Genomic DNA, 72,089 nt, shown 5'->3' on the forward strand with positions numbered 1-72,089 from the left:
TAACGAATGCACCACTTTGCAAGCTTGTGCTAGTCACCACACACATCACAAAAATACATGGGTTGCACCTCTGGATAGATGGAAAAACGTATAACAAAACTCATGTAGAGCTCAGGGGCATATCATGCACACAATAATCATGGCAAAAATGACAAATAGCTAATTGGAGCAGCAGATCTGACAATTATCCCAAATAGCACTCTCCCAACAGCATTTCAGGCATCAAGATGAACTCAAATGAAAATGATGCAATGAGAAGAAATGATGTACTCTCTGAGGCGAACATTTTGATATGCTATATGCCCAAAACGGAGCTACGGATGCGAAGATACAACGTGATGAAAATAACAAAATTATTAGGGTTTCGGGCAAAAAGTCAACCGAGATATTTTCAGATCCAGATCCACTGTAGTTTGCACGGACTTCGAGGTTCGCCGGGAATGACGCCGCGGTGGCCGGAGTTGCCGAGGTTCGCCGGAAGGAGCTAGGAGAGGACGGAGAGGGACTTGGGCGCCGGATCCGCCGGCGGAGGAGGCCCGGGGCCGCGGTTGGAGATGGCCGGAGCGGGTGCGGCGGCCCGGCGACGATGCGGCGGTCGGCCGCCGGAGTAGAGGCGAGGGCGGTGCCCTGGCGCGGCGGCGCGGAGGAGCCGCGGAGGGAGGCGGGCGCCGGCGAAGAGGCAGGCGGGCGGCGGGGAACGGGCCGCGCGGGGGCCCCGAGCGGGCCGGACGGGCCGCGCGCGCGGGTGGAGTCGCGACGATGTGGGCGCGGCGGCTCGGTCAATCAGGAGCCGACACGTGGCGGCGGCGCGGGGAGTTTGGACATGTCTGGTCTGCGAGTTTTTGTCTGGCGGCGGCGGGTGGAGATGGATCTAGGGTTTGGGGAAGAAGGACCCATGGATTTCAGAGGGGGGCTATAAATAGAGGTAGAGGGAGCTAGGAGTGTCCAAATGAGGTGCGGTTTTCGGCCACGCGATCGTGATCGAACGCTCTAGGTGATGGAGAGGGTTTTGGTGGGTTTTGGGCCAACTTGGAGGGGTGTTGGGATGCAAACACACGAGGCCTTCTCGGTCCCTCGGTTAACCGTTGGAGCATCAAACAAAGTCCAAATGGTATGAAACTTGACAGGCGGTCTACCGGTAGTAACCCAAGGCCGCTTGGCAAGTCTCGATCCAATCCGGAAATGTTTAATCCCCACACATGAAAGAAAGGTAGAAATGACCACCGGAGGAGAACGAAGCGCCGGAATGCAAAACGGACAACGGGGAAAATGCTCGGATGCATGAGATGAACACATATGCAAATGCAATGCACAAGACGACATGATATGAGATGCATGACAACGACAAAAACACATGGAGACAAAAAATCTGAACCCAAGAAAATATAATAACTTAACGCCGGAAACGGCAAGAGTTGGATTACATAATAGGTAAATCATATCCGGGGTGTTACAACACTCCACCACTATGAAAGGATCTCGTCCCGAGATCTAGGACTGAAAGAACGCCGGGTATTCAGAACGGAGGTGATCCTCGCGTTCCCAGGTAGCTTCACGGTCGGAATGGTGTGACCACTTGACTTTGAGGAATTTGATTGACTTGTTGCGAGTCTTGCGTTCAGTCTCTTCAAGAATAGCAACGGGGTGCTCACGATAAGAGAGATCTTCTTGGAGCTCGATGTCCTCGAAGTTGACGGTGCGGTCAGGAGTCTTGAAGCACTTTCAAAGTTGAGAGACATGGAACACGCCATGCACATTTGCAAAGTTTGAAGGAAGCTCGAGTTGATAGGCGAGATCGCCTCTCTTGCTGACGATCTTGAAAGGTCCCACGTATCTAGGGGCAAGCTTCCCTTTGATACCGAAGCGACGAGTACCTTTCATAGGAGAGACGCGGAGGTAAACATGATCTCCGATCTCGAAAGCCAAATCACGGTGCTTACTATCATAGTAGCTCTTCTGGCAGGATTGGGCTGCTTTGAGGTTATCTCGAATGACTTTGCACATTTCCTCTGCCTCTGTGATTAAGTCATTTCCCAGAAGTTGACGTTCACCGGTTTCAGACTAGTTGAGAGGGGTACGACACTTCCTTCCATACAGAATTTCAAATGGGGCCTTGCCCGAACTTGCTTGAAAACTGTTGTTGTAGGAGAATTCAGCATATGGAAGACAATCCTCCCACTTCATGCCAAAGGAGATCACACAAGCCCTGAGCATATCTTCAAGAATCTGATTGACACGCTCGACTTAACCGCCAGTGTTAGGATGGAAAGTTGTGCTGAAGCGGATGTTGGTGCCCATGGCCTTCTGAAAAGAATCCCAAAACTTGGAGGTAAAGATGCTGCCACGGTCTGAAGAGATCACCTGTGGAATACCGTGCAGAGAGACAATTCGAGAGGTATAGAGCTCCGCCAATGGAGCTGCAGTGATTGACTCTTTGATAGGCAGAAAGTGATCCACTTTAGTGAGTTTGTCGATGACAACGAATATAGCATCATTTCCACGTTTGGACTTTGGAAACCCAGTCACGAAGTCCATCTCAATGTGGTCAAACTTCCATTCTGGAATGGCAAGAGGTTGGAGGAGGCCAGCTGGCCTTTGGTGTTCTGCCTTCACTCTTCTGCAGACATCACATTCATTCACGAACTGAGCAATCTCGCGCTTCATTCGAGTCCACCAATAAGCCTTCTTGAGATCCTGATACATCTTCGTGCTCCCAGGGTGGATGGAGAGGAGAGAATTGTGAGCCTCGTTCATGATCACTTTATGAAGATCACCTTTGGGCACAACAATACGATCCTCGAAGAAGAGAGTGTCCTTGTCATCAAGGCGGTAGCACTTGTACTTGGGTTGACTCTTGGCAATCCCAATCTTCACCTTCTTGACCATAGCATCAAGAAGCTGAGCTTGGCGAATCTGGTCTTCCAAGGTAGGAGAGACTTGAAGGTTGGCAAGGAAACCTTGAGGAACAACTTGCAGATTAAGTTTGCGGAAAGCTTCACAAAGCTCGGGTTGATAAGGCTTGAGAATCAGACTGTTGCAATAAGCCTTCCTGCTCAATGCGTCAGCAATCACATTGGCCTTGCCTGGAGTATACTCGATACTCGGATTATACTCTTGAATCATTTCGACCCATCGAGTCTGCCTGAGGTTGAGATTAGGCTGGGTGAAGATGTACTTGAGACTCTTGTGGTCAGTGAAGATGTCCCCTTTCCTTCCCAATAAGAGATGTCTCCACGTCAAAAGAGCATGCACAACTGCCGCCAACTCAAGGTCATGAGTGGGGTAGTTCTTCTCATTAGGCTTCAACTGGCGAGAGGTATATGCCACAACTTTCTTTTCTTGCATCAACACTGCGCCAAGACCTTGGAGAGAGGCATCGCAAAAGACCTCGTACGGTTTGGATTCATCAGGCGGAGTCAGAACTGGAGCAGTGACCAATTTCTCTTTCAAAGTGTTGAAAGCAATGTCACACTCCGGAGACCAAACGTACTTGACGTGCTTCTGGAGAAGATTTGAGAGAGGCTTCGCGATCTTTGAAAAGTTTTCAACGAATCTTCGACAGTAGCTTGCGAGACCGAGGAAGCTATGGAGTTGCTTCACATTCTGAGGTGGTTCCCAATTCACAATTGCGGACACCTTCTCAGGATTCACCGCAATGCCCTTGGCAGAGATGATATGAACAAGATAAAGAACCTCATCGAGCCAAGATTCGCACTTGGAGAACTTGGCGTAGAACTTGTGTTCCCTGAGCTTATCGAGTACCAAACGCAAGTGCTTGGCATGATCTTCCTTGTTCTTTGAAAAGACCAGAATGTCGTCGAGATAGACCAAAACGAAGTCATTGGTGTAGGCGTTGAAGATGAAGTTCATCATGTGAGAGAAAGTCGGAGGAGCGTTGACGAGGCCAAAAGACATGACAGTGTATTCTTATGAACCAAAGCTTGTCCTAAAAGCCGTCTTGGGAATATCTTGCTCACGGATTCGAATCTGGTGATAACCCATACGGAGATCAAGCTTGGAGAATACTTGAGCACCTTTGAGTTGTTCGAACAGCTCGTTGATGTTGCGAAGTGGGTATTTGTTCTTGATGGTCTTCTTGTTCAGTGGATGGTAATCAACACAAAGTCGGTCCGTTCCATCCTTCTTCTTCACAAAAAGAACACCACAACCCCACGGAGAAGAACTAGGTCGGATGAGACCCATTCTCTCTTGAATATCGAGTTGCTTCTTCAGCTCCTTCAACTCTTCAGGTCCGAGCTTGTAAGGACGCTTGCACACAGGTTCCGTGCCAGGCACAAGATCGATGATGAATTCCACTGGCCGGTGCGGAGGCATTCCTGGAAGCTCTTCTGGAAAAACGTCTTGATATTCGCAAACGACTGGAATTTGCGAGATGGCATCCAGTTCACCCTTCTCATTGAGAGAAAACAGACGGATGGTATCATCACGAGCGGCAAAGACAATTACATCCTCAGATGAATGAGTCAATTGAATCTGCCTGGCGGCACAATCAAGATGCGCCTTGTGCTTAGAAAGCCAATCCATTCCGAGAATAAGATCAATATCCGAGTCACCAAGAACTGTTGGAGAAGCCAGAAACTTGTAGTCACCCAAGGTGATAGTAACATCCGGAACGATGGAGTCAGCATGCATGCGCTTACCGGGAGAGACAACTGCTAACGGACTAGGCAAAACTTGCGAAGTCAATTCATGCCTAGATGTAAACGGTCTTGAGATGAAACAATGCGATGCACCAGTGTCAAAAAGAACTTTAGCTGGAATATCGTTAACAGGAAGGTTACCCATGATGACATCTGACGAGTCCTCTGCCTGAGCTGTATTCATCAAATTAACCTTGGCGTGCTTGGGGTTATGCTTGACCACAGCTGTACTTGCCGATCTCACAGGAGGAGGAGGGGGAAGACGCCTCTGATTGAAGCACTTGTTGGCATAGTGACCCTTCTGTTGGCACTTGTTGCACGTGACCTCTGAAAGCGGACGGTGATACGGAGAACTCAATCTTGGAGCTTGAGACGAAGTCTTGTTCTGAAAGCCAGGGTTGGGTGGGTGGGAAGATCCACTGCCACCTTTGCTCTTCTGATACGGCTGACGGAACGGAGGAGGAGGAAGCCAATACTTCTGCTGCTTGGCCACTTGAGTAGAGGAAGAAGGAGTAGCATCTCTGACTCGCTTCTTGGAAGCATCACACCTCAGTTGAGCGGCCTCTTGCTTCAATGCCATGTTGTAGAACTTATCGTACCTCAAGGGCTCAAAGAGAACAAGTGCTAGCTGAATTTCTTCTCTGAGACCACCCCTGAACTGGTATATCATGCTCTTCTCGTCAGGGACGTCCTGCTTAGCAAAGCGGGTGAGCTTCTGAAACAACTTGTTGTAGTCATAGACAGAAAAAGAGCCTTGCTTCAGGTTATGGAATTCCTCACGCTTGCTTTCAACCACACTCTGAGGAATATGATGAGCTTTGAAGTCTTGACGGAATTCATCCCAGGTAATCACACGGCCACCTCTGGAATCCTTGTACTGCTGGAACCATTCAGCAGCTTGGTCTTTGAGTTGGAAGGAAGCGAACTTGACGAAGTCCTTAGGTCTGACGTTACTGCACTCGAAATGCTTGCACAGATCCATGAGCCAATCGTCAGCATCAGTTGCCTCAACACAATTGCTGAAAGTCTTTGGCCCATTAGCAAGGAACTGGTTGAGTGTAGCAAAGTGATTCTGATTGTTGCCTTGGTTGCCTTGGTTCGCTTGATTGCGCTCTTGAAGAATTTGCATGATCAACTGTGTGTTTGCATTGGTTGCGGCCATCACAGCTTGCCATGCCTCCGGAGGAGGTGGAGGTGGTGGCGGATCCTGATTCCGATTCTGATTGGTGCTCTTAGCGGGAGCCATCCTAAAGAGGGTGACAACCGTTAGCATATCGACAGATGAAATGAAGCTGAATCAAACGAGTTGAAATTGCAACATATAGTCTTCACATCTGAACATAAGAACGAATGCATTCCACTTGAAATGGTCACATATCCATAAATTGAGAAGCCACTTAGAATTTAGGTAGAGGAATAAATCAACAAGGTACGGATCAAGAACGAATACTCGGTAAGAAATCCCTATCTCAAACCAAATATCCGTGGAAGAAGGACTAGAGCTACAAGAATTCCCACCTATGAAACTCCTGAACCTTTCCGGTTATGCAATCAGGTGTTGGGGATACAGGGGAAGCATAATATCTCACCCAAATCTAGCAAATCCTACATCCAGCTGTATCCATCCTTCAACACATAACCGAGAAAAAACTTCGGAAACCATCTACCTCAACCTTCGAAAAGCATCCGTTATACAAGTTATGGCGATACTCCCGAACTCCCGCCCTAGTACTGGGTGGCGTCGAGATTATCTCACCAACGAACTGCATAAAAGAGATTTTCGATGTCGGCGTACTAAACTCAGGTATTCCAAAACTGCAATGATAAAATTGTGACGACAACACCTCGGAGCTCAACTCCCCGGGACACTGCCACAACCCCTAAAGACAGGAGGCACCAAGAACAATGTTCTCTTCACAAAACCATCGGAACGATTCCAAGATACCCGCGTGATCCTAAAAAAAATTAGTGAAATTTGAGAAGAGAAGAGTCAAAACTCTACGTCAGGATGCCTTACCAGAGAGATGAGGAGACTGGGGAGTAAAAAGAATTCCTAAACTCTCCGATATATAATTCCTAAATGACTCAAAACATTTTTTTTCTAGACTCAACTCGGCCGCTAATAACGATCAAGCAATGGGGCTCCTAAGGTCGGGGAAGGCTCTGATTACCAACTTGTAACGCCCTCGATGCGTCTATATCTCCCACGTGTCGAGGCACGACTTAGAGGCATAACCGCATTGAAAGCAATGTCGCAAATTAGGCAATCTTCACAACATCCCATGTAATATAGATAATAAAAGGGGAGAAACATAGTTGGCTTACACTCGCCACATCAATCAAAGTACATAAATAGCATTACATCAATCAAACACTCATGGCCCGACTACGGCGCCAAAATAAAAGATAAACCCAACATGCGACACGGTCCCGATCGCCCCAACAGGGCACCACTACTGATCATCAGGGAAAGACACGTAGTAACGGCGTGAGTCCTCGTCGAACTCCCACTTGAGCTCAAGAGCGTCGTCTGGAATGGAGTCATCAGGCCATGCATCTGGTTTGGAAGTAATCTGTGAGCCACAGGGACTCAGCAATCTCGCACCCTCGCGATCACGACTATTTAAGCTTATAGGTAAGGCAAGGTAAATATGTGGAGCTGTAGCAAGCGACTAGCATATATGGTGGCTAACCTATTCGCAAAAGAGAGCGAGAAGAGAAGACAAATCGCGAACGAATAATTAGAGAACAACCTGCGGCAAGCATTACTCCAACACCGTGTTCACTTCCCGGACTCCGCCGAGAAGAGACCATCACGGTAACTCACACAGTTGATTCATTTTAATTAAGGTTCAAGTTATCTACAACCGGACATTAACAAATTCCCATTTGCCCATAACCGCGGGCACGGCTTTGGAAAGTTCAAATCCCTGCAGGGGAGTCCCAACTTAGCCCATGACAAGCTCTCACGGTCAATGAAGGAATAGACCTTCTCCCAAGACATTCTGATCAGACTCGGTATCCCGGTTCTACAAGACACTTCGACAAGTTAAAGCAAATCCAGCAACACCGCCCGAATGTGCCGACAAATCCCGATAGGAGCTACACATATCTCGTTCTCAGGGCACACTCAGATTGTCCTAGGTACGGGTAGGCCAGCCCAGAGTTGCCCTTGGTGGCCACCGGTAGCTGACAGGTGGACCAACACTCAGAGGAGCACTGGCCCGGGGGGGTTTAAAATAAGATGACCCTCGGGCTCCGGAAACCCAAGGGAAAAAGAGGATAGGTGGTAAAACCAAGGTTGGGCATTGCTGGAAAAGCTTTAATAAAGGTGAACTATCAAGGGGTTCCCATTATCACCCAACCGCGTAAGGAACGCAAAATCCGGGAACATAACACCGATATGACAGAAACTAGGGCGGCAAGAGTGGAACAAAACACCAGGCAAGAGGTCGAGCCTTCCACCCTTTACCAAGTATATAGATACATTAAGATAACAAGGCAATATAATGATATCCCAACAAGTAAATAATGTTCCAACAAGGAACGGTCTCCAATCTTCACCTGCAACTAGCAACGCTATAAGAGGGGCTGAGCAAAGCGGTAACATGGCCAATCAACGGTTTGCTAGGACATGGTGGGTTAGAGGCTTTACATGGCAATTTGGGAGGCATGATAAGCAAGGGGTAGGCATCGTAGCATAGGCATAGCAAAAGAGCGAGCATCTAGCAAAGCAAAGATAGTAGTGATTTCGAGGGTATGGTCATCTTGCCTGCAAAGTTGTCAGAGTTGACTGGATCCTCGAAAGCAAACTCAATGGGCTCCTCGTTAGCGAACTCGTCTCCCATCTCTACCCAAACAAGACAAAACAAGCAAACGGAACACAATCAACCACGTGCAAACTCAAACAACATGATGCAAACATGGTATGCTATGCGGGATGCGATATGGGATGCATATGCAAGATTTGATAAGGAATGCATGAACCTGGCCTCAACTTGGAAATCCAAGTGTGCCACTGGAAAGGTGAGATGAAATCGCTTGAAAACGATATAAAGAACGCCGGAAACGGAGTTACGGTTTGGAAATGGCAAGCAATTCAAATATGACCGCGTTCTGCGATATACGGCAAGTAGCCATCTAAATGCAACAAGATGGACATGCTACAGCACTCAAACATGGCAACAAAATACATGGCAGGGATCCATTCATGATGCTTAACAAAAGATGAACACTGAGCTACGGCCAATTCATCCATTAACAGGTTCAAACAAGCATGGCAAAAATGCATTTGGTAAACAGATTTCAGATTTAGTGAAATTAACACTTGCCTGGAATCTCAGATCAGGTAGCACACTTCGGAGCATGAAAACTATATGCTACAGGGCCTGAACATGGCAAAGTAAAGCATGGCATGGAGCTACTCAAAGAGCTTAAAAAAAGTATCTTAGTGACCTTGAGCCAAAAGGGATCAGAAAATACAATTGCAAGCATGTGAACATGGCAAAAACATAATCAGTTCTCAGACTTAGTGAAAAACTGGAGCATGCAAAATCAGATATCAAGTAGGCATGTTAACGAGCTCGATGCACTCACCACAGAGCATGTCATGACAATCTAAGCATACACCCATCAAGAATACACATTATACAAGCTATACATGGCAAGAACAATAGCATATCATGCACGGATCAACTACAACATCCTCGGCAAAATCGCTAACAAGTAGACAATCTTCCCAGATTCACGAAATAGCAAAAGTAGAGCTCGATTGACTCAAGCTAGGGTGCTCCATAATTGCAAACAAAGACATGGATGGATAGAGCACTATAAGATTAACAAAACATCCTTACTGATCATCCTCAAAAGAGGCACGGATCACTAGGAAACAACATGAACATATGGCATATTGAGATACACAGATCAAGGACTTAGTGGAAATGCTAAGTCCCTGAAATCAGCATTAACGAATGCACCACTTTGCAAGCTTGTGCTAGTCACCACACATATCACAAAAATACATGGGTTGCACCTCTGGATAGATGGCAAAACATATAACAAAACTCACGTAGAGCTCAGGGGCATATCATGCACACAATAATCATGGCAAAAATGACAAATAGCTAATTGGAGCAGCAGATCTGACAATTATCCCAAATAGCACTCTCCCAACAGCATTTCGGGCATCAAGATGAACTCAAATGAAAATGATGCAATGAGATGAAATGATGTACTCTCTGAGACGAACATTTTGATAAGCTATATGCCCAAAACGGAGCTACGGATGCGGAGATACAACGTGATGAAAATAGCAAAATGATTAGGGTTTCGGGCAAAAAGTCAACCGAGATATTTTCAGATCCAGATCCACTGTAGCTTGCACGGACTTCGAGGTTCGCCGGGAATGACGCCGTGGTGGCCGGACTTGCCGAGGTTCGCCGGAAGGAGCTAGGAGAGGACGGAGAGGGACTTGGGCGTCGGATCCGCCGGCGGAGGAGGCCCGGGGCCGCGGTTGGAGATGGCCGGAGCGGGTGCGGCGGCCCGGCGACGATGTGGCGGTCGGCCGCCGGAGTAGAGGCGAGGGCGGCGCCCTGGCGCGGCGGCACGGAGGAGCCGCGGAGGGAGGCGGGCGCCGGCGAAGAGGCAGGCGCGCGGCGGGGAACGGGCCGCGCGGGGGCCCCGAGCAGGCCGGACGGGCCGCGCGCGCGGGTGGCGGCGCGACGATGTGGGCGCGGCGGCTCGGCCAATCAGGAGCCGACACGTGGCGGCGGCGCGGGGAGGTTGGACATGTCCGGTCTGCGAGTTTTTGTCCGGCGACGGCGGGTGGAGATGGATCTAGGGTTTGGGGAAGAAGGACCCGTGGATTTCGGAGGGGGCTATAAATAGAGGTAGAGGGAGCTAGGAGTGTCCAAATGAGGTGTGGTTTTTGGCCACGCGATCGTGATCGAACGCTCTAGGTGATGGAGAGGGTTTTGGTGGGTTTTGGGCCAACTTGGAGGGGTGTTGGGCTGCAACCCACACGAGGCCTTCTCGGTCCCTCGGTTAACCGTTGGAGCATCAAACGAAGTCCAAATGGTACGAAACTTGACAGGCGGTCTACCGGTAGTAACCCAAGGCCGCTTGGCAAGTCTCGGTGCAATCCGGAAATGTTTAATCCCCACACACGAAAGAAAGGTAGAAATGACCACCGGAGGAGAACGAAGCGCCGGAATGCAAAACGGACAACGGGGAAAATTCTCGGATGCATGAGATGAACACGTATGCAAATGCTATGCACAAGACGACATGATATGAGATGCATGACAATGACAACAACACACGGAGACAAAAAACCCGAACCTGAGAAAATAAAATAACTTAACGTCGGAAACGGCAAGAGTTGGATTACATAATAGGTAAATCATATCCGGGGTGTTACAGTCGGTATCTCAATACCTAGTTCAATCTCGTTACCAGCAAGTCTCTTTACTCGTTCCGTAACACATCATCTCGCAACTAACTCACTAGTTGCAATGCTTGCAAGGCTTATAGTGATGTGCATTACCGAGTGGGCCCAGAGATACCTCTCCGACAATCAAAGTGACAAATCCTAATCTTGATCTATGCCAACTCAACAAACACCATTGGGGACACCTGTAGAGCACCTTCATAATCACCCAGTTACGTTGTGGCATTTGGTAGCACACAAAGTGTTCCTCCGGTAAACGGGAGTTGCATAATCTCATAGTCATAGGAACATGTATAAGTCATGAAGAAAGCAATAGCAACAAACTAAACGATCAAGTGCTATGCTAACGGAATGGGTCAAGTCAATCACATCATTCTCTAATGATGTGATCCCGTTAATCAAATGACAACTCATGTCTATGGCTAGGAAACTTAACCATCTTCGATTCAACGAGCTAGTCAAGTAGAGGCATACTAGTGACATACTGTTTTTCACACATGTATTATGTTTCCGGTTAATACAATTCTAGCATGAATAATAAACATTTATCATGATATAAGGAAATAAATAATAACTTTATTATTGCCTCTAGGGCATATTTCCTTCACCCGGTTGTTGTCACTCCGGGGTTGCCGGATCATAACCGTAGTAGGTGACTATAACTTGCATGATCGGATCTAACACATGGATATAATGATGAATTCATAAACGGTTTAGATCTGAAATCATGGCACCCGAGACCAAAGTGACAAGCATCAAGCATAGCAAAGTCATAGCAACATCAATCTAAGAACATAGTGGATACTAGGGATCATGCCCTAACAAAACTAAACTCGATTACATGATGAAGCTCATCCAACTCCTCACCGACCAGCGAGCTTACGAAGGAATTACTAACTCCCGGTGGGGAGCATCATGGAATTGGCGACGGAGAAGGGTTGGTGATGATGAAGAACGAAGACCCCCCTCTCCGGAGCCCCAAACGGACTCCAGATATGCCCTCCCGAGGAAGAACATGGCTTGGCGGCGGCTCCATCTCATGGATCACGATAATTCTTTTTCACTGATTTTTTCTGGAATAATGTGAATTTATAGTATCAGGGGGGTCATCAGCGGGGCCACCAGGTGGGTACAACCCACCTGGGCGCGCTAGGAGAGGGGGGCGTGCTCTAGTGGGTTGTGCCCACCCAGGGGCCCCTCTCTAGTGGGTCTTGGCTCCAGAAATTCTTATTATTGGTATAAAAAATCCTCAAAAAGTTTTGTTCCATTCCGAGAACTTTTAGTTCTGCACAAAAACAACACCATGGTAGTTCTGCTGAAAACAGCGTCAGTCCGAGGTTAGTTTCATTCAAATCATGCAAATTAGAGTCCAAAACAAGAGGAAAAGCGTGAGAAAAGCTAGATCCGTTGGAGACGTATCAACTCCCCAAGCATAATCATTTGCTTGTCCTCAAGCAATTCAATTGATAAACTAAAAGTGAGAAAGAAAAACTTTTATGCACTCGTTTGCTCTTGTTTGCATAAATAAGCTTAAACAACACCCAGGTTTTCAGCCAACATTATAACTAACCATGTCAACAATAACTCTTAAAGATTATAATGATTCATATCAATGACATAATTAGCTAGTGAGCAATAATAAGATATCTCAAATGGCAACACGTTGTCAAAACAACCATGATATAATATGACAATAATGGTATCTCGCTAGCCCTTTCTGAGGCCGCAAAACATAAATGCAGAGCACCTCTGAAGTTCAAGGAGCGACTAAACATTGTAATTCATAGTAGAAAAGATCTAGTCATGATGCACCCAACATTAGCTATACACAATGCATAAATCATAACCGCTGTGCTCTATCAGTTTCTGGCGCTTGTTTATAGAAGGTGATGACACAACATAAAAGTAAATAGAAAGCCCCTTTGTAGAGGGAAGCAATGATTTGCAGAGGTGCCAGAGCTCAGTTTTTAAAACAGAGAGAAATGATATTTTGAGACATGCACCCTTCTCATTCACTTCACGACCATCAGTTATCATCATCTTCCATGCTAAGCACGCTAGTGGCGGTCCCCAAGCAGAAAGTAAAGGTTTTGACTCCATTGGGAGTTTTTGTTTGATTATGTAAGAGATGAACTCTTTTTGTATTTTGTAGTTTGGGACTGGCCATCCCTATTACCGCCCATTTCCTCATGCGATGGCGAGTGAATAAACACTCGACCTGAGGATTACATGCTTAGCACGGAAGATATTGACCACCTCCTGTCGTTCCATGAACGATCTAGGCACACAAAACGGGTAATTTTTTAGAAGTTTTTAGAGGTGGCACATGCAAATTTACTTAGGCGGCAGGGCAATACCATATATAGGTAGGTATGGTGGACTCATCTGGAATAACTTTGGATTCAAGGTTTTTGATGTACAAGCAGAATTCCCACTTAGTACAGGTGAAGGCTAGCAATTTAAGATTGGGAAGCGGCCAGCTAGAGATCAACAATGATCATAACCAGGAATTATGCATAAGTAACATTTGACACTAGCATGAGTAGGATATGAACACCATGAACATAAACATTATAGAGGCTATGTTGGTTTTGATTCAACTACATGCATGAACATGTACCAAGTCAAGCCACTTGAACATTCAGAGGAGGATACCATATCATCATACTACATCACAATCATTTTAACGCTATGTTGATATCAAAGATAAATCATTATCCACTCCCAACTACTTATGCATGGTATGAGAAACTATAATCTCTAATTGTCATTGCAAACATGTTTAATCATAACGGGTTGAATCATGGGCACTAGGTTAAACATATTTACACAGACAAGACAAGTCGAGTTCATACCAATTTCTCTTTGCCACGGCCATCTCATCAAATATCATCATTATTGCCTTTCACTTGCATGACCGAATGATATGAAAATAATAATAGTGCAAGAGTGCCATAGACTAAGCTGGAATTTGCAAAACATTTTATTCAACAGGAGAAGACAAGGTAAAATGAGCTCTTTATTAGTTCAACAATTATTCATATGAGAACCACTCAACATTTTCATCGTGGTCTCCTCGTCGGTACAAATCGAATAAAAGAAAAGAAATTCAGAGAAACACACTGAAATATTTTTGGAGTTTTTGGTTTACTTTAGCAAGCAAATAAAAGCAAAAAGCAAAAACAAGAAAAACTATTTACACGGGAAAGCTCCCAACAAGCAAAAGAAGAACAAGGAAATCTTTTTGGATTTTCTTTTTAGTGCTACTACTAAGCATGCATAGAAAGTAAAATAGCTACAAGTATTTTTTTTGGTTTTTCTAAAGTTTATCAAACACACACGAAGAAAGCAAGAAAATAAATCTAAGCATGGATGATACAATGAAAAAGTGTGAACACCGACAAATGGAATGATATGTGAACATGAATATAATGTCGGTGAGAAACACGTACCCCCCAGGCTTAGGCTTTTGGCCTAACTTGGTAGTGAATCAGTAGCCTGGAGGGTAGTAGTCGGCATGGTAGCTCACGGAGGCTCTTGGTGCGGAGGCCTCAGCACTCCATGCCGCCAACACTGCTGCGTTGTGAGCTCGGGCCTTGCTCTCAAGAACAAAATATCTTTCCTTGTTGTGATAATCAAAGAGAGCAGACGCAGGCAAATATGTGTCCACAACATGTGATTGGTTAAACAACAAATTATAAGTGAAGTTATCAGCCCTTCCCTTGAGAATCTTATGCTCCTTTAAGGCATAAAAATCTAAATATCGAGTGGGTAGGATAGGGTCAAAGGGCAAAGGTGAAACTCCCAGTCCTCGTGCTAAACGTGTGGCATAAATTCCACCATAGAACCAGCCACTTTTGGCGTTATGTTGAAGTCTACGTGCAACAATCGCTCCAAGGTTATAATTCCTTTCACTAGTGAGAGCGGTGTGAATGAGCTTCAAGTCTGGAGAACAAAGTATGCTATAGTCTTGCTTGCCTACTATGCATTTCCCGTTAAATAATGCCAGGTACTGAATAGCGGGAAAGTGAATGCTCTTTATTCTTCCTTGCCTTACTCCCCTATTTTCACCGCAACAAAGGCTAGTCAAGAAGGTCTCATACTCAGCCTTTGCTGGCTCATCAAGCGAACCCCAAAATGGAAGTCTGCAATGGTAAGCAAAATTTTCTAGTGGAATATTAAATGGTTCATCATAAATCATAAACAACACCCTAGACTCACATGAAAAATATTTAAATCCTTTGACAAATGATTCAGTGAGAAGATGGCGCTGTTCGCACTTATCTGAGAGGTAGGGACCGAGTCGGCATTATGAACATATTGCTCAAATTCCTATTTGATGCCCACCTACATCATATACTCATCGCAAGGCCATAAGCATGTTTTGGTGGCTGCATCTCACGTAGAACTTTCACTTGGTTCAACGTAAGACCGACGGGCAAAACTATCACTAGAGGATGCCCCCGAGGATCGTCTCCTCGAAGAACTCCTTCCAAATAGGTTCATCATGTCTGCATACAATTTTCTGAAAAATAAAAATTTGGGGTGACAAAAATTTGTCAACAAAACTTTATAAGATTGATAGCAACTACTCATGGGGATACATAGAGGCCATAGCAAGCATTCAAACTACTTAGAACACTAAGAATTCAACATGCAAGCACATCTACAACAGCACCAAGAGTAGCTAATTATTCAAAGTATAAACCACTACAACAAAAACTAATGGGACAAATGGTGGAGTCACATACCAAGCAACAATCTCCCGAAACAGTTTCAGAAATGGAGCTTCGAGCAAAGAGATCGAAATTGGCAGCAAAATGATCAAGAACACGGGAGAGAGAGCGAGAGTGATTTTTTTTCTGGAGGTAGGTGACAATGTGGGCTAAAGAGATAAGTGAGGGGGCCCATGTGGGGACCACAACCCCCTAGGGCGCGCCAGGGGCTGCTAGCGCGCCCAGGTGGGTTGTGCCCACCTGGTGCACCCCCTCTGGTTATTTGTGCACCAAAAAGTCTTAAATATTCAGGAACAAATCATATAAAATTTTCAGGGCATTCTGAGAACTTTTATTTTTGGGTCATTTTTTATTGCATGGGAAATTCAGAAAACAGACAAAACATGGCATTTTATTTTATTTAACTGATAAAAATAGAGAATAAAAAGTAGGGACAGAAAGTAGTGCTTACTAAATTCATCAACTTCATACCGTTCAAAAATGATTCATTAATAAGGTTGATCAAGTCTTATTAACAGCCACTTTCGATTAGCATGAAACCGAAGAACTTCCGTAAATCACTAAGTTACCTCAATGGGGATATGCATTTCCCCAACAATAAGTATTTCATATTTATTTTTGACAATAGGTAGAGGTATTTGAAAACTTCCAATAGTGATTGTCGGAGATTTTTCAATAACATTAATACTATTCACTTGGAATTGTTTCTTCGAAAAATGCACCATATGCTCATTACCATTAATATGAAAAGTGATCTTGCTTTTATTGCAATCAATAACAGCCCCTGCAGTATTAAAAAGGGGTCTACCAAAGATAATAGACATGTTTCGTCCTCGTGCATCTTAAGTATAACAAAGTCAATCAAAATACTAACATTAGCAACAACAACGGGCACATCCTCACAGATACCGATAGGTATGGCAGTTGATTTGTCAGCCATTTGCAAAGAAATTTCAGTAGGTGTGAGTTTATTCAAGTCAAGTCTTTTATATAAAGAGAAAGGCATAACACTAACACCAGCTCCTAAATCACACAAAGCAGTTTTCACATAATTATTTTTGATAGAGCAAGGTATAGTTGGTATTCCCGAATGTCCAAGTTTTTTATGTACTCCATCTTTAAAAGTGTAATTAGCAAGCATAGTGGAGATTTCAGCTTCTGGTATTTTTCTTCTATTTGTGATGATGTCTTTCATATACTTTGCATAAGGAGGCATTTTAAGGATATCAGTCAAGCAAGTACGCAAAAAGACTGGCCTCAGCATTTCAGCAAAGCGTTCAAATTCTTCATCATCATTCTTTTTAGTTAACTTGGGTGGAAAAGTCATAGGTTTTTGAACCCACGGTTCTCTTTCTTTACCGTGTTTTCTAGCAACAAAGTCTCTTTTGTCATACCTTTTATTTTTAGGTTGTGGGTTATCAAGATCAACAGGTGGTTCTAACTGAACATCATTCTTTGGTTCTTTATCACTAGTTGGTTGAGAGTCTTCATGAACCTCATCATTATCTTTTTCATTATCATTAGGTGAGTGTTCATTACCAGATTGAGTTTCAGCATCTGAGATAGAAACTTCATTTTCATTATCAGGAGGTTTCTCTATTTCAGGTTCACTAGAAGTGTGCAAAGTCCTATCATTTTTATTTTTACTTTTCTTTCTAGAAGGACTAGGTGAACTAGTATTAGCTCTTTGTGATCTTTTTCAATTCTTTTAGGGTGTCCCTCAGGATAACGTGGTTCCTGAGTCATTTTACCTCCTCTAGTTGCAACTCTAACAACAAAGTCATGCATATTATGATTCATTTCATCAAGCAATTCTCTTTGAAATTTAGCAACTTGTTCTAGTTGGGTTTAAACCATAGAAGCATGTTTTCCAGCACCTCTAACATCATTTGATATTCTAAATAACAAGTCACTCAAGCGAGCAATCATATCAGAATTATATTTCAATTGTTTCATAACATTTGCATTGAAGTGATCTTGTTTCCTAATTTAGTTTTCAAACTCATAAAGGCATTGACTAGGATGCATATTGTGAGGATTATCATTTTCATTAAACTCCTTAAGAGAATTTACCTCTACCACCTTAGGCATTGGTGATATATTAAGCCCATGTATTTCTTCAATAGGAGGTAAATTTTTCACATCCTCAGCTTTAATACATTTTTCCTTCATGGATTTCTTTGCCTCTTGCATATCTTTGGGACTGAGATATAATATACCCCTCTTCTTCGGAGTGGGTTTAGGCGGTGGTTCAGGAATAGTCCAATCATCATAATTTTTCAATATGTTATTCAATAATTCTTCAGCTTGAGCAATAGTTCGTTCCCTGAAAACACAACCAACACAACTATCTAGGAAGTCCCTAGAAGCATCGGTTAGTCCATTATAGAAGATATCAAGTATTTTATTTTTCTTAAGAGGATGATTAGGCAAAGCATTAAGTAACTGACAAAGCCTCCCCCAAGCTTGTGGGAGACTCTCTTCTTTAGTTTGCTCAAAGTTAAATATTTCATGTAAGGCAACTTGTTTCATATGAGCAGGAAAATATTTTTCAGAGAAGTAATAAACCATATCCTGTGGACTACGCACGCAACCAGGAGCAAGAGTATTGTACCAAGCTTTAGCATCACCCTTTAATGATAAAGGAAATAATTTGAGAATAAACTAATAGTGAGTTTTCTCATCATGAGTAAAAAGGGTGGCTATATCATTCAACTTAGTAAGACGTGCCACAACAGTTTTAGTTTCATAACCATGGAAAGGATCAGATTCAACCAGACTAATTAGCTCTGGGTCGACATAGAATTCATAATCCTTATCATCAATAAAGATAGGTGAAGTAGCAAACTTAGGATCATGTTTCATTCTAGCATTTAGAGATTTTTGTTTATACTTTTGTAGTACTCTAGATCATCTCTATCATTACAAGCAAGAATATCTCTAGTTGCTTCTTCACTCATAACATAACCTTTCGGTATCTTAGGCAATTCATATCTAGGAAGGCTAGTTCTAGCAGGTGTTTCAGGAGTTTTAGTTTCAAGCTCATCATCAGATTCAACAACATCATGTTGTATAATTCTAGCAATTTGTTTATCAAGAAATTCACCAAGTGGCACATCATCATTATCAAGCAAGGTACTAGCATCATCATAATCATCATTCATAGTAGAAGTAGCATCATCAATAACTTGCGACACATCAAAATTAATAGCATGTGGTGGTGCTGCAAGTTTACTCAGAACAGGAGGTGAATCTAACGCAGAACTGGATGGTAGTTCCTTACCTCCTCTCGTCTTAGAGGGATAAATCTTAGTCTTTGGATCCTTCAGATTCTTCATAGTGATAATATGATAATAATCCCAAGCGACTCAACAAATATAGCTATGCTCCCCGGCAACGGCGCCAGAAAAAGGTCTTGATAACCCATAGGGGATCGCAACAGTTTTCGAGGGTAGAGTATTCAACCCAAATTTATAGATTCGACACAAGGGGAGCCAAAGAATATTTGAAGGTATTAGCAGCTGAGTTGTCAATTCAACGATACCTTGAGATTAATTATCTGCAGCAATATGATCAGTAAGTAGTTTGATAGTTTTGATAGTAGTGACAGCAGTAACAGTAACAGTAACAGTGATAGCAGTAGTTTGTAACAGGTGTAACAGTGATGATAGCAGTAGTAACTTAGCAGAAACAATAAGGATAAATTCGTAGGCATTGGATTGGTGACTTGTTGGATGATATTCATCACGAGACAGTTATAACCTAGGGCGATACGACACTAGCTCCAGTTCATCGATATAATGTAGGCATGTATTCGATAAATAGTCATATGTGCTTTATTAAAAGAACTTGCATGACATCTTTTGTCCTACCCTCCCGTGGCAGTGGGGTCCATATTGGAAACTAAGGGATATCAAGGCCTCCTTTTAATAGAGAACTGGAACAAAGCATTAACACATAGTGAATACATGAACTCCTCAAACTACGGTCATCACCGGGAGTGGGCCCGCTTGTTGTCACTCCGGAGTTGCCGGATCATAACCGTAGTAGGTGACTATAACTTGCAAGATCGGATCTAAAACATGGATATAATGATGAATTCATAAATGGTTCAGATCTAAAATCATGGGACCCGGGCCCAAAGTGACAAGCATTAAGCATGGCAAAGTCATAGCAACATCAATCAAAAACATAGTGGATACTAGGGATCAGGCCCTAACAAAACTAACTCGATTACATGATGAATCTCATCCAAGTCCTCACCGACCAATGAGCCTACGAAGGAATTACTCACTCCCGGTGGGGAGCATCATGGAATTGGCGATGGAGAAGGCTTGGTGATGACGAAGAACGAAGATCCCCCTCTCCGGAGCCCCAAACAGACTCCAGATCTGCCCTCCCGAGGAAGGACAAGGCTTGGCGGCGGCTCCGTCTTGTGGATCGTGATAATTCTTTTTCCCTGATTTTTTTCTAAAATAATGTGAATTTATAGTATCAGGGGGGTCATCAGTGGGGCCACCAGGTGGGTACTGAAGGAAATATGCCCTAGAGGCAATAATAAAGTTGTTATTTATATTTCCTTATATCATGATAAATGTTTATTATTCATTCTAGAATTGTATTAACCAGAAACTTAGTACATGTGTGAATACATAGACAAATAGAGTGTCACTAGTATGCATCTACTTAACTAGCTCATTAATCAAAGATGGTTAAGCTTCCAAACCATAGACATGAGTTGTCATTTGATAAACGGGATCACATCATTAGAGAATGATGTGATTGACTTGACCCGTCCGTTAGCTTAGCATTATGATCGTTTAGTTTATTGCTATTGCTTTCTCCATAACTTATACATGTTCCTATGACTATAAGATTATGCAACTCCCTAATACCGGAGGAACACTTAGTGTGCTATCAAACGTCACAACGTAACTGGGTGATTGTGAAGGTGCTCTACAGGTGTCTCCAATGGTGTTTGTTGAGTTGGCATAGATCAAGATTAGGATTTGTCACTTTGATTGTCGGAGAGGTATCTCTGGTCCCTCTTGGTAATGCACATCACTATAAGCCTTGCAAGCAATGTGACTAATGAGTTAGTTATGAGATGTTTCATTACGGAACGAGTAAAGAGACTAGCCGATAACGAGATTGAACTAGGTATGATGATACCGACGATCGAATCTCGGGCAAGTAACATACCGATGACAAAGGGAACAACGTATGTTGTTATGCGGTTTGACCGATAAAGATCTTCATAGAATATGTAGGAACCGATATGAGCATCTAGGTTCCGCTATTGGTTATTGACCGGAGATGAGTCTCGGTCATGTCTACATAGTTCTCGAACCCGTAGGGTCCGCACGCTTAACGTTCGATGACGATCGATATTATGAGTTTATGTGTTTTGATGTACTGAAGGTAGTTCGGAGTCCCGGATGTGATCATGGAAATGACGAGGAGTCTCGAAATGGACGAAACATGAAGATTGATATATTGGAAGGTTATGTTTGGACACCGGAATGGTTTCAGATGAGTTCGGGTATATACCGGAGTACCGGGGGGTTACAGAAACCCCCCGGGGGCTTAATGGGCCTACATGGGCTTTAGTGGAAGAGAGAGGAGGCAGCCAAGAGGTTGGGGTGCGCCCCCCCCCCCCCCAAGCCCAATTCGAATTGGGAAGGGGGCCGCCCCCTTTCCTTCTTCTCCTCTTCCCATTCCTTCCCCCTCCTATTAGGACTAGGAAAGGGGGGAAACCTACTCCTAGTAGGAGTAGGAATCCCCCCTTGGAGGAGTACCATGAGGGCTGGCAGCCCCCCTCCTCCCCTCCTTTATATACGGGGAGGGGGCACCCCATAGACACACAAGTTGACAATTGTTTTAGCCGTGTGCGGTGCCCCCCTCCACAGATACACACCTCGGTCATATTGTCGTAGTGCTTAGGTGAAGCCCTGCGCTGGTAACTTCATCATCACCGTCAACACGCCGTTGTGCTGACGAAACTCTCCCTCGGCCTCAATTGGATCAAGAGTACAAGGGACATCACCGGGCTGAACGTGTGCAGATCAGGGAGGTGCCATGGGTTCGGTACTTGATCGGTTGGATCACGAAGACATTCAACTACATAAACCGTGTTTCTTAACGCTTCCGCTTTCAGTCTACGAGGGTACGTAGACATACTCTCCCCTCTCGTTGCTATGCATCCCTAAATAGATCTTGCGTGATCGTAGGAAATTTTTTAAATACTGCGTTCCCCAACAGGTACAACCCACTTGGGCACGCCAAGAGAGGGGGGCACGCCCTGGTGGGTTGTGCCCACCCAGGGGCCCCTCTCCGGTGGGTATTGGCTCCAGAAATTCTTATTATTGGTATAAAAATCCTCAAAAAGTTTCGTTCCATTCCGAGAACTTTTATTTCTGCACAAAAACAACACCATGGTAGTTCTGCTGAAAACAGCGTCAGTCCGGGGTTAGTTTCATTCAAATCATGCAAATTAGAGTCCAAAACAAGAGGAAAAGCATGAGAAAAAGTAGATATGTTGGAGATGTATCAGCAGCTCAGAGCCAACGTCTCTAGAGGCGGCTGCAAATGGATCTCGCCGAAGATGAACAAGACAGTGGGAAGCAGCGGTTCCAGGGGCTCCAACAGGGTCAACGGGCACCAACGGACCATGAGGGAGTCGCCGGAGAAGGAGGTGGAGCTCTAGGAGCAGTGGAGCGGTGGGAGGCAAGCAGAGGGGATCGCTGGTGAGCTCGAGCTGAGGACGGGTGCCAGAGGCCTGCCCGGCTGGGCTACGGCTTCTCTGCTGCTTGTGGTTGATGGTGGAGTGGTTTGATGAGCTCGGAGAGGCCAGGGGTCGCTATTTATAGGCGGAGAGGGTAGGGGGTTCTCGGCTCCGATGGAGGACTCTAGAAGGCAGTGCACGACGACGAGGAGCGCCAGGGAGACGTGGAGAGGGCTCAGCGATCATGCGGCAAATGTGGAAGCTTGCAGACGAGCGCAGGACGCGGGCACAGGCGCATTGTGCTCTTGGCCGCGTCGAGCCAGTGCTCCGCGGCTACTTCGTGAAAGCACAAGTGCTCCCTGAGTGATTTTGGTAATTAATGTCAACATATCTCTTGTTGGACTAATACTTCTATCTAGTATATTGCAGATGAGTTCAACATTAGAGTGGCATGGACAAGAGGATGTGGAACCCCTTCAAGAAACTTAGGACAAGGATTGGCAAAAGCTCAAGACTCTTCATTTTCATTTTAGTGATCCAAGATCACATTGGGTCCATAGTAAAGCTAATACTATTAAAAGGGGATGAGGTGTTTCTTAATGGCTTGATTTCTCAAAGTTCTTAGTGATATGCTTCAAAGCCCTTAGTGATATGCTTCAAAGCCCTCAACCACTTTCTCATTTCCACGTATGTCCCAAACCAAAAGTCAAACTCGGCCCCACCGATTTGATCTATCTGGCGCCATCGAGTTCACTTGACATAGCCACTGCCACAAACCCTAATCAGTTCGGTCTCACCGAGATGGGCTTGCAAACTCTCTGTTGCCTATTGCAACAACTTCGGTCTCACCGAGATATGCGATCGGTCCAACCGAGTTTGCTTGACCAACTCTCTGTTTTGCTTATTACCAAAATCGGTCTCACCGAGTTTGTGTAATTGGTCAAACTGAGTTGAGGTTTTACTCTAACCCCAGCACATCGGTCCCACCGAGTTGATCATATCGGTCCCACCGAAAACTCTAACATTCAGATTTTGAACCATATCGGTCTGACCGAGTTTCTCGATTCGGTCCCACCGAGTTTGGTGAATTGTGTGTAACGACTAGATTTTGTGTGGAGGCTATATATACCCCTCCACCCTTCATTCATTCATGGAGAGAGCCATCAGAACATGCCTACACTTCCTGCATTCATTTTCTGAGAGAGAACCACCTACTCATGTGTTGAGACTAAGATATTCCAATCCAATCACAAGAATCTTGGTCTCTAGCCTTCCCCAAGTTGCTTTCCCCTCAAATCATCTTTCCACCAAATCCAAATATGTGAGAGAGAGTTGAGTGTTGGGGAGACTATCATTTGAAGCACAAGAGCAAGGAGTTCATCATCAACACACCATCTATTACCTTTTGGAGAGTGGTGTCTCCTAGATTGGTTAGGTGTCACTTGGGAGCCTCCGTCAAGATTGTGGAGTTGAACCAAGGAGTTTGTAAGGGCAAGGAGTTCTCCTACTTCATGAAGATCTATCCAAGTGAGGCAAGTCCTTCATGGGCGATGGCCATGGTGGGATAGACAAGGTTGCTTCTTCATGGACCCTTCGTGGCTGGAGCCCTCCGTGGACTCGCGCAACCATTACCCTTCGTGGGTTGAAGTCTCTATCAACGTGGATGTATATATGATAGCACCACCTATCGGAACCACACCAAAAATCTCCGTGTCTCCAATTACGTTTGCACACTCTAATCCCATCCCTTTACTTTCTTGCAAGTTGCATGCTTTACTTTCCGTTGCTCATATACTCTTGCCATGCTTGCTTGAAATGTATTGTGAATGTTTAAACTTGTGCTAAAACTCCACCTTAACTTAAAGAAATTAAAAACTGCTACTTTCCTTTGTTGAGGGTCTAATCACCCCCTCTAGACACCTCTTATCGATCCTACAATTGGTATCAGAGCATTGGACTCCATTACTTTGGTTTGATCACCATTGGAGGAAGATGGATGAGTCTACGTTGGGGAGTCTTAGACGTAGAGTGCCTATACTTGATGGAGAGTTCTTTCATGAATGGAAAAATGAGATGCTTGAGATTTTCAATGGATATCACTTGAAGAAGTACATTAGCCCTTGTGCACCCCTTGTTGACCCCTTGCATCCTACCCCTGATGAGTCTATTGACATGATCCGCAATCTTAGAACTATCAATCTTGTTACTAGAGGTTTGCCTAGAAATCTGTTCGGTTGCTTGCCCACTCTTGATTGTGCTTACACCATATGGAGATTTCTTGAGGAACGATTCCCATTCTATTCCTTACAAAACTTAGATGAGATTCTTCACAAGTCTATTGCTTTGAGTAAGATGAATTCCAATGACCCTAAGTTTGGTGATTGTTTATTTGAGCTTCGTGACCTTATGCGTGCCAAAGGAGATGTTGGAATCATTAGCAATATCATCTCTGAAGCCATTATAATTCATAAAGATGAACATTGTGATGATAATTTATCTAATGAATCACTCGCTCTAGGAATTGATCAATCACAAGACGATGTTGAACATGGATACTATGATGAGGATGATGATAGCGACTTTGATCTCGATGAGTCTATGAGACACTTTGGTCTTATGGAAAATCTTTGCGGCTACATGGCTAGAGGAAAGGAATGGGTTCTTGATAGTGGATGTACCGATCACATGATCGGAGACAAGGATATGTTTCGTGAGCTTGCTAAAAACAACGACCCTCGAAAGTATGTCACCTTTGGTGATAACTCAAAGGGTAAGGTGGTTGGCCTTGGTAAGGTGGCCATCTCACATGATAGATCCATACAAAATGTTATGCTTGTTGAATCCCTTGGCTATAATTTACTTTTCGTATCTAGACTTGCTGACTTTGGTTTCAATGTCCTATTTACTGAAGTAGATTGCCAAGTGTTTCGTAGAGATAATCATAAAATGGTATTTACCGGTATACGTAGAGGTGATCTATACATTGTTGGTTTCACTAAAAAGGCTCAACCTAGAACTTGCTTAATTGCTAAATCCTCTAAAGGTTGGTTGTGGCATAGAAGGTTAGGTCATGTGGGCATGCGAAATCTTGATAAACTTATTAAAGGTGATCATATCCTTGGAGTAAAAGATGTTATATTTGACAAGTATATATTGTGCAGTGCTTGTCAAGCAGGAAAACAAGTTGGAGGAAGTCACCCCGTGAAGAACATCATGACCACGAGAAGACCGCTCGAGCTACTTCATATGGATCTCTTTGGTCCCAACGCCTATAAAAGTCTCGATGGAAACTCATTTGGTCTAGTCATAGTCGATGATTTTTCAAGATTTACGTGGGTGTTCTTTCTTGACGATAAATCGCAGGTCCAAAAGATCTTCAAGAACTTCGCTAGGAAGGCCCAAAATCAATTTGAAGTGAAGATCAAGAAGTTTCGCAGCGACAATGGAATGGAGTTCAAGAATGCGAATGTGGATACCTTTCTTGACGAAGAAGGGATTTCACACAAGTTCTCGGCTACGTACACGCCTCAACAAAATGGACTTGTTGAGAGGAAGAACCGGACTCTTATTGAGATGGCGAGAACAATGCTTGGTAAGTACAAGATGCTAAAACACTTTTGGGTGGAAGCGGTTGAGACAGCTTGCCATGCAACAAATCGCTTATATCTTCACAAGCTACTCGGCAAGACGGCATACGAGCTTCTCACCGGTAACAAACCCCAAGTTGGATACTTCCGAGTATTCGGCTCAAAGTGTTGCATTCTTGATAAGCATCGTCGTTCTAAATTTTCTCCTAAATCTCATGAGGGTTTCCTACTCGGTTATGGCTCAAACTCTCACACCTACCGTGTCTACAACAATTTCACCCGAAAGGTTGAAGAGACGATGGATGTGAAGTTTGATGAATCTAACGGCTCCCAAGTAGAGAAATTGCCAATTGATGTAGGAGACAAAGACCCTTCGGAAGCAATCTAAGACTTGTATATTGGCAAGATTCGTCCAACGGAGGTGAAGGAGAGTACCTCGTCCGTCCAAGTGGAAGCTTCTACATCACGACAAGGTGAACCAAGAGTGGACACGGAGGCATCCACAAGTGGGACACGTCAAGATGAAGAAAACGAGGAAGTACACCAAGATGAACCTCATGAACCTCCTTCTCTACCTCGACAAGAGAACGACAACATCAACAACGAAGAAGGCCAAGAGGAAGAACAAGATGATGAAGAATATGTCCACCCCGACCCAAACAAAAGCTCTCACGAGTTAGAGCAAGAGTTTCACGAGACCATCCCGTCGAACAAATCTTCAACGATATTTAAACCGAGAGAATCACTCGCTCTAAAACTCATTTGGCTAATTTTTGTGAACATTATTCATTCATCTCTAGCATTGAACCTATGAAGGTTGAAGAAGCATTGGAAGATCCGGATTGAATTAATGCCATGCATGAAGAGCTACACAACTTTGAGAGGAACCAAGTGTGGACATTGGTCGAGAAGCCCGACAACAACCACAACATCATCGGTACCAAATGGGTGTTTTGCAACAAGCAAGACGAAGATGGACACGTCGTTCGCAACAAAGCACGTCTTGTCGCCCAAGGCTACACTCAAGTCGAAGGTATGGACGATGGTGAGAAATATGCCCCCGTTGCTAGACTTGAGTCTATCCACATCTTACTTGCCTATGCAAATCACCATGATATTACCTTGTACCAAATGGACATTAAAAGTGCTTTTCTGAATGGTGAAATTGAGGAAGTTTATGTTAAACAACCTCTCGGCTTTGTTAATCCTAAGAAACCTGACGATGTTTACAAACTTCACAAAGATCTTTATGGTCTTAAACAAGCTCCTAGAGCGTGGTATAAGTGCTTGACCAAGTTCCTTATTGAAAAAGGCTTTGAGATTGGAAAGATATATTTCACTCTTTTTCCTAAAAGGTTTAATGGTGAATTATTTGTGTGCCAAATTTATGTTGATGATATCATATTTGGTTCGACTAACCCTCATTTTAGTGAAAAGTTTGGAAAGCTAATGTCAGAGAAGTTTGAGATGTCTATGATGAGTGAACTCAAGTTCTTTCTTGGTTTGCAAATCAAGCAAACTAAGGAGGGTACCTTTGTTTCCCAAACAAAGTATACCAAGGACTTATTCAAGAAGTTCAACATGCAAGAATGCAAAGGTATGAATACACCCATGCCTACTAGTGGACATCTTGACTTGACTAAGGATGGCAAACCGGTTGACCAAAAAGTTTATCGCTCTATGATTGGTTCATTGTTATATCTATGTGCCTCCCGTCCCGATATTATGCTAAGTGTGTGCATGTGTGCATGGTATCAAGCGGCCCCCAAAGAATGTCATCTTAAGATTGTGAAAAGGATAGTGAGATACTTAATTCATAGACCAAATTTTGGCATTTGGTATCCTAAGAGGTCTTCTTTTGATCTTGTTGGCTACTCCGACTCGGATTATGCTGGTGACAAGGTTGATAGAAAGTCCACTTCGGTTACTTGTAAATTTCTTGGTAGATCTCTTGTGTCTTGGTCTTCCAAGAAACAAAAGTCGGTATCCTTATCCACCGCCGAAGCGGAATACATTGCCGCCGATCATGTTGTGCTCAATTACTTTGGATGACCCAAACTCTTAAAGATTATGGGATCTATGTGAAACATGTTCCATTGCTTTGTCACAATCAAAGTGCTATTAAGATTGCTCCCAATCCCGTGCAACATTATCTAACTAAGCATATTGAAGTTCGTCATCATTTCATTCGAGATCATGTTGCTAAAGGGGGCATTGATCTTAAGCATGTTCATACCGATAAGCAATTGGCGGGTATATTCACCAAACCGCTTGATGAGAAAGTATTTTGCCATTTGAGAGGTGAATTGAAAATCATTAATGCTTCAAACTTGGAGTAGAAACTCCATTTGGATACATGCAAGGCATGAGCCTTTGACTAATCCTTGATATTTCTCTTATGATGATGATCATATGTCTTGGATCTACACTTGTACCCTTGCATGTTATCTAACCCTTGTAGGTACTTGGATGAGCCTGAATTCATGAGATTGCAATTCACTCACATCTTGAGCAATCTCTACATCACCAAGTCTCTAAAATATGGTGGTTGGAGACAAGGAAGCATGAAACCATTCAACATATCCATTGACAAATCCTATATATCAAATTTCATTTGGTATCAAATTTCATGGTTGTCATTTTGGACACACAAGTGCTCTTCCTTGCAAAACTAACCCATGTAGGTAGATGAACTCAAACTACAAGCGGTGCTCCCAACTCATCGATGAGCTACATCAACCTTGAGCATCCCACACAAGTTCAACTACATGATCAAGTTCAACACCACCACCCAAGGTATGTCATTCCATCTCAGAGAAGCTTTACCCAAAGTCATGGGTCAAAGCGCTCAACAAGATGTGAATACATAAAAATGCTTAAACAAAAAATGGCAACCCCATTTTGAGCTTAAATGATGAGTATGACCTACGATCAAGTGTTCTCACTTGACTCCTCAGTCAATATACTCTAACATAGGTGACCTTGTCGCCAACCAATTCTAGACGAAGTTCTCTAGTGTTTTCTGTGTCCTTGCATTTGTCTTTTGCATGTTTGTTTCCCGTTTCCAAAAAAACTTCATCTAGATTTCTTTATTTTCTCTGTTTTGTTCTGCATTCCTTGCATCCAATTCATTACAAATCTTTCAGTTAATTCCTTGCAAATCTTTGTGAGACTTTATTTGCCTAGGTGAGCTAAGATGACAACTGTTTTCTCTTTGGGTTAAACTCGGACTCATCGACTTGTTTCTTTCGGCCTAACCGAACCACCTCGGTGCCACCGAAGAAAACAACTCGGTGTTACCGATTTTAATGCTGAGAAGACACTTTGCCATTTGCATCCTGCATACTTATTCCAGCTCCACTCAATGATTCTTGTCCTCTACCTGCATCACATTCTATATGCCGCTTTGTTATGTGACTCAAGGACCAAACCTATTCGACTCATACTCCAAAAGATCCCTTCTTGGAAATTGATGTCAAAGGGGGAGAGAGAGATCACATCAAACCTTAATCACATCAAAGGGAGAGAGAGACCCTATGGGAAGGAAAGATTTCCTAATCTTCCCAGATGCTTGGTATTCAAAGAGGAGAGAAGTCACATGTCTTTAAGAGGGGAAAAGACATGTTAGTATGTGTTATGATTGTTTTTCTCTGATTTTCTTTTCCCTACCTTCTCCCATTATCCCATAAAAGATTCAGGGGGAGAAAGACATCTAAGGGAAGGAAATCGTCGAATTCATTGCATATCTTTTTGGGGACAAGTCTATATCCAATAGAGTACCTAGTACTCAGTTGCTACATGTCATCCCAATCTTGGAACTCTTGTGGTGTACTGCTTGCTCTGTTTAGTAGATGTCTCCATGTTATCTAACCTTGTTTACTTAGGTTCATCTTTTCCAAAGCCAGCTCAAGACCACAAGGTAAGTATATGCATCACACTCTTGTGCATGATGATCTCTTGCTGATGTACATATTGTTTGCAATAAGGACTCATGAACATGAAGGTATATTTCCTATATCCATATCATTTTCTCTGGTGCATATAGCCAAGATACATGTAACTCATTGCTTTCACTGTCATGCTTATCAATTCACATGATCTTACATTCCATATTTACATGATTGCATACATGTAGGGTGATACGTCTCCAATGTATCTATAATTTTTGATTGTTCCATGTTGTTTTATTATCAATATTGGATGTTTATAATCACTAGCACACATGCCTGTGCGTTGCAACGGGATAATAAAATTACATGCCTCTAGCTCAATATAAGAATGGATCAAGACCCCCACATGCCCGTATTCTCTAGTTCAGCATGGCACCCTTTAATTAGAGCCGAACCAGTAGATTCTGTTGTATTGGCACGTGCCCACAATTTCTTTGAATTACAATTAACCTACATATTCTCTTTTTATTAGCATATGGAAGCTATCACCGTTAATAATTTATGGCACCCCTTATTCTGAACAAGCCGGCTTAGCTCGATGTGCCAGATGCGGAGCAGGCCCAGGATGGAAGTGATCGAACTCGCAACCTTAAAGACCCGACCACATGTTGCTAGCTACTCAAACAACCACGTCCTGCTATGGTCAGCGTGAACATTAAAGAATATAATGCAACGTCCGCTTCAAAACATTTTTATTTATTTTTTAATCTTTTCAGACATTGATTACTATCAACTGCCAAATATACTTGGCAACATGAACAATTTTCCAAATTACGAACATTTTTTTGAAAATTCTGTACATTTTCAAAAACACGAACATAATTTTGAACGAAACATTTGTTGAAATTCACAAACATTTCTTAAAAGCATGAAGATTTTATAAAGTATGATATTTTTTTAATTTGTTTACAATTTTGGAAAATGGGAACATATTTTGAACATATAGTAGAAATTTAGAAAATGTGTCTTTTATTGCAAAAAACATTTTCAACATTCTCAACATATCACTAAAAGAAGAATATTTTTCAAATTTTTAACATTTTCTAAATCTTCAACAAATTCGTAAAACACAAATATTTTTTCAAAAAATTGGAATAACTTTTAAAATTCGGAATGACAAAAAAATTAAAATTGTAAACATTTTTTATAATGAACACAATTTTGGAATTCATAACATGAATTACCGAATATAATTGGCAACGTGAAAAATCTTCCAAATTACGAACATTTTTTTTGAAAATTCCATAGATTTTAAGACAAAGATAGAACAAAAAATTTGAATGGAACATTTCCGGAAATTCACATATATTTCTTGAAACACGAACCTTTACAAAAAAATACGATTATTTTTTAAGTAGTGAACAAGTTTTGAAAGCGGGAATATGTTCTGAAAATTCGGAAGAATTTTGAAAATTGTGTTTCTTTAATGCAAACACTATTTTCAATTTTTGCACATATCGCTGAAACAAAATATTTTTCGAATTTGGAACATTTGTCAAATGATTTCTTGTAAATCTTGCTTTGTTAAAATAAGAACATTTGTTTAGAAAAATGGGAGTATTTTTCAAATTTTGAACAATTATTGGCATGCAAAAGAAATCCAAACATTTTTTTAGAATAGGAACATGTCTTTTTAATTCATAACATTTTATGAAATTTTGAATAAAAATTGGAATCGCAAACATTTTTTGAAATTTTTGAATTTCGGAGAAAAAGTGAAACGTAGACATAGAATGGGAAAAATAAAAAAGAAACAGGAACTACAAAGAGAAAGACACAGAAAATGAAAAATTGGAACAGAGCACAAATAGAAATGGGCAGCCGAGTGTTGGGCGCCCTGTGCGTAACTGAAATATTTGTCGCACTGTGCGGGAAATATGATTTTTTGTTGCTGCGTGGGCAGGGAAAACTGGGCTGAGTTTACTGGGCCATAGCTCGCGCGGCCCACGCACGCAATTCTGAAGAAATCATTTTTCCTTTGCTAACAGATGACGAAAAAAGTTTAGTACCACCTCAGATAGGAAAAAAAATCTTTTAGTGGTGGACAGATGAAAAAATTGGAGAAACGCACCTTGCTTTATTAATAGGTATAGATATAGATTTAATAGTCATTTTATATCATTTTTTGGTACTAACCTATTGACATAGTGCCAAGTGCCAGTTGTTGTTTTTCCATGTTTTTTACATCACAGAAAATCAATATCAAATGGAGTCCAAATGCCACGAAACTTTATAGAGATTTTTTATGGGCCAGAAGGAAGGCAATGGGCCCTGGTTGCACCTGGGGGCGCCCCAAGGGGGGCACAACCCACCAAGGCACGCCAGGAGGGTTGTGCCCACCTCGGGTGCCCCCGAGACCGCCTCTTTGCTCTATAAATACCCCGAAAATACCAAAACCCTTGGGGAGTCGACGAAATATTCATCCAGCCGCCGCAGAGTCCAGAATCACCAGATCCAATCTAGACACCATCACGGAGGGGCTCACCACTTCCATTGGTGCCTCTCCAATGATGCGTGAGTAGTTGTTTGTGGACCTTCGGGTTCGTAGTTAGTAGCTAGATGGCTTCATCTCTCTCTCTTGATCCTCAATACAATGGTCTCTTGGAGATTCATATGATGTAACTCTTTTTTCGATGTGTTTGTTGGGATCGATGAACTTCGAGTTTATGATCAGGTCTATGTTTTTATATCCATGAAAGTATTTGAGTTTCTTTGATCTCTTTTATGCATGATCTCTTATAGCCTCGTATTTCTTCTCTGATATTTGGGTTTTGTCTGGCCAACTTGATCTATTTATCTTGCAATGGGAAGAGGTGCCCGCTGGTGGGTTCGATCTTACGGTGCTTGATCCTAGTGACAGAAAGGGAACCGACACGTATGTATCGTTGCCACTAAGGATAAAAAGACAAGATCTATATCTACCGCCATATAGATAAACGGATCTTGTCTACATCATGTCATCGTTCTTATTGCATTACTCCGTTTTTCCATGAACTTAATACACTAGATGCATGCTGGATAGCAGTAGATGTGTGGAGTAATAGTAGTAGATGCAGGCAGGAGTCGGTCTACTAATCTTGGACATGATGCCTATGTAATGATCATTGCCTGGATATAGTCATAATTATTTGAAGTTCTATCAATTTCCCAACAATAATTTGTTTACCCACCGTTTGCTATTTTTCTCGAGAGAAGCCACTAGTGAAACCTACGGCCCTCGGGTCTTCCTTCTCATATATTTGCCTTGCGATCTACTTTTCCTTTGCATTTTTATTCAGATCTATTAAACCAAAAATCAAAAAATACCTTGCCGTAATTTATTTTATTTGGCGTTCGATCTATCAATCTACTACAATTTACCTCAGGTCCGTTTGCCTATCTTGAGGCCCGGTACCCCGGAAGGGATTGAAAACCCCTTTAACACGTTGGGTTGCGAGGTGTTGTTATTCGTGTGCAGGTGCTGCTTACGTTGTGTTGCTTGGTTATCCTACTAGTTCGATACCTTGGTTTCATAACTGAGGGAAATACCTACGGTCGCTGTGCTACATCATCCCTCCCTCTCCAGGGAAATACCGACATAGTTCCAGCTACCATCAAGGAGAATTTCTGGCACTGTTGCCAGGGAGGATCTTCAAAATAACCAGGTTCGTAATCACAAATCTCATCTCCTCACAATTTACATTGTTTTCCATTTGCCTCTCATTTTCCTCTCCCCCTCTTCACAAAAATTTGCCGTTTTATTCGCCCCTCTTGTTCCATTCGCCGTTTTCTTGCCGGATCCGTTTTTGAGTGCAATCTTGTTGTGTAGTCATCATGAGTCAAGAGAACACCAAGCTATGTGATTTCTCAAATACCAACAACAATGATTTTAATGGCACTTCGCTTGCTCCTCCCGCCACTAGTGCGGAGACTTGTGATATTAATACTGCTTTGTTGAATCTTGTTATGGAAGACCAATGTTCCGGTACTCCTAATGAGGATACCTCGTCGCATCTTAATACCTTCATGGAATTACGTGATATGCAAAATAAAAAATATGTGGACAATGATGTGGTTAATATGAAATTATTTCCGTTTTCCTTGCGTGATTCTGCAAAAAATTGGTTCTCTTCTTTGCCTCGCAATAGTATTGATTCTTGGAATAAGTGCAAAGATGCTTTTATCACTAAGTAGTTTCCTCCCGCAAAAATTATTTCCCTTAGAACCCAAATCATGAATTTCAAGCAACTTGAACATGAGCATGTTGCACAATCTTGGGAAAGGATGAAAATGATGCTAAGGAATTGCCCTACTCATGGGTTAAATCTTTGGATGATCATACAATTTTTTTATGCGGGATTGAATTTTGTTTCTCGTAATCTTTTAGATTCTGCCGCGGGTGGTAATTTTATGAAAATAATTACTTTGGGTGAAGCCACCAAATTGCTTGATAATATTATGTCAAATTATTCTCAATGGCATACTGAAAGAGCTCCTACTAGTAAAAAAAGTTAATCTGGTTGAAGAAATTTCTTCTTTGAGTGAAAAAGTTGATGCTCTTGTGAAATTGGTTGCTAGTAGAAGTTCTCCTATTGATCTTAATGATGTGCCTTTGTCTACTTTGATTGAGCAAAATAGTGATGACATAGATGTGAATTTTATCTCTCGAAATAATTTCAACAACAACGCTTATAGAGGTAATTTTAATCCTTGGCTTTTCCTAGTAATTCCTCTAATAATTATGGTAATTACTATGGAAATCAATCTTATAATAATAATAGGAACACCTCTGATCTTGAGAATAATATTAAAGAATTTATCAATACTCAAAAATCTTTCAACACTTCCATAAAAGAAAAGTTGAATAAGATTGATGATTTGTCTAAAAGTGTTGATAGAATTGCTCATGATGTGGAAAATCTCAAGATGAAATTTTTTGTGCCTAAAGTAGATGAATCAATTAAAGCTATTTATGTTTCTATGGATGAAAGTAAGAAAAGAACTGCTATGCTTAGAGCTAAAAGAGAATTTTTGGAAAAAGCTTTTTCTAGTGATTATTCTTGCACAAGTGATGAAGATCTTAAAATGATTGGTGTTTCTTCTATTTATCCCTTGTTTAGTAAAGTTAAGAATGATGAAAAAGGGACTGGAGAAGAGTCAACTTTAGGTATAAGGCGTCCCAATATTTCGGAGGGTGAAAATCTTTTTGAGAAAATTGATGAAAGTGGGTTTGGAGACGTCAAAACTTTAGCTTGTGATGCACCCACTATTTTGGATTACAAAGTCTTTAATTATGATAGTTGCTCTTTGATTGATTGTATTTCTTTGTTTTAATCCATGATAAATTCACCCCATGCTTATGAACAAAATAAAGCTTGTACTAAACATATTGTTGATGCTATGATGAAAGCTTTTGAAGAAAAATTGGAATTAGAAGTTCCAATTCATAGAAAATTGTATGATGAGTGGGAACCTACTATCAAAGTCAAGATTAAAAATTATTAGTTTTTTGCTTTGTGTAACTTGGGTGCTAGTGTTTCCACAATTCCGAAATCTTTATGTGATGTGCTTGGTCTTACCAATCTTGAAGAATGTTCCTTGAATTTACACTTGGCGGATTCTACTATTAAAAAGCCTATGGGAAGAATTAATGGTGTTCTTATTCTTGCAAATAGGAATTATGTGCCCATAGATTTTATTGTTCTTGATATTGATTACAATCCGTCTTGTCCTATTATTCTTGGTAGACAATTTTTACGCACTATCGGTGCCGTGATTGATATGAAAGAAAGCAATATTAAGTTCCAATTTCCTTTGAGGAAGGGTATGGAACACTTTCCTAGAACTAGAATTAAGCCACTTATGAATCAATCATGAGGGCATCTTATGGATCTCGAACCAAAGATGACAGAACTTAGATATTTTCTACATGCCTAGCTAAGGGCGTAAAACTATAGCGCTTGTTGGGAGGCAACCCAATGAATAAATTTTATTTTTTGCTTTTTGCTTTCTGTTCTTGAGTGTTTGCACAATTATGATACTGTTTTAATTAGTGTTTTTTCCAAGTAAAGCCTTTAGGATCTTCTTGGGCAATAATTGTTTGATCTTGCTGAAAAACAGAAACTTTTACGCTCACAAAATTAATTTTCATTTTTTACCATAGAGCGATAAAATAACCATTCCAATTGTAGTAGATCTATATACAAATTTCTCAGGTCGTCCTAATTTTCAGAGTTTTTTGAGTTACAGAAGTATTCGAAATAGCCAGATTTCTACAGACTGTTCTGTTTTGACAGATTCTGTTTTCTTTGTCTTGTGTGCTTATTTTGATGGCTCTATGGTTTTCTTTGATGAGTTTTTGCCATAGAAAAGTTGGAATACATTAGACATAATACAGAAACAAAATATGAATTGGTTTGATACAACACTTATAGCAGTGGTTTGTTATTCTTATACTAACGGATCTCACGAAGGCTTTGTTGAGTTTTGTGTGATTGAAGTTTTCAAGTTTTGGCTTATCTTACGATGGATGAAGGAAGGATATAAGAGCCTAAGATTGGGGATACCCCAGCATCCCAAGCTATTGTCCAAGAATGAGCAACCAACTAAGCTTGGGGATGCCCCCGAGTGGCATCGCCGCTTTCTTCCAACAACTATCGGTATTTTACTCGAGACTATATTTTTATTCGTCACATGATATGTGTTTTGCTTGGAGCGTCTTGTATGATATGTGTCTTTACTTGTTTTATTTTGTGTTTTAAGTCATCAATCCTTTCTGGACACACCTTTTTGAGAGAGCCAAAATTATGTCATGACCTGTTAGAATTGCTCTCGATGCTTCACTTCAATCTTTTATGAGCTAGGACTTGCTCTAGTGCTTCACTTATATCTTTTTGAGCATGGTGTGCTTTGTTATTTTTGAAGAAATGCTCTCTTGCTTCACTTAGATTTGTTTGAGAGTTAGTAAAATTTTGAAGAAATTCTCTCTTGCTTCACTTAAATTATTTTGAGAGAAAGAAAATTTTTTATGCTCATGATCTTCACTTATATTTGTTTGAGCTTATGAAAAGCAATATATGAAAATTAGTGCCAAAGTGATAGATATCCAAGAAGGATAAAGTAAAAGAAAATGTCATGAAGATCATTGGACAAAATAAACTTGATTCTTAGTAATAGTTTGAGATATGATAATGTGATATGTGAGTTATGTTGATGAGTAATTATGCTTTAGTAAGAATACTGGTGTTAAGGTTTGTGATTCCCTATGCATGCACGAGAGTCAATAATCATGCAATGAAAATTATATCCTACTTGTGGAGCATTATTTGGTGTTATTATGCTTAATGCTTGCTTATGACATTATTTGTTTCTTGGTTGGTCGCTTCTCAATCTTTTTGCTAGCGTTCATTTTGCACTAAGTATGACCTCTACTTGTGCATCCAAAATCCCTTAAGCCAGTTTTGCCACATGAGTCCACTATATCTACCTATATGTGGTATTCTTTTGCTGTTCTAAGCAAATTTGCATGTGCCATCTCTAATTTCCAAAATAAACTTCTCTTTTGTGTGTTTGTTTTGCTCGCGGAGCGGTGAGAGGTGGCTAATATTTTCCATGCTAGATGTGTTATTCTCAAGATGAGTGTTTATTCACTTGTCATTGCACGAGAGTAAGGCGAAGGTATTAGCGATGCCTAGTCCCGAAATGCAAAAAGAAATGAATTTACTTTATGTTGTCAAATAATAAATTCCTTGGAAAGTGTTGGTATGGAGGGCACCCGTGGATACGATTAGCCATGGAAAGTGAAAGTTATGGTGGAAAAAGGAATAAACTTTATTTTCTATTTGGGAACCGCCTATGATATTGTTGGAAATATGCCCTAGAGGCAATAATAAAATGGTTATTATTATATTTCCTTGTTCATGATAATTGTCTATTGTTCATGCTATAATTGTGTTATCCGGTAATCGTAATACATGTGTGAATACATAGACCACAACATGTCCCTAGTAAGCCTCTAGTTGACTAGCTCATTGATCAATAGATGGTTACGGTTTCCTGACCATGGATATTGGATGTCATTGATAAAGGGATCACATCATTAGGAGAATGATGTTGTGGACAAGACCCAATCCTAAGCATAGGGCAAGATCGTGTAGTTCGTCTGCTAAAGCTTTTCTAATGTCAAGTATCTTTTCCTTAGACCATGAGATTGTGCAACTCCTGGATACTCGAGGAATACTTTGGGTGTGCCAAATGTCACAACGTAACTGGGTGACTATAAAGGTGCACTACGGGTATCTCCGAAAGTGTCTGTTGGGTTGGCACGAATCGAGACTGGGATTTGTCACTCCGTATGACGGTGAGGTATCTCTGGACCCACTCGGTAAGACATCATCGTAATGAGCTCAATGTGACTAAGGGTTGGTCATGGGATGATGTGTTACAGAACGAGTATAGTGACTTGCCGGTAACGAGATTGAACGAGGTATTGGGATATCGACGATCGAATCTCGGGCAAGTAACGTACCGATTGACAAAGGGAATTGTATACGGGATTACTTGAATCCTCGACATCGTGGTTCATTCGATGAGATCATCATGGAACATGTGGGAGCCAACATGGGTATCCAGATCCCGCTGTTGGTTATTGCCTGAAGAGTTGTCTCGGTCATGTCTGCATGGTTCCCGAACCCATAGGGTCTGCACACTTAAGGTTCGATGATGCTAGGGTTATTAGGAAGACTTGTATGTGATTACCGAATGTTCTTTGGAGTCCCGGATGAGATCCCGGACGTCACGAGGAGTTTCGGAATGGTCCGGAGGTGAAGATTTATATATAGGAAGTTGTCATACGGTCACCAGAAAGGTTCGGGGGCATATCGGTATTGTACCGGGGCCACCGGAGGGGTTCCGGGGTCCACCGGGAGGGGCCACCTCTCTCGGAGGGCCTCATGGGCCATAGAGGAAAGGGAACCAGCCCCAAGTGGGCTGGGCGCACCCCCCCTTGGGCCCATGCGCCTAGGGTTGGGGGGGGGGAACCCTAGAGTGGGCGCCCCCCTTGCTTGGGGGGCAAACCACGCCCTTGGCCGCCGCCCCCCCTCTAGATCTCATCTAGAGGGGGCCGGCCCCTTCCTCCTTCCCCTATAAATAGAGGGGCAAGGGGAGGGCTGCACACCACATCAAAGGCGCAGCCCCTCCCCTCCCCAACACCTCTCCTCCTCCGTTAAGAGCTCGGCGAAGCCCTGCCGGAGTACTGCCGCTCCACCACCACCACGCCGTCGTGCTGCTGTTGGAGCTCTCATCCTCAACCTCTCCCTCCTCCTTGCTGGATCAAGGCGCGGGAGACGTCTCTGCTCCGTACGTGTGTTGAAGGCGGAGGTGCTGTCCGTTTGGCGCTAGGATCATCGGTGATTTGGATCACGTCGAGTATGACTCCATCAACCCCGTTCTCTTGAACGCTTCCGCTCGCGATCTACAAGGGTATGTAGATGCACTCCCCTCCCTCTCGTTGCTAGATGACTCCATAGATTGATCTTGGTGATGCGTAGAAAATTTTAAATTTCTGCTACGATCCCCAACAGTGGCATCATGAGCTAGGTCTATGCGTAGTTTCTATGCACGAGTAGAACACAAGTTGTTGTGGGCGTCGATTTAGTCAATTTACTTGCCGTTACTAGTCTTATCTTGATTCGGAGGCATCGTGGGAGGAAGCAGCCCGGACCGACCTTACACGTACGCTTACGTGAGACTGGTTCCATCGACTGACATGCACTAGTTGCATAAGGTGGCTAGCGGGTGTCTGTCTCTCCCACTTTAGTCGGATCGGATTCGATGAAAAGGGTCCTTATGAAGGGTAAATAGAAATTGGCATATCACGTTGTGGTTTTGGCATAGGTAAGAAACGTTCTTGCTAGAAACCTATAGCAGCCACGTAAAACTTGCAACAAGAATTAGAGGACGTCTAACTTGTTTTGCAGCATGTGCCGTGTGATGTGATATGGCCAAAAGGATGTGATGAATGATATATGTGATGTATGAGATTGATCATGTTCTTGTAATAGGAATCACGACTTGCATGTCGATGAGTATGACAACCGGCAGGAGCCATAGGAGTTGTCTTAATTTATTTATGACCTGTGTGTCAACATAAACGTCATGTAATTACTTTACTTTATCGCTAACCATTAGCCATAGTAGTAGAAGTAATAGTTGGCGAGACAACTTCATGAAGACACGATGATGGAGATCATGATGATGGAGGTCATGGTGTCATGCCGGTGATGATGATGATCATGGCGCCCCGAAGATGGAGATCAAAAGGAGCAAAATGATATTGGCCATATCATGTCACTATTTGATTGCATGTGATGTTTATCATGTTTTACATCTTATTTGCTTAGAACGACGGTAGCATAAATAAGATGATCCCTCGCAATAATTTCAAGAAAGTGTTCCCCCTAACTGTGCACCGTTGCTAAGGTCCGTTGTTCCAAAGCACCACGTGATGATTGGGTGTGAGAGGTTCTAACGTTCGCATACAACGGGTGTAAGCCAGATTTACACACGCAATACACTTAGGTTGACTTGACGAGCCTAGCATGTACAGACATGGCCTCGGAACACGGAAGACCGAAAGGTCGAACATGAGTCGTATAGAAGATACAATCAACATGAAAATGTTCATCGATGATGACTAGTCCGTCTCACGTGATGATCGGACACGACCTAGTTGACTCGGATCATGTATCACTCAAATGACTAGAGGGATGTCTATCTGAGTGGGAGTTCATTAAATAATTTGATTAGATGAACTTAATTATCATGAACATAGTCTAAATCTTTGCAATATGTCTTGTAGATCAAATGGCCCACGCTAATGTTGCCCTCAACTTCAACGCGTTCCTAGAGAAAACCAAGCTGAAAGACGATGGCAGCAACTACACGGACTGGGTCCGTAACCTGAGGATTATCCTCATAGCTGCCAGGAAAGCATATGTCCTTGATGCACCGCTAGGTGAAGCACCTGTTTTCCTAGCAGAACAAGACGTTATGAACGCTTGGCAGACGCGTAGTGACGATTACTCCCTGGTTCAGTGCGGGATGCTTTACAGCTTAGAACCGAGGCTCCAAAAGCGTTTTGAGCAACACGGAGCATATGAGATGTTCCAAGAGCTGAAAATGGTTTTCCAAGCTCATGCCTGGGTCGAGAGATATGAAGTCTCCGACAAGTTCTACAGTTGTAAGATGGAGGAGAATAGTTCTGTCAGCGAGCACATACTCAAAATGTCTGGGTTGCACAACCGCTTGTCTCAGCTGGGAGTTAATCTCCCGGATGATGCGGTCGTTGACAAAATCCTTTAGTCGCTCCCACCTAGCTACAAGAGCTTTGTGATGAACTTCAATATGCAGGGGATGGAAAAGACCATTCCCGAGGTATATTCAATGTTGAAATCAGCGGAGGTGGAAATCAAAAAGGAACATCAAGTGTTGATGGTGAATAAAACCACTAAGTTCAAGAAAGGCAAGGGTAAAAAGAACTTCAAGAAGGACGGCAAGGGAGTTGCCACGCCCGGTAAGCAAGCTGCCGGGAAGAAACCAAAGAATGGACCCAAGCCTGAGACTGAGTGCTTTTATTGCAAGGGAAACGGTCACTGGAAGCGGAACTGCCCCAAGGACTTAGCGGATAAGAAGGCCGGCAATGCCAAAGGTATATGTGATATACATGTTATTGATGTGTACCTAACCAGCGCTCGTAGTAGCTCCTGGGTATTTGATACCAGTGCAGTTGCTCATATTTGTAACTCAAAATAGGAACTGCGGAATAAACGGAGACTGGCGAAGGACGAGGTGACGATGCGCGTTGGGAATGGTTCCAAGGTCGATGTGATCGCCGTCAGCACGCTACCTCTACATTTACCTAAGGGATTAGTTTTAAACCTCAATAATTGTTATTTAGTACCAGCTTTGAGCATGAACATTGTATCTGGATCTCGTTTAATGCGAGATGGCAACTCATTTAAATCTGAGAATAATGGTTGTTCTATTTATATGAGAGACATGTTTTATGGTCATGCCCCGCTGGTCAATGGTTTATTCTTATTTAATCTCAAACGTGATGTTACACATATTCATAGTGTGAATGCCAAAAGGTGTAAGGTTGATAGTGATAGTCCCACATACTTGTGGCACTGCCACCTTGGTCACATTGGTGTCAAACGCATGAAGAAACTCCATGCAGATGGACTTTTGGAGTCTCTTGATTATGAATCATTTGACACGTGCGAACCATGCCTCATGGGCAAAATGACCAAGACTCAGTTCTCCGGAACAATGGAGCGAGCAACCAACTTATTGGAAATCATACATACTGATGTGTGCGGTCCAATGAGTGTTGAGGCTCGCGATGGCTATCGTTATGTTCTCACCCTCACTGATGACTTGAGTAGATATGGGTATGTCTACTTAATGAAACACAAGTCTGAGACCTTTGAAAAGTTCAAGGAATTTCAGAGTGAGGTTGAGAATCAACGTGACAGGAAAATCAAGTTCTTACAGTCAGATCGTGGGGGAGAATATTTGAGTCACGAATTTGGCACGCACTTAAGGAAATGTGGAATAGTTTCACAACTCATGCGGCCTGGAACACCACAGCGTAATGGTGTGTCCGAACGTCGTAATCGCACCCTATTGGATATGGTGCGATCTATGATGTCTCTTACCGATCTACCGCTATCATTTTGGGGTTATGCTATAGAGACTGCAACATTCACTTTAAATAGGGCTCCATCGAAATCCGTTGAGACGACACCATATGAATTGTGGTTTGGTAAGAAACATAAGTTGTCGTTTCTGAAAGTTTGGGGATGTGATGCTTATGTCAAGAAACTTCAACCTGAAAAGCTCGAACCCAAATTGGAAAAATGCGTCTTCATAGGATACCCTAAAGAAACTATTGGGTATACCTTCTACCTTAGATCCGAAGGCATGATCTTTGTTGCCAAGAATGGATCCTTTCTAGAGAAAGAGTTTCTCTCGAAAGAAGTAAGTGGGAGGAAAGTAGAACTTGATGAAGTATTGCCTCTTGAACCGGAGAGTGGCGCAGCTCAAGAAAATGTTTCTGAGGTGCCTGCACCAACTAGAGAGGAAGTTAATGATGATGATCATGAAACTTCAGATCAAGTTGCTATTGAACGTCGTAGGTCCACAAGGACACGTTCCGCACCAGAGTGGTACGGCAACCCTGTCCTGGAAATCATGTTGTTAGACAATGGTGAACCTTCGAACTATGAAGAAGCAATGGTGGGCCCAGATTCCGACAAATGGCTGGAAGCCATGAAATCCAAGATAGGATCCATGTATGAAAACGAAGTATGGACTTTGACTGACTTGCCCAATGATCGGCGAGCCATAGAAAATAAATGGATCTTAAAGAAGAAGACAGACACGGATGGTAATGTGACCATCTATAAGGCTCGGCTTGTCGCTAAGGGTTATCGACAAGTTCAAGGGGTTGACTACGATGAGACTTTCTCACCCGTAGCGAAGCTGAAGTCTGTCCGAATCATGTTAGCAATTGCCGCATTCTATGATTATGAGATATGGAAATGGACGTCAAAACGACATTCCTTAATGGTTTCCTTAAGGAAGAATTGTATATGATGCAGCCGGAAGGTTTTGTCGATCCTAAGAATGCTGACAAGGTGTGCAAGCTCCAACGCTCAATCTATGGGCTGGTGCAAGCATCTCAGAGTTGGAACATTCGATTTGATGAGATGATCAAAGCATTTGGGTTTACACAGACTTATGGAGAAGCCTGTGTTTACAAGAAAGTGAGTGGGAGCTCTGTAGCATTTCTCATATTATATGTGGATGACATACTATTGATGGGAAATGATATAGAATTCTTGGAAAGCATAAAGGCCTACTTGAACAAGTGTTTTTCAATGAAGGACCTTGGAGAAGTTGCTTATATATTAGGCATCAAGATCTATAGAGATAGATCGAGACGCCTCATTGGTCTTTCACAAAGAACGTACCTTGACAAGGTATTGAAGAAGTTCAATATGGATCAGTCCAAGAAGGGGTTCTTGCCTGTATTGCAAGGTATGAGATTGAGCATGGCTCAATGCCCGACCATGGCAGAAGATAGAGAAAATATGAGTGTCGTCCCATATGCCTCGGCCATAGGGTCTATCATGTATGCCATGTTGTGTACCAGACCTGATGTAAACCTTGTCGTAAGTTTGGTAGGAAGGTACCAAAGTAATCCCGGCATGGAACACTGGACAGCGGTCAAGAATATCCTGAAGTACCTGAAGAGGACTAAGGATATGTTTCTCGTTTATGGAGGTGACGAAGAGCTCATCGTAAAGGGTTACGTCGATGCTAGCTTTGACACAGATCTGGATGACTCTAAGTCACAAACCGGATACGTGTATATTTTGAATGGTGGGGCAGTCAGCTGGTGCAGTTGCAAGCAAAGCATCATGGCGGGATCTACATATGAAGCGGAGTACATGGCAGCCTCGGAGGCAGCACAAGAAGCAATCTGCATAAAGGAGTTCATTACTGACCTAGGAGTTATTCCCAATGCGTCGGGCCCGATGACTCTCTTCTGTGACAACACTGGAGCTATTGCCCTTCCCAAGGAGCCCAGGTTTCACAAGAAGACCAGGCATATCAAGTGTCGCTTCAACTCCATTCGTGAAAATTTTCAAAATGGAGACATAGATATTTGTAAAGTGCATACGGACCTGAATGTCGCAGATCCGTTGACTAAACCTCTTCCTCGAGCAAAACATGATCAAAACCAGAACTCTATGGGTGTTCGATTCATCACAATGTAACTAGATTATTGACTCTAGTGCAAGTGGGAGACTGCTGGAAATATGCCCTAGAGGCAATAATAAAATAGTTATTATTATATTTCCTTGTTCATGATAATTGTCTATTGTTCATGCTATAATTGTGTTATCCGGAAATCGTAATACATGTGTGAATACATAGACCACAACATGTCCCTACTGAGCCTCTAGTTGACTAGCTCGTTGATCAATAGATGGTTACGGTTTCCTGACCATGGACATTGGATGTCATTGATAACGGGATCACATCATTAGGAGAATGATGTGATGGACAAGACCCAATCCTAAGCATAGAGCAAGATCGTGTAGTTCGTCTGCTAAAGATTTTCTAATGTCAAGTATCTTTTCCTTTGACCATGAGATTGTGCAACTCCCAGATACTGTAGGAATACTTTGGGTGTGCCAAACGTCACAACGTAACTGGGTGACTATAAGGTGCACTACGGGTATCTCCAAAAGTGTCTGTTGGGTTGGCACGAATCGAGACTGGGATTTGTCACTTCGTATGACGGTGAGGTATCTCTGGGCCCACTCGGTAAGACATCATCGTAATGAGCTCAATGTGACTAAGGGTTGGTCACGGGATGATGTGTTACGGAACGAGTAAAGTGACTTGCCGGTAATGAGATTGAATGAGGTATTGGGATACCGATGATCGAATCTCGGGCAAGTAACGTACTGGTTGACAAAGGGAATTGTATATGGGATTACTTGAATCCTCGACATTGTGGTTCATCCGATGAGATCATCGTGGAACATGTGGGAGCCAACATGGGTATACAGATCCCGCTGTTGGTTATTGGCCGGAGAGTTGTCTCGGTCATGTCTGCATGGTTCCCGAACTCGTAGGGTCTACACACTTAAGGTTCGATGACGCTAGGGTTATTAGTAAGACTTGTATGTGATTACCGAATGTTTTTCGGAGTCCCGGATGAGATCCCGGACGTCACGAGGAGTTCCAAAATGGTTCGGAGGTGAAGATTTATATATAGGAAGTTGTCATATGGTCACCGGAAAGGTTCGGGGGCATATGGTATTGTACCGGGGCCACCGGAGGGGTTGCGGGGTCCACCGGGAGGGGCCACCTCTCTCGGAGGGCCTCATGGGCCATAGAGGAAAGGGAACCAGCCCCAAGTGGGCTGGGCACACCCCCCCTTGGGCCCATGCGCCTAGGGTTGGGGGGGAACCCTAGAGGGGGCGCCCCCTTGCTTGGGGGCAAGCCACCCCCTCGGCCGCCGCCCCCCCTCTAGATCTCATCTAGAGGGGGCCGACCCCCTTCCTCCTTCCCCTATAAATAGAGGGGCAAGGGGAGGGATGCACACCACATCAAAGGCACAGCCCCTCCCCTCCCCAACACCTCTCCTCCTCCGTTAAGAGCTCGGCGAAGTCCTGCCGGAGTACTGCCGCTCCACCACCACCACGCCATCATGCTGCTGTTGGAGCTCTCTTCCTCAACCTCTCCCTCCTCCTTGCTAGATCAAGGCGCGGGAGACGTCTCCGCTTCGTACGTGTGTTGAACGCGGAGGTGCCATCCGTTCGGCGCTAGGATCATCGGTGATTTGGATCACGTCGAGTACGACTCCATCAACCCCGTTCTCTTGAACGCTTCCGCTCGCGATCTACAAGGGTATGTAGATGCACTCCTCTCCCTCTCGTTGCTAGATGACTCCATAGACTGATCTTGGTGATGCGTAGAAAATTTAAAATTTTTGCTACGATCCCCAACAGATATATCTATGCATGGAAAGTATTGGGAACTCTAAGTTGTTTTCGTTAGTGGGATGGACACACCTTCCGAAATGTTTTTATCCCAATTTTTTCGCTTTGAGCTCTGGCACCTCTACAAATCCCTACTTCCCTCTGCAAAGGGCCTACCTGTTACTTTATGCGATTTTTATTTTTGAACTTTGAGTCTCCATCTTCTCTCATAACAGCACCAACTAGGAGGCAATATGATCGTGCTCAAGTATTGGGTGTAGTTAATATTCGAGTGTGTTTCATGAATGGATCAATGTTTGAGCATGATGGGCTAGGGATAACTTATTTTAGCATTGATATTTTGAAAGACATGGTTGCTTGTTGATATGCTTGAGTATCTAAATTATTATGTCAAAACTAGACTATTGCTTTGAATCACATAAAAGTCCAAATGTCCATGCTATAAACAAAAGAATATGATATGACTTGATGAATAGCACTCCACATCAAAAATTCTGTTTTTATCACTTACCTACTCGAGGACGAGTAGGATTTAAGCTGGGGGATGCTGATACGTCTCCAACATATCTGTAATTTTTGATTGTTCCATGCTGTTTTATTATCAATCCTGGATGTTTTATAATCATTTAATAGTCATTTTATATCATTTTTTGGTACTAACCTATTGACATAGTGCCAAGTGCCAGTTGCTGTTTTTTCCATGTTTTTTACATCCCAGAAAATCAATAGCAAACGGGTCCAAATGCCACGAAACTTTACAAAGATTTTTTATGGGCCAGAAGGAAGGAAATGGGCCCTGATTGCACCTAGGGGGTGCCCCAAGGGGGGCACAACCCACTAGGGCATGCCAGGAGGCCCTGGCACGCCCTGGTGGGTTGTGCCCACCTCGGGTGCCCCCGGACCGCCTCTTTGCTCTATAAATAGCCCAATATTCCAGAAACCCTAGGGGAGTCGCCGAAAATCAATTCCAGCCGCCACAGAGTCCAGAATCACCAGATCCAATCTAGACACCATCATAGAGGGGTTCACCACTTCCATTGGTGCCTCTCCAATGATGCATGAGTAGTTGTTTGTAGACCTTCGGGTCCGTAGTTAGTAGCTAGATGGCTTCATCTCTCTCTCTTGATCCTCAATACAATGGTCTCTTGGAGATCCATATGATGTAACTCTTTTTGCGGTGTGTTTGTTGGGATCGATGAACTTTGAGTTTATGATTAGATCTATATTTTTATATCCATGAAAGTATTTGAGTTTCTTTGATCTCTTTTATGCATGATCTCTTATAGCCTCATATTTCTTCTCCAATATTTGGTTTTTTTCTGGCCAACTTGATCTATTTATCTTGCAATGGAAAGAGGTGCCCGGTAGTGGGTCCGATCTTACGGTGCTTGATCCCAGTGACAGAAAGGGAACCGACACATATGTATCACTGCCACTAAGGATAAAAAGACGAGATCTATATCTACCTCCATATAGATAAACAGATATTTTCTACATAATGTCATCGTTCTTATTGCATTACTTCGTTTTTCCATGAATTTAATACACTAGATGCATGCTGGATAGCGGTCGATGTGTGGAGTAATAGTAGTGGATGCAGGCAGGAGTTGGTCTACTAATCTTGGACGTGATGCCTATGTAATGATCATTGCCTGGATATCGTCATAATTATTTGAAGTTCTATCAATTACCCAACCGTAATTTGTTTACCCACCGTTTGCTATTTTTCTCGGGAGAAGCCACTAGTGAAACCTAAGGCCCCCTAGCCTTCCTTCTCACATATTTGCCTTGCAATCTACTTTTCCTTTGCATTTTTATTCAGATCTATTAAACCAAAAATCCAAAAATAACTTCCTGCAATTTATTTTATTTGGCGTTCGATCTATCAATCTACTACAATTTACCTCACGTCTCTTTGCCTATCTTGAGGCGCCGTAGCCCGGAAGGGATTGACAACCCCTTTAGCACGTCGGGTTGTGAGGTGTTGTTATTCGTGTGCAGGTGCTGCTTACGTTGTGTTGCTTGGGTCTCCTACTGGTTCGATATCTTGGCTTCATAACTGAGGGAAATACCTACCGTCTCCATGCTACATCATCCCTCCCTCCCCAGGGAAATACCGACGTAGTTCCAGCTACCATCATAGGGGGAGCCTATGCATGTTACATGTATTTCCAAAGCTTTACTTGATATTATTAATATCTTTATCTAAAGCTTTGATGTATGTTGTCATCAATTACCAAAAAGGGGGAGATTGAAAGCACAAGTGCTCCCTGGGTGATTTTGGTAATTAATGTCAACATATCTCTTGTTGGACTAATATTTCTATCTAGTATATTTCAGATGAGTTCAACAGTGGATTGGCATGGACAAGAGGATGTGGAACCCCTTCAAGAAACTAAGGACAAGGATTGACAAAAGCTCAAGACTCTTCATTTTAATTTTAGTCATTGCTACGTCTCGAGCTAGCATTGGTTTTCCCCGAAGAGGAGGGGGTGATGCAGCACAGTAGCATAAGTATTTCCCTCGGTTTTTGAGAACCAAGGTATCAATCCAGTAGGAGGTCACACGCAAGTCCCTCGTACCTGCACAAAACGGTAGCAACTCGCAACCAACGCTTAGGGGTTGTCAATCCCTTCACGGTCACCTACGAGAGTGAGATCTGATAGAGATAATATTTTTGGTATTTTTTGGTATAAAGATGCAAAGTAAAAAAGTAAAACAAAAACAAGTAAAATAAAGTAATGGAGATTGATATGATGAGAATAAACTCGGGGGCCATAGGTTTCACTAGTGGCTTCTCTCAAGAGCATAAATATTCTATGGTGGGTGAACAAATTACTGTTGAGCAATTGATAGAATTGAGCATACTTATGAGGTTATCTAGGTATGATCATGTATATAGGCATCACGTCCGTGACAAGTAGACCGACTCCTGCCTGCATCTACTACTATTACTCCACTCATCGACCGCTATCCAGCATGCATCTAGAGTATTAAGTTAAAAACAGAGTAATGCCTTAAGCAAGATGACATGATGTAGAGGAATAAATTCATGCAATATGATAAATACCCCATATTGTTATCCTCGATGGCAACAATACAATACGTGCCTTGCAACTCTTTCTGTCACTGAGTAAGGACACCGCAAGATTGAACCCAAAGCTAAGCACTTCTCCCATTGCAAGAACTACCAATCTAGTTGGCCAAACCAAACGGATAATTCGAAGAGACTTGCAAAGATAACTCTATCATACATAAAAGAATTCAGAGAAGATTCAAATATTATTCATAGATAAGTTGGATCATAAACCCACAATTCATCGGTCTCAACAAACACACCGCAAAAAGAAGATTACATAGAATAGATCTCCATGAGAGAGGGGGAGAACATTGTATTGAGATCCAAAAAGAGAGAAGAAGCCATCTAGCTACTAGCTATGGACCCGAAGGTCTGAAGTAAACTACTCACACTTCATCGGAAGGGCTATGGTGTTGATGTAGAAGCCCTCCGTGATGGATGCCCTCTCCGGCGGAGCTCCGGAACAGGCCCCAAGATGGGATCTCGTGGATCCAAGAAGTTGCGGCGGTGGAATTAGGTTTTTGGCTCCCTCTCTGGTCTAATGGGGGCACGTAGGTATATATAGGAGGAAGGAGCACGTCGGTGGAGCTCCGAGGGGCCCACGAGGCAGGGGGCGCGCCCAGGGGGGGGGCGCCCTCCACCCTCGTGACCTCCCCGGAAACTTCTTGGAGTAGGGTCCAAGTCTCCTGGATCATGTTCGGTGAGAAGATCATGTTCCCGAAGGTTTCATTCCGTTTGGACTCCATTTGATATTATGTTTCCTCGAAATACTGAAATAGGCAAAAAGACAGCAATTCTGGGCTGGGCCTCCGGTTAATAGGTTAGTCCCAAAAATAATATAAAAGTGGAAAATAAAGCCCAATATAGTCCAAAACAGTAGATAAAGTAGCATGGAGCAATCAAAAATTATAGATACATTGGAGACGTATCAGGCATCCCCAAGCTTAATTCCTGCTCGTCCTCGAGTAGGTAAATGATAAAAAGAGAATTTTTGATGCGGAGTGATACTTTGGCATAATTTCAATGTAAATCTTCTTAATCATGGTATGAATATTTAGATCCGAAAGGTTCAAGACAAAAGTTCATATTGACATAAAAATTATAATACTTCAAGCATACTAATTAATCAATTATGTCATCTCAAAATAACATGGCCAAAGGAAGTTCATCCCTACAAAATCATATAGTTAGGCTATGCTTCATTTTCGTCACACAAAGATGTTCCCAACTTCTATACCCCCGATGACAAGCCAAGCAATTGTTTCATACTCAAATAATCTCAAACTTTTTCAACCTTCACGCAATACATGAGCGCGAGCCATGGACATAGCACTATGGGTGGTATAGAATATGATGATGGGGATTGTGTGGAGAAGACAAAAAAGGAGAAAGTCTCACATCAACGAGGCTAATCAATGAGCTATGGAGATGCCCATCAATTGATGTTAATGCAAGGAGTAGGGATTTCCATGCAACGGATGCACTAGAGCTAAGAATGCTCAACAAAAGAAAACTAGTGGGTGTGCATCCAACTTGCTTGCTCATGAAGACCTAGGGCATTTTGAGGAAGCCCATCGTTGGAATATACAAGCCAAGTTATATAATGAAAAATTCTCACTAGTATGAACAAGACAACTTATGAGACTCACTATATGAAAATCATGGTGCTACTTTGAAGCACAATATATGAGACTCACTACATGAAGAACAAGGTACTACTTTGAAGCACAAGTGTGGAAAAAGAGATAGTAGCATTGCCCTTTTTATTTTATCTTTTTTTGGGCATTTCTTTTTTTCTTTTTGGCCTTTCTCTCTTTTTTTTGATTGGGAAATGCTCTAATAATGATGATCATCACACTTCTATTGATTACAACATAATGATTACAACTCGATACTAGAACAAGATATGACTCTATATGAATGCCTCCGGTGGTGTACCGGGATGGTGCAATGAATCAAGAGTGACATGTATGAAAAATAATGCATGGTGGCTTTGCCACAAATACGATGTCAACTACAAGATCATGCAATGGAAATATGACAAAAGTAAAGCATGTCATGATGATGATGATGATGATGGTGGAAGTTGCATGGCAATATATCTCGGAATGGCTATGGAAATGCCATGATAGGTACGTATGGTGGCTGTTTTGAGGAAGATATAGAGAGGTTTATGTGTGAAAGAGCATATCATATCACGGGGTTTGGATGCACCGGCGAAGTTTGCACCAACTCTCAATGTGAGAAAGGGCAATGCACGGTACCGAAGAGGCTAGCAAATGGCGGAAAGGTAAAAGTGTGTATAATCCATGGACTCAACATTAGTCAAAAGAACTCATATACTTATTGAAAAAATTTAGAAGTCATCAAAAAATCAAGTACTACGTGCATGCTCCTAGGGGGATAGATTGGTAGGAAAAGACCATCGCTCGTCCCCGACCGCCACTCATAAGGATGCACAAGCCAGGTACACTTCATGCTTCAAATTTGTTACACAACTTTAACCATACGTGCATGCTACGGGACTTGCTAACTTCAACACAAGTATTTTTCAAATTCACAACTACTCAACTAGCACGACTATGATATTATCACCTCCATATCTCAGAACAATTATCAAGCATCAAACTTATCTTAGTATTCAACCCACTAAAAAGAAAGTTTCACATATCTTGAATACCAAGTATATTAACATTAAGCAAATTACCATGCTATTAACGACTCTCAAAATAATCTAAGTGAAGCATGAGAGATCAAGTTTCTTTAAAACAAACCACCACCGTGCTCTAAAAGATCTAAGTGAAGTACTAGAGCAAAAATTATCACGCTCAAAAAGATATAAGTGAAGCACATAGAGTAAACTATCAAGCTCAAAAGATATAAGTGAAGCACATAGAGTATTCTAACAAATTTCAATTCATACATGGCTCTCTCAAAAGGTGTGTACAGCAAGGATGATTGTGGTAGACTAAAAAGCAAAGACACAAATAATACAAGATGCTCCAAGCAAAACACATATCATGTGGTGAATAAAAATATAGCTCCAAGTAAATTACCGATGGAAGTGGACGAAAGAGGGGATGCCTTCCGGGGCATCCCCAAGCTTTGACTTTTTGGTGTCCTTGGATTATCTTGGGGGTGCCATGGGCATCCCCAAGCTTAGGCTCTTGCCACTCCTTGTTCCATAATCCATCAAAAGAATTCACCCAAAACTTGAAAACTTCACAACACAAAACTCAATAGAAATCTCGTGAGCTCCGTTAGAGAAAGAAAACAAAAGACTACTTTAAGGTACTGTAGTGAACTTGTTATTTATTTTTATTGGTGTTAAACCTACTGTATTACAACTTCTCTATGGTTTATAAACTATTTTACTAGCCATAGATTCATCAAAATAAGCAAACAACACACGCAAAACAGAATCTGTCAAAAACAGAACAGTCTGTAGTAATCTGTTACTAACGCAAACTTCTGGAACCCAAAAATTCTACCAAAATTAGACGACCTGGTAAATTTGTTTATTGATCAGCCGCAATTCGAATCACTATTTTATCACGTTCTGGTGATTTTTGACAATTCGGCCACTGAGCGCAAAGATTCTGGAAATTACAGCAAGATCAAATAACTATCTTCCAAGAAGATCTAATAGGTTTAACTTGGCACAAACACTAATTAAAAGATAAAACCACATCTAAACAGAATCTAGATGGATTATTTATTCCTAAACATAACCAAAAACAAAAAACACAAAATAAAATTGGGTTGCCTCCCAACAAGCGCTATCGTTTAACGCCCATAGCTAGGCATAAAAGCAAGGATAGATCTAGGTATTGCCATCTTTGGTAGGCAATTCTTCAGTGAGGCATCCACCTCCTTTAGAATTTTCTTTCTTTCTAGTGATTATCAAACTTTTAGGCATAAGATCGAAAAATTCATTCGTGGCAAATGGTTCCTTAATGATTGTAAAAAGATCGGGGTGAATACTTATAGATTTAAGATCCGCATTTTCCTTACTAGATGATTCACCCTTATTTTTAGGAACATACATAAACTTGGCAATTTTAGTGGGAGGACTAGGAGTACTTTTTACGGAAGAAAAATCAGTTCCCAAGTTGGTAATGATACCCTCAAGTTTATCGATTCGAGTAGAGTCTAGATTTATTTTTTCATTAACCATGGGTTCCTTCTCCTTAATATTTTTCAAAGTCATTCCTACCTTAGATCCATATTGAGTAATTTGATTATGAATCTTTTTATCTAGATTTTCAATGGATTCAATGGTAGCAACTTTGTTTTCAATAATTTCAAGCCTTTGCATAACATGCTCCAAGGTTAACACAGTTCCATTAACCAAAAGGGGAGGTGAGCCAAATAAATCTATTAAAACATTATAGGAATCAAAAGTATGGCTACCCAAAAAATTCCCTCCGGTAATGGTATCAAGGATATATCTATACCAAGGATTAGCACCTACATAAAAATTGCGAAGAAGGACTGAAGTAGATTGCTTTCTGGTAGATCTATTTTGAGCATTGCAAATTCTATACGAAGCATCTTTTAGATTTTCTCCCTCCCTTTGTTTAAAATTTAGCACTTCATTCTCGGGAGATAACGGAGAAGATAAGGAATTCTACATAGCGACAGGTAAGCAAACTAACACACGAGCAAACAAAAGGCAAGGGGAAAAAGAGGAGGGCGAATAAAACGACAAGGGTGAAGTGGGGGAGAGGAAAACGAGAGGCAAATGGCAAATAATGTAATGCGAGAGATAGAGATTGTGATGGGTACTTGGTATGTTGACTTTTGCGTAGGCTTCCCCGGCAACGGCGCCAGAAATGGCTCATTGACGGGAGAGTAAATCTTGACTTGACTTGGCGTAGGCCTCCCCGGCAACGGCGCCAGAAATGGCTCGTTGACGGGAGAGTAAATCTTGACTTGACTTGGCGTAGGCCTCCCCGGCAAAGGCGCCAGAAATCCTTCTTGCTACGTCTCGAGCTAGCGTTGGTTTTCCACGAAGAGGAGGGGGTGATGCAGCATAGTAGCGTAAGTATTTCCCTCAGTTTTTGAGAACCAAGGTATCAACCCAGTAGGAGGTCACGTGTAAGTCCCTCGTACCTGCACAAAACGGTAGCAACTCGCAACCAACGCTTAGGGGTTGTCAATCCCTTCACGGTCACCTACGAGAGTGAGATCTGATAGAGATAATATTTTTGGTATTTTTGGTATAAAGATGCAAAGTAAAAAGTAAAAGCAAAAAAAGTAAAATAAAGTAATGGAGATTGATATGATGAGAATAGACCCGGGGGCCATAGGTTTCACTAGTGGCTTCTCTCAAGAGCATAGATATTCTACGGTGGGTGAACAAATTACTGTTGAGCAATTGATAGAATTGAGCATAGTTATGAGGTTATCTAGGTATGATCATGTATATAGGCATCACGTCCGTGACAAGTAGACCGACTCCTGCCTGCATCTACTACTATTACTCCACTCATCAACCACTATCCAGCATGCATCTAGAGTATTAAGTTAAAAACAGAGTAACGCCTTAAGAAAGATGACATGATGTAGCGGAATAAATTCATGCAATATGATAAATACCCCATATTGTTATCCTCGATGGCAACAATACAATGCGTGCCTTGCAACTCTTTCTGTCACTGAGTAAGGACACCGCAAGATTGAACCCAAAGCTAAGCACTTCTCCCATTGCAAGAACTACCAATCTAGTTGGCCAAACCAAACGGATAATTCAAAGAGACTTGCAAAGATAAATCAATCATACATAAAAGAATTCAGAGAAGATTCAAATATTATTCATAGATAAGTTGGATCATAAACCCACAATTCATCGGTCTCAACAAACACACCGCAAAAAGAAGATTACATCAAATAGATCTCCACGAGAGAGGGGGAGAACATTGTATTGAGATCCAAAAAGAGAGAAGAAGCCATCTAGCTACTAGCTATGGACCCGAAGGTCTGAAGTAAACTACTCACACTTCATCGGAAGGGCTATGGTATTGATGTAGAAGCCCTCCATGATGGATGCCCTCTCCGGCGGAGCTCCGAAACAGGCCCCAAGATGGGATCTCGTGGATACAGGAAGTTGCGGCGGTGGAATTAGGTTTTTGGCTCCCTCTCTGGTCTAATGGGGGTACGTAGGTATATATAGGAGGAAGGATCACGTCGGTGGAGCTCTGAGGGGCCCACGAGGAAGGGGGCGCGCCTAGGGGGGGGCGCCCTCCACCCTCGTGACCTCCCCGGAAACTTCTTGGAGTAGGGTCCAAGTCTCCTGGATCACGTTCGATGAGAAGATCACGTTCGTTCGTTAGCCTGTTCGTCAGTTTTCTTTTTCTAGGGTTTTTCCGCGATTATTTCCGATCGCGACTTCTGCCCTGTTTTTCGTTTTAGTTTATCTTTTCGCTCGCTTATCGGAATCAGGCGATTCAAGCACCTAGATCTTCGTATCGAAGCCCTCTTTCTGTTTAATCAACTTGAAAAAGATTTTGGTACTGTAAATTTTGACTTTAGTCCAGATTAGTAATCGGATCTTGTTTCTTTCACAGTTTGAGTTTCGTTGCTCCGTTTGATTTGATTCTTTTTGCAAATCGGAGTTCTTCAGTTGAACTTTCCTGTTAGATCTTCTTATTTGAGATTTACCTATGCATCTTTGCTTGACTGCTTATGTATGCTATTGTTTGTTTGCGATAGAACACCCGGAGTGCGAAGCGTGCCACTACGAGTCTTTAGGATTTGTAGATCGTCAGCAAGGCATGTAACACTTTGATCATACCCCTTTATCACCCAGTTTTTATGCATTAGTTTCAACCTTCACACATTGCATGAGTAGGATCTCTTAACATGTGGGTCTGGGAAGTAGATCATGAGGTAGAACCTATTACCTGTTTTATTATCAACCCTTGGGAGTTACTTCTACGTTATGCTTATATTGCCATGCTATGTTCGTAGACGTGGTTTGGGTTTGAGTGTATCCATGCCAGATGTGAGTTGTTAATTAATGGTTCAACTTAAGGTGGCAACTTTAATAGACATCTGGGTGGATTGCTTGTGGGCACCTGGAGAATCCAGTGTTGTCCTAGGATATCCCGGAGTACCCGTGTGATCATCCTACGGTCTGCCACCCAGGCTCAAAGGGATCATAAGACTATTCATTCTAGAAACATCTGTGTGCAGCCACAAGCCATTATGGTCTCTAGCATAATTGAGTAAGTTGCGTGAGTTCTTGAAGAGGTGGACTAGAAGATGTAGGGGATTGTAGGTGTACCGGTCCGCCCGGAGTAAAGAGCAATGCTTCTGAAAGATTGTGTCTCGGTCATCCGTTTCTCAAACACCCTGTAGTGCGAGAAATCCAACGGAGGAGATCGAGTCTTGTGGGGAAAAGTGCGCAAACCTCTGCAGAGTGTATAAACTAATCATGGTTAGCCGTGTCCCCAGTTATGGACATCTTGAGTATCTGGTTCTTGGATTATCATATGGATCTCATCACTCTAAATTAATTTGTTGGTTGATAATACTTTTAATTGGGATTGAGTTGGAGGAACCTTCTCAATATTGTTCAACTACCATGATAGTTAAATAAAATATATTCCTTTATTGTAGGAAAAATTGGCTTTTCGCAAAACATATTAACCATACAGCCTCCACCAGCCATATATGCATATAGTGATAGCTTTTACCTGTTCATTACTCTCCTCTGTTACATTGCCAACATATTCCATGTGCTGACCCATTTTCAGGCTGCAATGTATCATGTTGCAGACTTTTCAAACGAGGAGTAAGGTGCGATAAGTCGTTTGTCATGCACTCAGCCATGCTGTTGGAGTTGATGGACTCACTTTATCTTCCAAGCCTTCCGCTGTTATCGTATTAGATGGCCTTGAGCCATATTTATTGTAATAAGTTCTCTCTTGAGACATTCGATGTAATAAGTGTGTGATTGCCACTTTGTTATAAATCCTTCGAGTACTATGTGTGTCAGCATTACTGATTCAGGGATGACACTAAAGCACAGAGACTTGGCTGTTTGAGGTCGGGTCGCTACAAGATGGTATCAGAGCACATGCTGAATGTAGGACACGACCACTAAGAAAAGCCATAGGCCACTCTTCTCTTCTTATTTCTAACTCCTCTCCATTTTCTACTCTTTAGGATGGCGGATACAAGGAATAAGTTTGCACAACCGGATGAAGACACACCTTTTGGATGACACTTGAAGGAGGCCACTAAGTACCTGAACATTGGAATACCAAGCTTCACCGGGACCTATACCGCCACTTTACCAGAAGAGGAGCGATGGATGATTCGAGTTCAAGTTCCAGGAAGGATGTTCACGCCAATCACTAAACCCATAGAGTTTTCCTTTGATGCACCCACCTGGAGTCTGGGCAAGAGTATGGCAGCCCACATCGCTATAGGACGCATCGGCGAAGTTTACCACAAGGAGCTGAAGGACACTATCTACCAGATATGTGGACGCCGAGATGAGCAATGGGAGATGATCAACACCAGGAAGGACATGTCCATTGCAGCATTCATCCAGGAATTAAACCACCACATTCATCGCCAGGAGAACCAGATGTGCGCAAGCATGATAGATTTGAAGAAGGCGATGATCAGGATCATAGAGCTAGAAGAGGAGCTTAAGTCTACACGCGATGGATATGAGGAGGAAATGATGATACTTGTGGAGAGGAATGACGACATGACCAGGAAGCTAGGAGTTTTGATGGGAGACCTCGCGCCAGGAGGAGAAGACGACGAACCCAAGGAGATTCGTTCTGAAGACTACATCATCATAGACGACACCAATTCTGACCCGGATAGTAGTGATGATGACTATGAAGACGAAGCTAGAGAAGATATCATGGAGTCCTCCACCGATCAAAATTTCTAGTAGACCACCATACTATTAGTAGTACCCCCCATATAAATATTAGTAGTCCGAGCACTGTAACAATAGTTAGACCGATTGTATGCCCTTGCTTGATTGATTGAGTGATATGATATGATTGTGTTTGTCTCATGTGCATATGGGCTGTGCTTTCTTATTATACCTCATTCTATTCTAATCTCTTCCCTCTAAACCCATCACATGCCTCAGAGACGTGACCCCGGTTTTGCTTTCCCACCGGAGCTCACTTAGTTGATCCAACAGCAGAATGCCTTGATGCAGTTGTTAGTTCAGAACCAAGGCAACAACAACAATAACAACCCACCGCCACCCCCACCAGTTGACAACTTAGCTCGTTTTCTGAGGCTGCAGCCACCGGTGTTTTCTAGTAGCACCGAGCCAATAGTTGCTGATGATTGGCTGCGCATGATTGGAAGGGAGTTGACCACCGCAGGTTGCACAAATGCTGAGAAGGTGTGTTTTGCCGCACACCAATTGGATGGACCAGCAGCCGCATGGTGGGAGAATTACACAGCCACTTTTCCTGGAGCCAATGTCACCTGGGAGCAGTTTCAGCAAGCATTCCGCACAGCCCACGTATCCACTGGAGCTATGAGCATGAAGAAGCGTGAGTTTCGCAACTTATGCCAAGGGAACCATACTGTAGGCCAGTACGTGGAGGAGTTTAGTAAGTTATCCCGCTATGCTCCAGATGATGTGGCCACAGATGCCATGAAGCAGGAGAAGTTTATGGAAGGGCTGAATAATGAGATGAGTATGCAGTTAATGGTGGCAACATTTAACAACTACCAAGAGTTGGTAGATAAAGCACTCATGATCGAAGGGAAGCAGCAGCAGATAGAGAGCTGCAAGAGGAAATATGGACAAGGGAAGTACAATTTAGGAGCTCAACAGAGGCCTCGCTTTACCCCGAACTCGGGAGGGCTTACCCACACCATGGAGGCCACACTCACAATGGAGGAAGTACCCATAATCATACTGGCCCAAGGAATGGGAATGGGAATGGAGCAAGCAGCAATCAGAACCGTTCCAATCCAGACACACCCACCAAGAGGGACCTAAGCCACGTTACTTGTTTCAAGTGCGGGAAAACTGGACACTATGCCACGGAGTGCCCTGAAGCGAAGAACGGAACTAGTAATGGGAGCTCTGGGAAGAAGCCCAATCCATTTAACAAAGGACAAGTGAACCATGTGAACGTGGAGGAGGTTGAAGAGCAACCAGATGCAGTTATCAGTAAGTTTTTAGTTAAGTCGTTTACTGCAATCATTCTTTTTGATACTGGTGCATCGCATTCATACATATCAAGGGGATTTGTGGATAAGTATAAGTTGCCCACTAGAGTTCTTAAGACACCTATTCCAGTAACCTCACCCGGAGCCGAGTATATGGAAAGCAATGGATGTCTTCAGATGCCATTAACCATAGGTAGTCATGTTTTCCCCTCTGACTTGATAATTCTGGAGTCGCAATGATTGGATCTGATACTAGGAATGGATTGGCTGTTGATGTACGGAGGAAACATCGATTGCGCCAGTAAGTCAATTCTGCTTACTACCCCGGAGGCAAAAAGGATCAAGTATGTATCCAGGCATGCGCCAAGGAGAACCCAAGTACATTATCTCATGGGAGTTGTTCAGGAGGAAGTTCCTGTTGTGAAGGATTACCCTGATGTATTTCCAGAGGAGTTACTAGGCATGCCGCCAGATCGAGACATCGAGTTTTTGATAAAGCTGTTGCCAGGCACCGGGCCTATATCAAAGAGACCATACCGGATGCCCGCGAATGATCTGGAGGAGATCAAGAAATAGGTTAAGGAGTTATTGGAGAAAGGTTACATCCGACGGAGTTCATCACCATGGGGAGCCCCAGTGCTATTGGTTGAGAAGAAGGATAAATCTCTAAGGATGGTTGTTGATTATCGGGCGTTGAATGAAGTGACAATCAAGAACAAGTACCCACTGCCGATGATCAATGATCTGTTTGACCAGCTGCAAGGAGCTGAAGTGTTTTCGAAGATTGACCTGCGATCAGGTTACCACCAGCTGAAGATTCGAGAAAAGGATATACCTAAGACAACTTTTACCACAAGGTATGGGCTTTATGAGTATACGGTTATGTCATTTGGATTGACTAACGCCCCTGCCTATTTCATGAGTATGATGAATAAGGTTTTCATGGAGTTCTTGGATAAGTTTGCCGTGGTGTTCATTGATGATATTTTAGTATACTCAAAGAATGAAGAGGAACACAAGGAGCATTTGCGCTTAGTACTCGACAAACTCGGGGAGCATCAGTTGTATGCCAAGTTCAGCAAATGTGAGTTTTGGTTGAAGGAAGTTGGATTTCTTAGACATGTTATACCAGGAGAAGGTATAGCAGTAGACCCCGCCAAAGTTCAGTCAGTAACTGAGTGGTTGGCACCCACCTCAGTTGGAGAGATCCGCAGTTTTCTTAGACTCGCGGGATACTATCGGAGATTCATTGAAAATTTCTCTAAAATTGCGAAGCCTATGACGACGTTGTTGAAGGACACCAAGTTCCATTGGACTGAGGAATGTGAAGCAAGTTTCCAGGAGTTGAAGAAACGTTTGACTACAACCCCAGTGCTGATCCTGCCGGATATACGCAAGGATTTCAAGTGTATTGCGACGCCTCTCACTTAGGACTTGGAGGAGTACTTATGCAAGACGGAAGAGTTGTTTCATATGCCTCACGACAACTTCGACCGCATGAGTTAAATTATGCCACACATGACCTGGAGTTGGCAGCCATAGTACATGCACTCAAGACCTGGAGACATTTTCTCATTGGAAACCATTGTGATGTGTAAACGGATCATAAGAGTTTGAAGTACATTTTTACACAGAAGGAGTTGAACCTCGGGTAAAGGAGAGGGTTGCAGCTTATAACGGATTATGATATGAAGTTGCACTATCATCCGGGAAAGGCCAATGTCGCAGCAGACACTTTGAGCCGAAAGAGTTATGCCAATACCTTAGTAACATGAGGATTGCCAAAGGAGTTAGCAGAAGATTTCAGGGAGCTACGTTCAGAGATTGTTCCCAAAGGTTTTGTTACAACCATGGAAGTTCAGTCAACCTTGTTGGGAAAGATTCGAGAAGCCCAGAAGGATGACAAAGAAATTGTCAAGATAAAGGATAAGATGAGTGAAGGCAAAGCCAAAGGTTTTCGTGAGGATGAGCACGACACCTTGTGGTTTGAAGACCGTATTTTTGTGCCCAATAATGTCGAGATCAGGAAGTTGATATTACAGGAAGCTCATGATTCACCATACTCGATACACCCCGGAAACACCAAGATGTATTTGGATTTAAAGGAGCATTTCTGGTGGACTGGAGTGAATAAGGATATTGCCGAGTATGTAGCCGTATGTGATGTATGTCAGAGAGTGAAAGCAGAACATCAGAACCCAGCAGGATTACTATAGCCTATGCCGATACCCGAATGGAAGTGGGATAAACTTGGCATGGATTTTATCACCGGATTACCCAGGACCAGATCGGAATATGATTCTATCTGGGTAGCAGTGGACCGCTTGACCAAAGTAGCTCACTTTATCCTAGTGAAAACCACATATACAAGTGCAAAGTTGGCCAAGATATATATGACCAGGATCGTATGTCTGCATGGAGTTCCGAGGACCATCATATCAGACAGAGGAACACAGTTTACTTCAAAGTTTTGGCATCAACTGCACCAGACTTTGGGAACCAGGCTGGAGTTCAGTACAACTTTTCACCCGCAGACAGATGGACAGACTGAGAGAGTCAATCAGATTCTGGAGCACATGTTGAGAGCTTGTGCACTAGACTACGGGTCTAGTTGGGATGATAACTTACCCTACACGGAGTTCTCATACAACAACAACTACCAGGCCAGTTTGAAGATGGCACCGTTTGACCCTGTACGGAAGAAGATTCCGAACACCGTTGATGTGGGATGAAGTTGGAGACAGCCAGTTGTTTGGACCGGATTTGATTAAGGAGTCCGAGGAGAAAGTTAAGCTGATTCGAGATAGACTGAAAGTAGCTCAGTCTAGACAGAAGAGTTATGCAGACTCGAAACGCAAGGAGGTAGTCTATGAAATCGAAGACAGAGCATATCTGCGAGTGTCACCTCTGCGAGGAGTTAAGCGTTTTGGAGTTAAGGGAAAATTAGCCCCGAGATTTGTAGGACCGTACCGTGTTCTGGAGCACATGGGAGAGGTTGCCTACAAGCTGGAATTACCTGAAGGACTGTCGGGAGTTCATGATGTCTTTCACGTTTCCCAGTTAAAGAAGTGCCATGCCGAGATGGCCGATATTCCTATGAGAGATACAGTGCCCCTGGAAGCAATTCAGTTGGACAGTGATTTGACGTATGAGGAGAAATCAGTCAAGATTCTTGAGTTTGCCAGTCGAGTTACCCGTAGCAAGGTTATCAAGTTTTGCAAAGTTCAGTGGAGCCACCATACCGAGGACGAAGCTACCTGGAAAAGAGAGCATGATCTACGCAAAGACCACCCACACCTATTTTTCTAGCCAACCCGAATCTCGAGGGCGAGATTCATCTTAAGGGGAGTAGGTTTGTAACATCCCAAATTTTCAATTTGGAATGTTATACATAGGTCATCCATGCATATCATATTTTATTGCCTTTCATTCTTGTGATCCTCGAAATCCTAAGCAACTCAAGGACCCTCAGAGAGAGTTGGGGATTTTCCCTCGTTCTCATATTTGAGTTTTATCAAATATCGAAACAAGGATCACTTTGGTTTTAATTATTTTTCTTCCCCAAAAATATTTCATATTAAAATTATATGAGAGGAGATAATATGACTTCTCCAAAATAAATGAAATGTTGGAGGAAAAATATTAAAATCAATTTGTATTTTTATTTGGGGTTTTATCGCTATTTTATTTGAATTAGGAAAAATATGCGTTTTTCAAAATTGCATTAGAGGCCCAAATAAATGTTCACCTTATCCGGCGTATTTTTAGAGGACAGAGAAAATTTATTTCAGGAGTTTTCGAGTCTGTTTAGTATTTCTTTTCTTCGTTTTTCTGCACGGATTATTTTTTAAAAAGGTAACTGACCTAACCGGGCCGTGTCCGCCTAGGACTCCTGGCCCGGCCGGCATTTATAAGCCGGGAGGCCCGACCCCAGTAGCCCAGCACCCCGCCCGAAACGCTAAGCCGCTGCCGTCCTAGCGTCGCCGCTGCACCAGCCGCCGCCGCGCCGCTCGCCGGAGTTCGCCGCCGCCGCCGGTTTTCTTCGCTGGTTCGGTATTTCCGGTAAAAACCATATATCCGTTTTTTAATAGATCGATTCGGTTTTTATTTTTTCCCGGTTTAGTTATTTAGCGAACGCCTGTTCTTACGTTCGTTTTAACGAACGGTTTTCACCCATTAACCGTAGACAGTGAATGTTTGTTCGTTAGCCTGTTCATCAGTTTTCTTGTTCCAGGGTTTTTCCACGATTATTTCCGATCGCGATTTCTGCCCTGTTTTTCATTCTAGTTTATCTTTTCGCTCGTTTATCGGAATCAGGCGATTCAAGAACCTAGATATTCGTCTCGAAGCCCTCTTTATGTTTAACCAACATGAACAAGATTTTGGTACTGTCAATTTTGACTTTAGTCCAGATTAGTAATCAGATCTTGTTTCTTTCGCAGTTTGAGTTTCGTTGCTCCGTTTGATTTGATTCTTTTTGCAAACCGGAGTTCTTCAGTTGAACTTTCCGGTTAGATCTTCTTTTTTGAGATTTACCCGTGCATATTTGCTTGATTGCTTATGTATGCTATTGTTTGTTTGAGATAGAACACCCGGAGTGCGAAGCATGCCACTATGAGTCTTTAGGATTTGTAGATCGTCAGCAAGGCAAGTAACACTTTGATCATACCCCCTTTATCACCCAGTTTTTATGCATTAGTTTCAACCTTCACACATTGCATGAGTAGGATCTCTTAACATGTGGGTCTGGGAAGTAGATCATGAGGTAGAACCTATTACCTGTTTTATTATCAAACCCTTAGGAGTTACTTCTACGTTATGCTTATATTGCCATGCTATGTACCGGTCCGCCCGGAGTAAAGAGCAAGTGCTTCTGAAAGATTGTGTCTCGGTCATCCGTTTCTCAAACACCCTGTAGTGCGAGAAATCCAACGGAGGAGATCGAGTCTTGTGGGGAAAAGTGCGCAAACCTCTGCAGAGTGTATAAACTAATCATGGTTAGCCGTGTCCCCGGTTATGGACATCTTGAGTATCTGGTTCTTGGATTATCATATGGATCTCATCACTCTAAATTAATTTGTTGGGTTGATAATACTTTTAATTGGGATTGAGTTGGAGGAACCTTCTCAATATTGTTCAACTACCATGATAGTTAAATAATATATATTCCTTTGTTGTAGGGAAAAATTGGCTTTTCGCAAAACATATTAACCATACAGCCTCCACCAGCCATATATGCATATAGTGATAGCTTTTATCTGTTAATTACTCTCCTGTGTTACATTGCCAGCATATTCCATGTGCTAACCCGTTTTCGGGCTGGAACGTATCATGTTGCAGACTTTTCAGACCGGGAGTAAGGTGCGATAGGTCGTTTGTCATGCACTCAGCCATGCCGTTGGAGTTGATGGACTCAGTTTATCTTCCAAGCCTTCCGCTGTTATCGTATTACATGGCCTTAAGCCATATTTATTGTAATAAGTTCTCTCTTGAGATATTCGATGTAATAAGTGTGTGATTGCCATTCTGTTATAAATCCTTCGAGTACTGTGTGTGTCAGCATTACCGATCCAGGGAGGACACTGAAGCACAGAGACTTGACCGTTTGAGGTCGGGTCGCTACACCCTAGCATATCGTTCCCACCAAGTTGATCATATCGATCCACTGAAAACTCTAACGTTCACATTTTGAACAATATCGGTCTGACCGAGTTTGGTGAAATGTGTGTAATGGCTAGATTTTGTGTGGAGGCTATATATACCCCTCCACCCTTCCTTCATTCATGGAGAGAGCCATCAGAACGTGCCTACACTTCCAACATTCATTTTCTGAGAGAGAACCACCTACTCATGTGTTGATACCAAGATATTCCAATCCAATCACAAGAATCTTGATCTCTAGCCTTCCCCAAGTTGCTTTCCACTCAAATCATCTTTCCACCAAATCCAAATCTGTGAGAGAGAGTTGAGTGTTGGGGAGACTATCATTTGAAGCACAAGAGCAAGGGGTTCATCATCAACACACCATCTATTACCTTTTGGAGAGTGGTGTCTCCTAGATTGATTTAGGTGTCACTTGGGAGCCTCCATCAAGATTGTGGAGTTGACCCAAGGAGTTTGTAAGGGCAAGGAGATCGCCTACTTCATGAAGATCTAGCCAAGTGAGGCAAGTCCTTCGTGGGCGATGGCCATGTTGGGATAGACAAGGTTGCTTCTTCGTGGACTCTTCGTGGGTGGAGCCCTCCGTGGACTCATGCAACCGTTACCCTTCGTGGGTTGAAGTCTCCATCAACGTGGATGTATGATAGCACCACCTATCGGGACCACGGCAAAAATCTCCGTATCTCCAATCGCGTTTGCACACTCCAATCCCATCCCTTTACTTTCTTGCAAGTTGCATGCTTTACTTTCCGCTACTCATATAATCTTGCATGCTTGCTTGGAATGTATTGTGAATGTTTAAACTTGTGTTAAAACTCCTCCTTAACTTAAAGAAATTAAAAACTGCTACTTTTCTTTGTTGAGGGTCTAATCGCCCCCCTTCAAGACACCTCTTCTTGATCCTACACTCCAGCGTTGGCGAGCGGCAGGGAGAGGTCAAGGGTGATGCATCGAGGTTGGTGGCATGGTGCGGCAGTCGGTGGCGAGCATCGAGACGGGCACGCGATGAACAGAGGCTCGGGCGCGGCGCAGAGCGCGTCGAATGAGTGCCAGAGCCCGCGTCCACACGCGATCACCACGCGGACTTGGCCAAACCGACGCCCAAGCGATGCCAAATCATGTCTTGTGTGTTGTCCGTGAAGTGTTTTGTCTAAGAGATGAGATAGCACACTGCCAAACCGACCGGATTGAACAAGAGCTAAGCAGCAAGTTTCTAGACAGAAACTTGTGCATTGTTTTTGGAGAGGTTCTAGAACGAGTTTAGGGCTAATTTCTTGGGGTTAGGGTGTTCTTAGGAGGGTAATGAAGCTCAAAAAGTTTCAGCTCGATTGGGTAAAGGAAAAATGCACTTCCTGTAGAAACTGCATTTTGAGGCCAGAACAGAAAATATTTTCTGTAGCAAAAATATTCCAAATACCCATGAAATATTTTTCCTCAGGGAGGTGTGCCAAGGTCCAAAGAATATTTGGGAATTTTATCAGATTTTTGGGAGAAATAAAAAAGGGTTGCTTTGGAGCATATGTGACTGAAATGATTTTCAGAGAAGGAAATGAATATTTTTCATTTATGAAAAATATTCCTATGGCCATTTTGGGATTTATCAAAGAAGGAAATGATGGTTTTGAGAGAGATGGGTCACACTACAAAAAAAATACACTTCCGTGATGATACATGTTTGTCACAGTAGGTCGCGTTTTTTGTCATGCATGTACATCCATGACGATTTTATGACAAAATCAAGATAGTCATACATGTGCTGTCGTAGAAGTGTTCCATGACATCACCAAAATTATCATCATGGAAGTGTCCACTTCCATGACAATAATTCGCGCGTCACAGAAGTGCTTTCATCAAGGGTGACCGACACGTGGCATCCACCGTAACGGAACGCCGTTAAGCTATCGGGTCGGATTTTGGATCCAATATTTAACCCGTTAACAGCCCTGACCAATGGGAATTTTCCACGTGTAAAATTCTGATTGGCCGAAGGGAACACCTGTCAGCTCGTCAGTGGGCCAGATGTCGCCCGTCCATTGGAGGAGACATGCCTATGATATGTCGACACGTGGCTGGGCCCAACAAAGGCCCATATAGGTTAAAAAGGTCAGCCCAGTCAAAGGCCCGTAGAACTTAATCAGGTACTAGTGGGCCAGCCCAATAACGGCCCGCTTAATAAAGGCCCATTTACGGCCCGAAGCCATATCTGGCCCGTTAATTGTTCACCCAATATTTGGGCCCATTTACGGCCTGAAGCCAGATCTGGCCCGTTAATTGTTCGCCCAATATTTGGGCCCATTTGCGGCCCGAAGCCAGATCTGGCCCATTAATTGTTCGCCGAATATTTGGGCCCAACTACTGCCCAGTGACTTTCGGCCTGTTAGAGGCCTGATGTAGACATGGGCCCATTTCAGCCCGGTGTGACTTTCGGCCTGGGAATGGCCCGTGCTGCCCATGGGCCATATATGGTCCGACGGGACATCGGGCCCACTAACGGCCCGTGCTAAAGGTGGCAACAGTTAAGCCCAACGTGACTTTGGGCATGTTAAAGGCCTGTCGTGTAATTCGGCCCGTTGATGCCTGTGCTAAGCTTTCGGCCTCTTAAAGGCCCATGATATCAGTGGGCCAACTAAGGCCCGAGATATGTTCCGGCCTGGTAACGGCCCGTGAGCTAACTGGGCCAAAAACGGCCCGGTCTACATTTCGGCCTGCTGAAGGCCCGTCGACGACTAGTGAAAATTGAGGCCCAACATGCATTTTGGCCTTCTAAAGGCCCATGGTTTCATCTCGGCCGTAACAGGCCAGTACAATATTCAGCCTGTTAATGGCCCAATGCTACTTGGGCCAAACTAAGCGTTGGGTCGACAAAAGGCCCAACTAAAATATAGGCCGGTGTAAGTTTGGGTATGGCGCAATGTGTGAAGGCCCCAATCATTCGGGCCCAAGAAAGACGCAGGCCGACCCAATTGTGGCCCGCTAAAAACCTGGCCCGTTAGAGTCGAATGTTTCAGTCCGGTCGACTACATCTGATTTTTTCAGATAGCGAATGATGGCAGTAACTAGTAGGAATTAACAACAAACCCACTCCATACAATAAAGAAATTACGGCATAGTAACTAAGAATAAACCTACACTATACAATAAAGGATTTAAGGTATATTACATCCACTGGGCATCGAAGTTCGCCACCAGTAATCATAAAGTGGAACGAAGAAGTAGATTACAAAAACTAGGCACCATTGCAGCGTAACAAAATAGTACTGAACCAAGACCACTTCCAAGACAGTTCAAGAAAGGTTAGCCTTGCGGGGGAACTGCTGCGCAAGCTACTGAGCAAGGCTGTGAGACCAGTCTAGCATGTCGGTCATAGCTTCCAGGTGTAGCTGTTTAGCGATGAGGTTCTCATGGTGTTCTCCGCAATCTTTCTTAGAGATAGGACTTCAAGTCGAAGTTGAGTTGCAGAATGCCTTTCTTCTAGAACTTGGCACTGAAGAAGTCAAACTGATTCAAACAACGAATTATGTGAGCTTGTCTGACTGTTAGTCTCAAGTAACTTGAACACTGCATCAAGACAAGACTTTGGGGTTGTCTCGCTATCTTCAAGATGTTTTGCCTTCTTTGCTGCAATATATGTTGGGTTTCTCTCACAGCCTCCAGCAGACTTGTGCATGCCATCAGGCATATCACCCTGAAACCAAGCAGAGAGATGACAGGTTTTGCACGTGTATAAACAAAGATGATAACTGTTCTGTCAATTCTATCCAATTTCAAATTAGAAAATAAAGAGTAAGTTCAAAATATCAATAGCATAATTTGGCATTGTTCATAATGCGGGGAGCTTCACCACACTACTGGATTACCATGTCAACATAACAAGAATAGATGAAGGGCAAAGAAAATCATTGTATCTATTTTGGATAATGTGCATGGCATGTTGTTCATATCATCAGCCACATCAGTAAGATAAAACAAGAGATGACAAGGTGCATACGTGGGCTGCTTCACCACACACTGGATTATAGATCCACAAAAACAAGCATACATATAGGGAGTGAGGGAGTCCTGGATTAGGGGGTCTCCGGACAGCCGGACTATATCCTTTGGCCGGACTGTTGGACTATGAAGATACAAGATTGAAGACTCCGTCCTATGTCCGGATGGGACTCTACTTGGCGTGGAAGGCAAGCTAGGCAGTACGGATATGGATATCTCCTCCTTTGTAACCGACCTTGTGTAACCCTAACCCTCTTCGGTGTCTATATAAACCAGAGGGTTTTAGTCCGTAGGACAACATACAAATCATACCATAGGCTAGCTTCTAGGGTTTAGCCTCTCCGATCTGGTGGTATATCAACTCTTGTAATACTCATATCATCAAGAATAAATCGAGAAGGACGTAGGGTTTTACCTCCATCAAGAGGGCCCGAACCTGGGTAAAACATCGTGTCCCCTGCCTCCTGTTACCGTCCGCCTTAGACCGCAGTTCGGGACCCCCTACCCGAGATCCGCCGGTTTTTACACCGACATTGGTGCTTTCATTGAGAGTTCCTCTGTGTCGTCACCGTTAGGCTTGATGGCTCCCTTGATCATCGGTAGCGATGCAGTCCAGGGTGAGACTTTTCTCCCCGGACAAATCTTTATATTCAGCGGTTTCACACTGCGGGCCAACTCGCTTGACCATCTGGAGCAGATCAAAAATTACGCCCCTGGCCATCAGGTCAGATTTGGAAACTTAAACTACATGGCCGATGTCCGCGGAGACTTGATCTTCAACGGACTCGAGCCCCTGCCGAGTCGCCGCACGTTCTTGATGAGCATGATTTAGCTCTGCCATCGGACAATGTTTAGGAGATCGCACCGACAACTGCTCCGACCCTCAATTTGGAGCCTATCGCGCCATCCGAGGACGGAGGGATAGACCCCGCCACGGAGGCCGCACTCTCAGCGGCGATCGAGCCAAGGATCGACCTTACCCTTCACGAGAGCCGTGTTGCTAAACTGTCGGATCCTTCTTCGGCCACGGAATCCGAACCGCCTGTGCCCGTTCCTATCGAATCCGATTGGGCTCCGATCATGGAGTTTACCTCCGCGGATATTTTTCAGCACTCGCCCTTCGGCGACATACTGAACTCATTAAGGTCTCTCTCCTTATCAGGAGGATCCTGGCCGAACTATGTCCGGCAGGATCGGGATGCGGATGACGAAGAACTTCGCCGCCCACCCACCACCCACTTAGTAGCCACTGTCGATGACTTAACCGACATGCTCGACTTCGACTCCAAAGACATCAACGATATGGACGACGATGCAGGAGACGAACAGGAACCACTGCCCACAGGGCATTGGACGCCCACTTCATCACATGACGTATACATGGTGGACACACCAAAAGAAAACGACGACGAGGAACGGAAGGACGCAACGAAGGGTTGTCCCCTCGAGAAGCAGTCAAAGCGGCGGCGTAAGCGCCGCCCCAAATCCCGCCTCGGCAGAAACAACGATCATATAGACCCAGCGTTTGAGCAGGGTGAACAATCGCCGGACCACGACAACACGGAGAATCAAACCGAACAACCCGACTCTGTCAAAGATAATAGTCCGGACGACATCACACCGGACAGACACTCGGAGCAACAGAATGCCCATCAAAGGCTTGTTGCCACCGCGAGGAGTCTAAAAAAGCAGAAGCAAAGGCTCAAGGCTGCGCAAGACACACTCAGAATCAGTTGGAGTAAAGTACTCAACATAACAGCAAAGTACGGCGGTAATCGCCACACCAAGAGCTACCCGAAGCAGAAGTTGCTACCTGAATTCGATGAGGAGGCCTTAGATCCCCCGCAACCAAAAATTAAAACGGCCATCTGGCCGGATAGTCAACCTCACAGCCAACATAGAGCGGCAAACAACACCGCACATAAGCCAATACGCGATCCACGCGAGGGCTTGCATCAAAAGGATGGCACAACCAGATCCATCTATGGACCACACAAGCGTGCTCCAGCATACGATGCAACACAACAAACATCCGAACATCACGGTACACCCAGATACAGGGGTGCCGCACACCCCCTATGTTTCACCGACGAAGTGCTGGACCACGAATTTCCAGAGGGATTCAAACCCGTAAACATAGAGGCATACGACGGAACAACATACCCTAGGGTCTGGATTGAGGACTATATCCTCCATATCCATATGGCTCGAGGAGATGATCTCCATGCCATCAAGTACTTACCCCTCAAGCTTAAAGGGCCAGCTCGGCACTGGCTTAAAAGCCTCCCCGAAAGCTCCATTGGAAGCTGGGAAGAGCTCGAAGACGCTTTTCGGGCAAATTTTCAAGGGACTTATGTCCGACCTCAAGATGCGGACGATTTGAGTCATATAACTCAACAGCCCGGAGAGTCAGCCCGAAAGCTTTGGAACATGTTTCTTACTAAAAAGAACCAAATAGTCGACTGTCCGGACGCCAAAGCCTTGGCAGCTTTTAAGCACAGCGTCCGAGACGAATGGCTTG

This window comes from Triticum urartu, chromosome 2A (assembly GCF_056163025.1).
Source record: "Triticum urartu cultivar PI428250 chromosome 2A, HENAU_Tu73, whole genome shotgun sequence".
Classification (NCBI taxonomy): domain Eukaryota; kingdom Viridiplantae; phylum Streptophyta; class Magnoliopsida; order Poales; family Poaceae; genus Triticum; species Triticum urartu.